The 72089-nt window shown below is 45.2% G+C and overlaps 1 protein-coding gene across 1 annotated transcript; it reads right to left on the bottom strand.

Moving 5' to 3' along the window:
* Positions 1–28391: 28391 nt before the first annotated feature.
* Positions 28392–59249, bottom strand: PTGIS (prostaglandin I2 synthase). The gene is made up of 10 exons (XM_068120905.2): positions 59049–59249; positions 57649–57772; positions 57360–57541; positions 52568–52720; positions 50923–51077; positions 50652–50806; positions 49652–49802; positions 49367–49548; positions 48919–49070; positions 28392–28765 (listed from the first exon to the last, which is right to left on the bottom strand). Exons 1-10 carry the CDS (start codon positions 59123–59125, stop codon positions 28585–28587), a joined length of 1512 nt encoding a protein of 503 aa, XP_067977006.2. The 5' UTR covers positions 59126–59249; the 3' UTR covers positions 28392–28584.
* Between the last annotated feature and the right edge of the window lie 12840 nt (positions 59250–72089).

A 72089-nucleotide genomic window follows, 5' to 3' on the forward strand; every position in this document is an offset into this window, starting at 1 on the left:
GGGTCCGGGAATAGGTGAGTAGATGGGCAGCGGAGTTCTGAATGTATTGGAGTTTATTGGTGATTTTTGAGGGTGAACCATAGAGGAGGCTATTGCAGTAGTCCAGACGGGAGGTGATGAAGGCGTGGATGAGGGTTTCTGCAGCCGTGGAGGAGAGGGATGAGCGGAGACGGGCAATGTTTTTCAGGTGAAAGAAGGCTGACTTTGTGATCTGTTTAGTGTATTTGTCGAAGGAGAGGGTTTGGTCAAAGATGACGCCAAGATTCCGGATGTGAGGGGAGGTGGATATTGGGATACCGTCGATGTTGAGGGCAAAGTTATGGGTGGATTTTGTGAGCGTTTTGGGGCCAATGATGATTATTTCAGATTTATCACAGTTAAGCTTGAGGAAGTTTATTTGAAGCCAGGATTTTATTTCAGTGATGCAGTTTGTCAGGATAGAGTGGGTGTCGGTGGAGACGGACTTGGTGGAGATGAAAAGCTGGATGTCATCGGCGAAGCAGTGGAATTGGAGACCATGACGGCGGATTAAGTGACCAAGGGGGGACAGGTAAAGGATGAAGAGGAGGGGGCCAAGAACTGAACCTTGGGGGACACCTTGGGGGAGGGGAGCAGTGGGGGATTTGCAGTTATTGATGGAGATGAACTGGCGTCTGTCAGAGAGGTATGATTTAATCCAAGAGAGGGCAGTGCCAGTAACGTTAAAGGTGGATTCAAGTCGGGTGAGGAGGATGGTGTGATCGATGGTGTCAAAGGCATCGCTGAGGTCGAGGAGGACGAGAATGTTGAGGGTGCCAGCATCAGAGGAGAGGAGAAGGTCGTTGGTGATTTTGAGGAGAGCAGTTTCAGTACTGTGGTTGGAGCGGAATCTGGATTGGAATGTTTCATACAGGTTATTGGCAGAGAGGTGATGTTTGAGTTGAGTGGCTACAGCGCGTTCCAAAACTTTTGACAGAAAGGGTAGGTTGGAGATGGGTCTGAAGTTGTTTAGGGTGTCAGGGTTTAGACCAGGTTTTTTTAGAATGGGGGTAACAGCAGCAATTTTGAGGGAAGGTGGGACGATGCCTGTAGACAGGGAGGAGTTTATTGTTGCAATGATAAGTGGAGAGAGAGCAGGGAGGGAGGCCTTGACAAAGCTGGAGGGGATGAGGTCAAGAGTGCAGGTGGCAGTTTTCATTCCTATGAGGAGTTCAGAGAGGTCAGTAGGGGAGATTGGGGAGAACCGAGACAGGGGGTGGCAGGACAAGGGGGGGCAGGTGGTTGGAGGGGGAGCGGGTGCGGCGGTGGTCAAGCTGTTGTAGATGTTGTCAATTTTGCGTTGAAGAAAGAGAGGAAGGAGATGCAGTTGTCTACTGTGAATGACTGGGTGGTGGTGTCCAGGGGGCGGAGGAGTTTGTTTATTGTCGAGAAGAGTGCTTTTGGGTTTCCGGAGCCAGAGTGGATAATTTGAGAGTAGTAGGCGGAGCGGGCACAGGAGAGGGCATCTTTGTAGTGTTGTAGGTGGTCCTTGTAGGCTTGGGAGTGAACTGTGAGACCTGTTTTATTGCGGAGTCTTTCAAGTTGGCGAGCACGAGTTTTCATCAGGCGGAGTTCAGGGGTAAACCAAGGAGCAGAATGGGTGAAAGAAACTGTTTTGGTTTTTACAGGCACAAGCTGGTCAAGGCAGGAGGAGAGAGTGTGGTTGTAGTAGTCAGTGAGGTCGGAAGGGGTGTGGAGGTCAACGAAGGGAGAAGTGGACATTTTTTCAGAGAGGGTGGATGAGAATGAGGTAGGTGAAAGAGCGTTTAGCTTACGGAAGTTGATAGTGCGATAATGTCTTGGTGTTGGGGTGGGGATGTTGATGGTCATAGTGATAGCTAAGTGGTCAGAGAGGGTGAGGTCGGAGCCAGAGAGATGGTGCAAATTTAATCCAGTGGAGCAGACAAGGTCCAAAATGTGACCACGGATATGGGTAGGAAAGTCGACATGTTGAGTGAGGTTAAAGCAGGTGAGTAAATCAGTGAAGTCAGTGGTTATTGTGGAGTCAGTGGAGTCCATGTGGATATTGAAATCACCAAGGAGGAGGATTGAGGGGGAGAGGGAACATAGCTGGGTCAGAAAGTAGGAGAAGTTAGACAGGAATGATGGGTGTGGTTTGGGAGGGCAGTAGACGACAGCCATGACTGACTGCGTGCGACCAGAGAGTTTAAAAGCCAGGTGTTCAAATGATGAGGATGAGGCGATGGGGATGAGGCTGGTCCTGATGTCTTGACGGTGGATAACGGCAATTCCACCACCTCGGCCCCCCGAGTGTGGTTTATTGACGTAGGAATATCCATTGGGTGTGGTGAGGTTGAGTGTGTAGTAGTCCAGAGGTTGTTGCCAGGTTTCGGTGAGACAGAGAAAGTCCAGTTTGTTATCCAGGATGTATTCGTTCAGGATGAGGCATTTGTTGTTGAGGGACCGGGTGTTGAACAGGGTGAGCTTGATGTTGTTTTGAACAGCAGGGATGAATTCAGGTGATTTAGCCAGGGTTCGTAGGCAGGAGGTGGGATTGTGTGCGTTGCTGTGACCAGGTGCGCTGGGACGAAGAGTGAGAGTGCGCTGAGCCGACCCGAGGACGGGGATGGAGTGACCTGATTGCAAATATACAAACTTACGACCGGAGCCACGGTGAATGTACCTGGGTCGTCGTCGGAGTCCATTTGATTTTAGATGGAAAGGTCCAACTCCAAAGGAAAAGTCCATCCAACTCCAGTCCAGGAGTTGTATAATTGTAGTTTTATTACATTGTTCGCTTCCTGATAGAGTGAAATGTCGTACATGATCTTATATTATCACATACATCATTAAATACAAGTTTTACAACAAATTTCAGAATCCTCGACCTTTGACCTTTGAAGGTCACAAAGGTCAAAGTTTCAAAGTTGGCGGAATCGAATCGAATTTTCGGTATTGTGTAGCTAACTAACCTCATACCTGATTATACATTATTTTCTATCTCATGTCAACGTCAGTAACCTTCGTTTTGACATTTCAAGGTCACAAAGGTCAAATTTTAAAAGTTGTCCGAATCGAACCGAATTTTCGGTATTGTGTAGCTAACTAGTCTCATAACAGATAATACCACTCGCTCGTGAACCATCGTCATCTCTTGACTTATCATGGTTTATATTCATTTAAAGTTGTAGTATTTTGCAAGTTTCATCTATAAATGTAGTACATCTGTGAATGCAACATGCACATTAGCTAAAGTTTTCTGGACCTAATATATTGTCCCTGCTCACTAACTGAAATGACAGAGCTCGAATAATGCTTCAGGGGAAGCGACCTTGAAGAAGTGTTTGAGAACAAATCTTGTGTCCCCAAATGCATGCTCTCTGTTTCCCACCTACCCATGCCACGCCCAACTGCTCTTGGACTCCTGATTTTGCACCTGAGAAGGGAAGTTTCTGGCAAATCTCGACTCTGATGCTGCAACTTGACCGGACGGCATCAGCTCACCTGGACTTAAATCCTGCTCTGATGCTCTTGCACATCCTCTTTCTACTCTTCTCACTCTATAATTTCCCTCTAGGTCATCTTGTATCTGCTGGGAGGTCAGCCCAGTGCTAACATCACTGCATTACATAAGCAAGGTGCAAAAAACGATTTCCTTAACGACAGACCGATCCGTTCACTTCAAATCATCAGCAAGGTCATGGTATCCATCATTGCAGTTGGCATAAAGTCCTCCTTTTTTCCACAGCATCGTCTCATATCATCGATTCAGATTAGACGAGGTTGCACTACCCTGGACATGCTGCTCCTACTCTCCCAACAATGGATGGAGGCCCTCAATGGCAGACATGAGATCAGGGCCGTTTCTCTGGACATATCTCGAGTTTTCAATACAGTCTATAGCATCCTGCCTTGTTCTCCAAATTCTCTGCCTATAGCATCCAAGGTTAAGACGTGAGAACCATTATGATCATCAAAATGCAGAGATCGAGCATCGCCCAGAATACGATGAAACGGAGACAATAATGTGAATTATTACTCACTTGACTATGATTTTGGAGGGTGAGCACAATAAAGCATTAACAAATATTGAGCAACTAAGCTCATCCAAGCAGATGGGATCCAGGTGGCTCGTAAAATCATCACGGCTCAAAAAACCTCGTCAAATCTCACTGCGCTCCCCTCAAATTGGATCACAACTATATGAAGCTCCAGACAAACTCCACCTAACTTGGTGATTTCCAACTTCAGCTCTGCCCCTCTACTCTTTCCGTACTTTGTCTTCCCTCCCCCCCCCACCCCCCCCCCCCCCACTCCACATGTTTCTGCAACGCAGATGCAATCTACCAGCAAGCCCTTCTGATGAAAATCCCAAAATCCAGAATCACCGCTCACCTCCACCCAATCGTTTCTATTTTTCCCACCTATGGGACCAACTTCCACATTTTCTTCAAACCCATTTTTACGTCCAGGTCTTCCAGACAGCTGTTCACCACCATCTTATATTATCCCCCATCCAAAACCATCATCCTTTCTCCCCTGTCAACCCTCTGCCCCCTCCCAAGCCCACCACCCTCCAAATTTTCATTTTATCCTTCCCGAGAGCTTGCTTCGGCATCCATCTTGTCACCCTTTGAGTCCTGCTCTACCCCTCATTCTTACCCACATCCCTTGCTTGTCCCTTTCCATCTATTTTGTTCCTCAGCCTTGCCGTTGGTGTTTCCCCCTTCTCTTACTGCTGTTCTTTTTGTACTGTTGTGTCCCGATCTGTGTTCTAGCTTTTCCATGAGCCTTGAGTTGTATACAAACTGTTAGGGAGTCCTCTACAATCTCTTGGTCTCGCTAACCTCCGAACCCCGAGAGGAACCCCGGCAGAAAGATATATATTACTCCGTGTCAAAATCAAGATCGCAACCACACCAATGGTTATCAACAGAAAGAATATATTAAAAATCACACAGGAATAATGATACAACCATCATAGCCAGCCACCATACAATCAATATCTTAGGATGGTACCATCTGTTAAAGTAATCGAACTCACTGTTCCCAGTACATGGAAAGAACCTCTTCAATGTCTCTATAACCTTCAAGGCGAAGTTGATTCGCTCCAGCGATCGTTGGAACAATGTCCGATCAAGAGCAATCGAGGCGTAGACGGTCGAAGCAACACAGAAGTCACGTGGTCCAACACCCAGCAAACTCGTGGTAGAATGGACACTCACCAAAGACGCGCGCCGACGTACACGTTTGCCGTTCAATCAGCGAATCGCCGTGTACTCCTCAAACGCCGCTTTATTGCACAGCCGTCCCCGGCAAACCACCGGAGGATAAGCCCAGCCGACACGACAAAAACCTTTTCCGATGAAGGCAGCGTGCGGGGCGAAATGGCAGACGGCTCTCACTCGAGCCGCGGCCTCGAGGCGAAGATTCTCCGGAATCTCACCCCTGTACCTGGCAGGCTTTTCAGGCTCCGCAGGCTTTTCCACAACTCCAGCGATAACACCGATTGCACGAGATTCCTTTCAAGGACTCAAAGTTCACTCGCCATGTACGCTCGACCACGCTAGGTATGGAGCTTTTTCAGAACGCGTCGTTTCACCTCTGCCCTCACGCCCTCTTCTTCTTCACCGCCTTTTTCTTCCGGGTCGGTTTCCTGTATCATTTTACGTTAACCTTTTTAACTTTAGATAGCTGTTCCTGAATACTAAACCTTTTGAGAATAATAATAATACATGATATCAGAAACATGTCAAGTGGGTGAAAACCACAACAGCGGAAGTGACGAATCCGTAACACTTCCCCCCCCCCCCCTCAAGAAAGAAAGTTTGAACACAGCAAAAACTTTCTTTGCATGCAAACTCTTTAAACAAACAAAAATAAACTCACAACCCCAAATCACCAACTCCCATGAGCAGCAATTAATATCTCCCAAAAATAAAGCAACAAACTTCGAACAACCCACAGAGATTTCCAACATTAATTGATTCTGGACAAAGCGTCAGCCACGACATTGTCCCTGCCCTTTACATGTTCAATTTCCAAGTTGAACCCCTGCAAAGCCAAACTCCATCTCATCAAACTCTGGTTTTTATTTTTCATTTTTTGAATGAAGGTTAAGGGGTTGATCAAAAATCCAAAGTCAAGCAAATCGATAGCACTTTTTTCCGGGAGGCCGAGCTGAGGGCCAGGTTCCATGGTGGTTGGGTGGTGAGGCCTGGACATATTCACGACATAGTCTGGTAGAACCCTGGTTGAACCTGGAAATTGAGTATATAGCTTTTTTAAAAATTGATTTGTATAGCTTAGGGTGTTCTCTTTCATAATCTGTCGGTGAACCTGGGTCACCCTTGAGTGTTTTGAGAAATTCAAGATGGCGTCCAAGATGGTTGCCATTTCATATTATCGGCTATAACTTCTTTCATATTTAACCTAGGATGATATTTTTAGTGTCTAGTCATATGTTGTAGGGGTCAAGGAATCCATATAAATCAATTAAAACGTCGGTAAGTGATTACATCATGGTAAATCCAAGATGGCTGCCATTATGGCCGCCAAATCATGTTTTAGGCTTTAATATGCTTCATATTTAACTTAAAGTCGTAATAATGGTGTCTAGGTACAGTATATGTTTTTGGGTCAAGTAATCCAATTAAACGATTTAAAAGGTTGTTGAGGGATCACATGTTAAACCAAAGATGGCTGCCATTTGAGCACTAGGCTAAACTTGATGTCGTTTTAAACATGTGATGCTAACATTGGTGTCATCTTTGAAAATCTGACATCTTACATTTCTGATAGTAGCTGTGACTGTTATATTATGTAATATATAACCAGGAATTGTAAAGACAATTTACAATGTCTAATAGTTTTAAAGTTTTAAACCACCTTGCTGCTCAGTAATTATATTATCAAAGGTCGAAATGACTAAGCCGGAAATAATTTTCATGTAATTTTCAAAGATGGCAGTAGAGGTATAATATTTTTCTATCACTTTTTTCTTTCAGAAACATGCGGCCTTGAATGATGGAACGAGATGCGTTGCAGTCATGGCAGACGAAAAGTGTTTTTTCAATTGGAAATGCAGCTGTGACAACAAGACAGAAAAACTGATTGAATCAGGTTCTGTCCGGATTCAGAATATTATTAAACATAGCAAGATTTACGGTGATGATATACAGTATTCGCTGCAGGAAAAACTAGACAATAATGCCCAATTAACTGTTCATTGTCATAAGAGCTGTGTTTCTACATACACATCAAGCCAACAGGTTAAACTATTCAGGAAACGAAAACTTTCTGATGCAAGTTCAACAAGTATTCCACCCAAGACAAGGAGATGGTCATCTGCTGCAGGTAGCAGTACCTTTAACTTTCACGAGCACTGTTTGTTTTGTGGAGACACATGTAACCTCCAAAAATAAGGCAAGAACCCGTCACGCTGGAGACCTGCATACCAATGCCGAGAAATAGGAAGTTCAGATGGAAAGAAGTCCCTGAAGGAATGTATCTTAGATGCATGCGCTGTTAGAAATGACGATTGGGCTGAAAGAGTAAAACTCAGAGTTGAAGGGACAATACGCGATTTGCAAGCGGCCGATGCAAGGTAGCATGTTGACTGTAAGGCCCGCTTTCTGGCTCCGCGTAATGTGAATTGTGCAGCTGAAAAATTATCCACAGATGATCAGGTTGATTGCGCATTGGAATATACTATTGAAGTGATAAGGAAAGATCTATCACAACTTTGGAATTCGGTAGACTTATACAAACTGCACTCAGAGAATGGCGGCAACATTCAGTCACGGAAAATACTTCTAAGGAAGTTATCAGAATACTTTGGAGATGACCTTGTTGTATTGCATTCAGCAGGTTTAGCGAATGTAGTTTGCTTTCGTAGTATGGCAGCTAAGTCCCTAAAACTTGTAGATGACGATGATGATGATGACATTGACATGATGTTGAATAGAATAGCTAAACAAGTTGGTGGCGAAATCAAGGAAATTGTCCTAGATAAGAAACATTATGAAACTACCATCAACACTGAAAAGGCAATGGACGCAGTGAGTGGAACTTTATTGACACTGTTAGGAAACCTGACCTCAAAACTAGAGAGGACTCTTCCAGCTATAGTCATTGGTTCTATTGTGACTGGAGTTATCAAAAACCACCCGACTGGATTGCAGACTGCACTTGGTGCAAAAATGGGCCGATCAAAAAAATTGATAAAAACGATGCATTCATTCGGTGTGACATGTTCCTACAGATGCGTTTTTGCGCTTCAAGCGATCAGCAGCCCGAGCTGCCACAGAGGAACTATCCTGTCCTGGTATATCTGATGCATCAGCAGGTTTGATTCAAGTAGTCGCCGATAATTTTGATGCTGATATATCATCTCAAAATGGCAAGCTCTCTACACATTCATTAGCTGTCCTGGTCACACAGCCAGAATCGGGAACCGAAGCTGATCGGGATAGGTCACACACAATCAAACGAATCACAAAGGAGGAAATGTCAGAGCCAATTGAATATGACATCGACATTCAGAGGTACAACGGACCGAAGCAGCCAAGAATGCCAGAGAGTGCAGCTTTGAAGTCAGTCCTGTCTCTGAAATTACTAGCACAACAGGTTGTTTCCAAAATGAGAGCTGAAAAGGTGGATTTTGCTTTTATACAAAATGTGCTGGATAACCAAGATTGCCCGGAGTATAATGGATACAACACTTCACTTACCCGCAATCAAGGACAATCACCACAGCCTAAGACCAAAGCTGTATACTTACCTCTGATAGACATGGTACCATCTCATCCTGATACGATTATGACAGCTATGACAGAAGCACAACAACTCACACAGGCAATTGGGCAACAGTTTGTGTTATTTACATGTGACTTGCAACTCTATAAGGTCATTTTAGATGTGAAATGGGCCTATCCGGATCGGTTCTTCCACGTCATTCCTCGCCTAGGAGGCATGCATTATTTGATGAGTTTCGTTGGATGCATTGGTACTTTAATGGAGAATAGTGGACTATCGGACATTCTAAGTGATATCTTCGGAGGTGTGGCAAAAATGTTGACTGGGAAAAAGTTTCCCCAAAACATTCGGGCTTTGCGTATGCTTGCTGAGGAAGTACTTCGGCCAGTATTTAACAGCCACTCCCTAGAGTCATACAGAGATTTGATGAAGGTTCTGGAAGACCTAGCCAAACAGAGCAAGACTGTGAAACTGTCGGTGGACATGTTGATAAAACCGGTGTTCATTATCATGAGGTTTGTTAGGGCGGAACGAGAGGCCAATTGGCCATTGCATATTGTAGCGCTTCAACAGATGCTTCCGTACTTCTTTGCTGCTGGCCATGTGCATTACGCTAGGTACGGGATGTGCTACATTCGGTCCATGGAGTCACTCCCAGCAGAGGTTCTATCTCGGTTCATGAAAGGGGAACATGTCATGAGACATCAGCGTGGCTTGTGGAATGGCATATGGAGCGACATGTTTATTGAAACTACGTTCATGCGGTACGGTCACGCTCCCGGTGGAATCATTGGCATAACGCTGAAGCCTGAGACCCTGAAAGTGTGGGCCCTAAGTCTTCATGTTTGCAGTCGCTTGGAGGCCGACCTTGGCGACATGATTGATGACAATCCCAGTGAGCGAACTGTTAACAAACACAAAGAAGAAGGAAAGGCAAGAATAGAGAATGACAGAAAGGACAGAGAAAAGATCAGGGAAAAGTTGGAGAAATGTATTGATCCTCTCGATCCAGAGAAGCATCCAGATGATATCCTCAATATTGTGACGGGACAACATGGAACCTCCTCTGTCAATGTCCAGGATGGTTTGAAAATAGGACAGGATCAAATGAGTGAATTTGGTTAGAAATTTCCAAACGGCTTACATGAAACTATTCACAAGAAAGTGATTACTATGGTAGCAAGAAAGAAACATGTCAATGTTGCAGACACTAAAGTATACGACATGGATGTCATTTACTCGCGACTCATTGGACTCCAGGCTAGTGGTCGCAAAGTCAATATCAAGGATGTACTTTCACATGAATTAGCCCCAGTGCCAACATCGATGTTTGAGTCAACAGGAGAAATGAGATCGGCCAAATCCAAATCATCGTTAAAAACACAGCTTAAAGTTGAGGTATCTACGAGGACATCTAGTAACACTACCACCGCCATCATAGATGGTTCGGCCCTACTCTGGGTAATACCTTGGCCTGCAGATGGCACAGTTCGGGACTTTGCAACAAACATGAAGTATGACATTGCAAAGAGATTGAAAATCGGGGATGTCTACCTGATATTTGATCGGTATTACGATTATAGTACAAAGAGTGTTACGAGAAGTGCCAGAGCTACTGGAGCAAGTCGAATCCACCAGCTACAATTGAACAGCAAACTACCACCTCAGAAGATAGTCCTGACAGTTTCTGAATATAAGAAGCAACTAATAGGCCTGGTTACCAATCTTCTAACCAATGATGAGTCCTTCAGTGAACACACCCGTACTCATAAGTTAGTTATAACTGGTGAGGAAAGTATTCCAGTCCAAATCAGCGATGGGGGCGTGGTAACCATAAGGATGGATGTAGCTACAACACATGAAGAAGTGGACAATATCATTGTTCAGCAGGCAATGATGTGTGCCCGAAGCAATGAACTAAGTGAAATAACTGTAGTCTCTGATGATACAGACGTCTTCGTACTTCTTGTGCATTACTACCACACTGCAAATATGAAAAATCGTGTAACTATGGAATCCCCAATCAAGGACAGAACAGTCATTGACATTGGAAAAACAGTGGAGAAACATGCATCCATAGTTACTGAAATCCTCGCTGCCCACGCATTGACCGGGTGTGATACTGTAGCATGTTGCTATGGGATAGGCAAGGCCACTGCTCTGAAGGTATTGGGTGATGGATACTCCCTGTCACTTCTTGGTGTAATGGACACTCCAATACAAGAAGTTACTGGACAGGCCACTGCATTCATGTCAGCGTGTTATAGACAAAGTTCCAGCGAGTCAATGTCTGGAGCACGATGGAAGGTATGGGCATCCAAAACAGGACAGGCTTCACCATCCCCGCCGAAACTGTGCTCTCTTCCTCCAACCAATGAGGCGTTTGCAGAGAATGTAAAAAGGGCCCATCACCAAGCCATTGTGTGGCGTTCTTTGAAGGATAACAATCCACCAGAACTGGATCCAGAATCGTATGGCTGGAGGAAGGACACACAAATGAAAAATCTCCAACCAATTTCTCTTCCAGTCAACACAGAACTCGCTCCGGAGTCTATCATGCATCTAATCCGATGTGGATGCCAAAGTGTCACGCCGTGTATTACTCATGTGTGTAGTTGTACAAAGTATAATTTGAACTGCACAATATTTTGCGCCTGTAAGAGTACAGGTTGCTGCCAAAAAAGGACAGCTTGATTGCGTAACTGAGTGTATTTAGACTGATTTGATTGGTTATCATTTTTCATGTATGTTACCACTCAAAAAGCTTGAGTTGAGTCAGTAGCCACCTGTAGGCCTCTATTGGCCAGCATCTTTGGATTAAACATGACATCCCTCAAAAACCTTTTAAATGATTTAAATTGGATTACTTGACCCGCAAAACATTCGATTAGACACCGAAATTACCACTTTAAGTTAAGTATGGAGCATATTAAAGCCTAAAACATGATTTGGCGGCCATAATGGCAGCCATCTTCAATTTACCATGATGTAATCACTTACCGAAGTTTTAATTGATTTATATGGATTCCTTGACCCCTACAACATATGACTAGACACTAAAAATATCATCCTAGGTTAAATATGAAAGACGTTATAGCCGATAATATGAAATGGCAACCATCTTGGACGCCATTTTGAATTTCTCAAAACGCTCAAGGGTGACTGACCCAGGTTCACCCGACAGATTATGAAAGAGAACACCCTAAGCTATACAAATCAATTTTTTTTAAAACTATATACTAAATTTCCAGCTTGAGCTGAAAAATCCCATTTAGCTACAGGACTACAATACCCCCTATTGGAGCCAAGGGTGTACTTACTTTTTCCACATGCGAAATTTGCATTTATGTTTATTTAAATTATACAATGGACTACAAAATGTAAATGTTTCATGATATTTGTTATATTATATCACCTTTATCTATCAATATTGTTGAAATGAAGATCAAATAGCTGCATGTTGAAATATGTTGAAAAAGTCAAAACTTTACATGGGGTGTACTTACTTTTTCACATGACTGTAAAAATAAAAACTTGCAAATGAACGTTATTTAGGAAGGCATGGATAAGGTACCACATAGGAGGTTGTTAGACAATGTGAGGGCTTGTGGAGTGGCTGGTTAGGTAGCTAATTGGCTTACATACTGGTTTAGTGATAGACTGATAGGTTTAGAGGTTGTGAGTGGGAGAATGTTCAATGTTGGGAGTTGAGCTGAAAAATCCCATTTAGCTACAGGACTAACATGGACGCCTTTAGGAACGTGGAGTTCACGGTTAGTCCGTGTAGGAAAGTTCACTACATGGACGCCTTTAGGAACGTGGAGTTCACGGTTAATCCGTGTAGGAATCTTGGCTCGGCTGCTCCGCAGCATTCAGTGCTTCAACTCTTTCTAACTTTCCTAACAACCACGGTTGGACCACTTGTCACTGTAGTCACATGAATAGCGGTCTCCTTCTCGGCCACTGCTCTGATAATCCTTCCTTCGGGAGCTGCCATAACTCTGGAAGCCTCCATAATAATATCGATTGCGGCCACCACCTCTAATACTCCGTGGTCCTCCTCTGTAGCCCCCTCGACACCTAGGAAATGCCTTCCCTACTGTTATGGTCCGACCATCCAACTCCTTGCTATTCAGATCCTTTTCTGCAACTCTGGCGTCCTTTGAGTTTTCAAACGTGACAAAGCCAAACCCTCTTGACTTTTGTGTCTCCCTGTCTTTTATCAGCAGCACTTCCAAAAGCAGTCCATATTTGCTGAAGGCAGACTCCAGAACATCTTCCTTTGTTTTGAAGTTCAGCTCCCCTACAATGAGCTTGCCAATATTGCGTCCATCCCTGACGTGCATGTGCTGCCTCTTCAGTTCAGGGTACTTCCTACTAGGCTTTTCAACAAACATCGGGTGACCAGAAACTAGACCATCGGCCAAATCATTCCCTGAAAACAAAAGATACTCCTTCTACAGGAAGAGTGGCTTGTAAACCGACGGTGACCGGTCCTGACACCAAATCGCACTCCAAATGGATGACATGAAGTGGAGCATTAACACAGCCACCAATCCCCTGTAAACGAACACTATCACCAGTTGCCGTCTCCTCTGATAATGGCAAGATGCCTTGAAGCATTAAAGATTGATGTGCTCCGGTGTCCCTCAATACCCTCACAGGTCTCCGGTTAGTCGAGGCTCCATCCAGTGACACAAACGCATCTGAAATAAATGGTTGGTAACCCTTTTGAGGGTGATTACTCACATTTGCCATTGCATTCGGAGTGGTACTAGTCGAACTCCGCTCCTGATTTTCCTTTCCCAGAGCATAACAGTGGGACATCAAGTGTCCAGGTTTATGGCAATAGGCACAAGTAGGCCTGGAGGAGAACCTCGTGGTTTGCCTCGAGCCCCCAGGAGGGTAGGTCTGCCTTGGTACCGTAGTCTTCTGATTTCTAAAAGTTGTGATATCAGAGTGGTCCCCATAATCATCTCGAGACCGCCCCCATGCCTTTTCGTTCTCCGCACCAGATGTACCATAGCTCCCCTGTTTAAGTCTAGGCGAGAAGTTAGGTTTGTGGAACCCCATCCTGTGTGTTAAGGCATAGTCATCTGCCATGGTTGCTGCCTCATACAACTTTGGTACTTTCCTTTCCTCCAGATGTACTTTAATGTCCTCGTGGACACACTGCTGGAATTCCTCCACCAGGATCAATTGTCGCAATAGTTCGAAGTCTTTCCCAACCCCTTTTGAATCACACCACCTATCAAACATGGTTTCTTTCATTCTGGCAAACTCCACATGGGTCTCACTCTCCCTCTTCCTGGCATTCCGGAATTTTTGTCGGTAAGCTTCCGGGACCAATTCATAGGCTTTGAGAATGTTTTTCTTAAATACCTCAAAATCTGCACATTGGTCAATCGGTAAAGCCAAATAAATATCTTGAAGCTTTACCCACCAGAACACTTTGCACTAATATGGTCCAGGACGCCTCAGGCCAGTTTAGCAGTTGAGCCACCTTCTCAAAGTGTGAAAAAAAATTGGCTACCTCCTTTTCATTGAAGGGTGGAACCAGCCTCACATGTCTGCCAACATCCCAGGTGTTCTGACTAAGTGTCGAACCAGTCGGCATGGATGGTACCTCTCCCAGTTCTTTCATTACATCCAGCTCCTTGAGTCTAATTTCCTGCTGAAGCGCCATTTCACGGTCCTTTAACTCCCTGTCGGCTTTTCTCTCCTCTGCTTCGAGTTCCCTTGCAACTCTCCTTTCCTCTGCTTTTTCTCTTCTAACCTTTCCTGCAGTTCTCTTTCAACTCTCCTTTCCTCTGCTCTTTCTTGTGCTTTTTTCTCTTCTAACCTTTCCTGGAGTTCTCTTTCCTGTACGGCTCTTTCCTTTTATGCTTTCCTTTCCTCTGCTCTTTCCCTTTCCTGGCTCTGTAATTGCATCTCCAGTTTCCGGAGCTCCACATTTTCTTGTTCCTCGGGTAACCAATCCAAGGCTCCCTCTTCCCATGTTCCTTGTCCCACCAGAGATTGTATCACCACTGTCTGCATCTCTGCCATCCTCATATTAGTTCGGACCTCCAAGCTAAAATGTTTGGCCAATTTCAAGAGGTCCGATTTTACTAACGCTCTGAACTGTGCTTCACTAGGGGTCACTGCAAACTTCTCTGCGTCAAACTCCATGGTGACTATCGTTAACACCTGTTAACCTTCACACAAGGAATTTTAAAAAAACAAAATCTTTTTTTGTTTGTTTTTGGAAAAATTTGGGAATGTTGGAACAAGTTCCAAATTTGGGAATTCTGGGAATGTTCGGGAATTCTTTCCCAGACTAAATTTAGGGAATTTTATATCCCAGACGCAAGCCCAATTTCGAGCCCACGAGTCAATTGGACGAGCCCCCAATTTCTGTTACGGAGTCCTCTACAATCTCCTGGTCTCGGTAACCTCCGAACCCCGAGAGGAACCCCGGCAGAAAGATATATATTACTCCATGTCAAAATCAAGATCGAAACAACACCAATGGTTATCAACAAAAAGAATATATTAAAAATCACACAGGAATAATGATACAACCATGATAGCCAGCCACCATACAATCAATATCTTATGATGGTACCATCTGTTAAATTAATCGAACTCACTGTTCCCAGTACATGGAAAGAACCTCTTCAATGTCTCTATAACCTTCAAGGCGAAGTTGATTCGCTCCGGCGATCGTTGGAACAATGTCCGATCAAGAGCAATCGAGGCGTAGACGGTCGAAGCGACACAGAAGTCACGTGGTCCAAAACCCAGCAAACTCGCGGTAGAATGGACACTCTCCAAAGACGCGCGCTGACGTACACATTTGCCGCTCAATCAGCGAATCGCCGTGTACTCCTCAAACGCCGCTTTATTGCACAGCCGTCCCCGGCAAACCACCGGAGGATAAGCCCAGCCGACGCGACAAAAACCTTTTCCGATGAAGGCAGCGCGCGGGGCGAAATGGCGGACGGCTCTCACTCGAGCCGCGGCCTCGAGGCGAAGATTCCCCAGAATCTCACCCCTGTACCTGGCTTCGCAGGCTTTTCCACAACTCCAGCGATAACACCGATCGCACGAGATTCCTTTCAAGGACTTAAAGTTCACTCGCCATGTATGCTCGACCACGCTAGGTATGGAGCTTTATTCAGAACGCGTCGTTTCACCTCTGCCTCACGCCCTCTTCTTCTTCACCGACTTTTTCTTCCGGGTCGGTTTCCTGTATCATTTTACGTTAACCTTTTTAACTTTAGATACCGTAGCTGTTCCTGAATACTAAACCTTTTGAGAATAATAATAATACATGATATCAGAAACATGTCAAGTGGGTGAAAACCACAACAGCGGAAGTGACGAATTGGGAAGTCCGATAAGGTGAAATCGGACAATAAAAATCCGATTTCCATCATGTTGAAACATTCTGTAGTTGCTGCTGAGTAATTGCATTAATTGCATATTGTGATCCTTGCGCTAAGTTCATCTAAGGAATGTGGTTCTAATGAGTAAACAACTGTTTTAACACAAGCTTCACAAAAATTAGTCCAATGGGGACAGATGTCCAAGCGATTGGTCCACATCTATCGATCCACCTGTCTGGGAAGACATCTCAAGAACCGTTGCACATTTCAAGCATAGTGTCAGTGAGCACCATCTTACTGGAATAAGGTGAAATCTTTCATATCTCATCGTCGTAGTTTAGGGATAAAGAAATTCTGCAACATTGCAAAGTAATGTTCTTCATGATCTGTTGTTTCTTCAAAAAAGAAAACACAAATGATGCGTGACATCCTGAGAGTGCACCAGACATTGATTTTTGGTGTCTCTTTCATGATGCCAACCTTCCTGAGGTTTATCTTTCCCACACATACGACAATTGTGATGGTTCACCTTTCCACTGACCTGGAATGCTGCCTCATCAGAATATGTCAACTTGACAAGAAACCCAGGGTAATTGTGGATTTAACACCAACAACAATAACAGCCCTAGAATTGCTGCTTATAACTTGATCAGTTATGCCAGGTACCGAACAACGCCTGTTCCAGTACCCAAGACGATGCCACCCCATGCTGCCTGTTCCAATGACGATGCCATCCGATTACATCATTTTTATTACCTTCGCAAAAGCGGAAGGTTATGTTTTGATCGCTGTGTATTTATTTGTATGTCTGTGTGTGTGTGTGTATGTTATTCGCATAACTCAAAAAGTATTCAACCGATTCGCATGAAATTTGGTGGGATGATAGGTTATTATCCGGGAACCATTTGATTAGATTTTGGAATCGATCGGGTCAAAGGTCAAGGTCAAGGTCATGAAAAGGTCAAAATCGTCTTTTTACCATAGCGCGGTCAATTTGTGTCCAATTTGTATGAAACTAATGCCAAAATGCTTTGCTACACAGATCTTGTAGTCTTTTATTTTGGCAACAAAAGTAGCTGCGGCGAAGGTATGCGCTCTACCGAGTGCCCGTTCTAGTTAAACTATGTTTCTCATGGCGAGTCGATCCCAAGAACTGCCACTTATAACTGTGAGTAGTGATTTATAAGTGGGTGCTTACAAAACTGCGAGCCACGAGGAATACAGTATGACATAATTCACCAACATTTGGCAGCCATATTGTGTTGAAGGAAAACGTTTTAAAATCTCTCTGAAACCACTTCACAGATTGATTAAAAACTTCAAATATATCATCCACTAGCCACAGGGGAGTAGGTTTCATAACAATGACATCATAGGTCACATGGTTTGGCAGCCATATTGGATTGAAGGAAAATAATTCAAAATCTTTTTCTCTGAAACTACTTAACCAATGATGTTTTCGTTATCAAACTTGTATCTCCATGGGTACTCAATGATGTACTTAGCTTCATAATAATTCTTTTAGTGGTTTGACAAAACAATGCTTTTAAAGGTTTTAGCTTTAATGCAATATAGCTGCCAGCCAAGTAACCCATACAACACAACACAACATGCATTTTAAAGGCCATTTTCCCTGCTAGAGTGCGGGTTAGCCTTGCAGTCCCCATGACAATCTTCTCCATCTTGCCCTATTTTCTGCATCTCTCCTTGTTAACTCCCTTGCCCGCATTTCTTCTTCCACCATCTTTAGCCAAGTCTTTCTCGGTCTTCCCCGCCCTCTACTTCCTTCTACATTCATTTCCATCACTCTTCCCAACCAGTCACTTTCATCCTTCCTCAACACATGACCAAACCATCGCAACCTGTTCTTCTTCACAAGATTCAACTTGTGAAGTTGTCATTGTGATTGTGATTGTGATTCATCTCAACCTGTTCAACCTGTTAGCCAAGTAACACATGACATCATAAATTTTAAACCTGACTCAAACTGGGTAATTGATCACATATATAAGTTTTGCATTGATCGGATAAAGTTAGTTTGTTGATCCAATGTGGCTGCCACCACCACTTCACCGATGACGTCATTGTTATCGCACTATATGCCGCAAGGGTATCATGACTGTAACGTTTTGCATCGATCTTATATATATATATATATATATATATATATATATATATATATATATATATATATATATATATATATATATATTGTTGTGGATTTGAGGACTGTATATATTTTTTTTGATTGTGTGCTGTATTATTATTATTATTGTTGTTGTTGTTGTGCTGTGCCTCCTGCCTCCGGAGCTGTGTAAGATCAAAAGGGCGTCCCATAGTTCACAAGCATACATGTCAGCCAATCATAGGATATTCATGTTCGATAGTTATATCTTATTCTGTGTATTAGTGTAAGGCTGTGTCTTCCATTAATTGAAATACTCCATTGCACCAGTAAAAGAGATAGATTCCTTTCATTCCCATTCCCACAACCTCCATTCCCCCTTTTCGTCGTTTGGCAATTACCTCCCCTCCAAAACCGCCATTGAACCTGTGCTCGGGTCGGAGAAGAAAGGCGTGCCCGCCCGTCGTCATCAAGGGCGGAGCCAGAGGGTCGCGCGACCAACCAGGGCCGAGGTGAGCACCCCCGATGGGCGTGTCCAAAGCGCCGGGGGGCGTGATCGCTGGGGGCGCTATAAAAGGGCGCAACCGGAAGTGAGCTGGGAGAGATGCACTCTGGGTTGGTCGGAGAGAGAGAGGAGGAGTTGGTCGCACCAAGAAAGAGAGAGAGAAGAGTTGGTCTGAGTCGGTTGCAAAAGGAGGGTCAGTGGTCACAGTTGGTTGCGGTGGTGAGGAGTCGGTGGTGAAAAGCGAGTGAGACAAGTCCTGGGAACGCAGCGGACGGAGGCCGCAGCCGCAAGACCACCCAACCGCCAAAGGGGGCCTGAACGGCGGTTTGGAGCAGGGCCAAAGAGGAACGGCGGCTGCTGAACGCGCCGGTTGTGCTGCGGGACCCCCCTTGGACCTCTCCCTCTCCCTCCAGCCATCCACCTTCTGCCATTCCTGGCATCCCCCGCGTGAGTCAGCGTTCTGTTTGTTCTGTCCTGGGATAAGTTAAGCCTGTAGATAAGCTAGTATTTGCACTGTGTCACCTGCGTCTTATGTGTTGTAAATAAACTTAATTGCTCCTTTTTGCTTGTGTGTGTAAATAATAAACCCCATTACTCGTCTGTACGTCTTCTCGTTTTAATTCCTTTTCCTCTTTGCATTCGTCGTTTTTGTCTTTTCCCCTCATTGAGCAGCTGCGGTGCGATCCGGCCAAAGTCTGGGTGAATCGGGTGAGTTTTGTTAGGTCGCGGTCTTACACCACCGCTCGGTCTATAACATCTAACCGCGACCTGTAACAATTGGTTGTCAGGAGTTGGATTCGAACCTGGGACTAAATTTATTTAGCCCAAATTTTGGACACCAATTGTGTTAGTACTGTAACAATTGGTGTCGGGGAGTGAGATCGATCCGGAGCGCGCTTCACGCGCTCAAAATTATAAAGTACCGAAATTTATTTTGTTTTATAAAGTAAAACCCGAATTTTGAAATCGCGCCATGGCTGTTCAAGGCGACGGGATGCCGGTGGGAGAGATAGAGGGGTTAGAAGTAACCCAGGACTTCGGGGAAGAAAGGGAAGAGGAGAGCAATGAGGTGGTTGAGGGTGTATCAGGTGCACAAAATGGCGCTCTCGCGCACGTGGTATCAGACGCACAAAGTGGCGGCTCGCACGAGCGCGGGGTAGCCGCGCCCGCTGCGCAAATAGCGGGAATTGATGTGCGGGACCTCATGGCGCAGATTAATGCAACCATACTAATGGCAAATATGGGGCTAGAAGCAAAAATGGATGCTCAGGGTGAGCAAATGAGGGTAATGGGAAACCAAATGGGGGTAATGAGGGACGAAGCGAGGGGTACCGGTGAGGAGTTAGACAAGAAATTTGGGAAGTTCGACAATAATTTTGAGGGGTTAGACAACGGGATAAAAGAGGTAAAGAATGGGTTAACGGGGGTGGAAAACAGAATGGCTGCCCAGGAGAATCAGTTAGAGGGGGTGAAAAATGGGTTAATGGGGTTAGAAAATAGGATGGAGGACAAATTGCGGGAAATAGGGGAACAATCTGCCAGGGAAATCAAACAAATGGGAGAGCAAATAGAGGAGGTGAAAATCGGGGTAGAAACCAAACTGGATGCTCAGAGGGATGAATTGGGACAGATGAGGGTGGCATCTACAAAAGAGATGGAGGAAATACGACGAGGGGTGAGTGAGGAGGTCTCGGGGCTACGCGAGGAGGTAAAGCGAGGCGAAAAGCGTATAGAGAAAGAGGTGAGAAATAATACGGCAAAGTTACAGAGGGGAATAGAAGATCTGACGGAGGAGGTGGAACAGCTGACAGAGGGACAAACTAAGTTAGTGGAGCAGGTTCAAAAGAACACTGCGGTACTAGGAGGGTTAAAGGCGACACAAAAAGAAATTAAAAACGAATTAATAGCGACGCAGAGGCAATGTCAGATGGTACGGGAGGAACTGACAATGAGGGTGGAAGAGGTGACAGAAGCAATGGAGACGAAGGACCGGGAGGTAAGGACGCACGTAGAAACGGTCACGGTAGCCTTAGAGGACGAACTTGAGGAGACGCACCGAGAAATAAAAGAGGTTAAACAAAAATTAGAGGAAGTGGGAGAAGAGGTGAGTGAAATTAAGAAGGGACGGACGGAAACTAAGAGGGAGATAAAGGAGGAAGTCATGGAATATGTACAAGGTCTGTGTTCAAATCATCATGAGGTGCTCACTAACCAAATAAAGAGTTTGCAGGTGGCAAAGGAGGTGCGGAGACGATGTACAGAGGTGAGTGGCAATGTATATGATGTGAGGAAAGCTTCAGTCGGCTTGGGGATTGGTTTGGATCCGGGTGTTCGTGAGAGGCCGTTGGTGAAGTGTGCGACAGGTCTGGTGTGCGAAAAAAGAGGTGTGCGAGAATGTCCGACCATGGGGTGTGAGGAAAAAGTGCACGCCGAGGAGTGAGGGTGCCGTCAGGAGTGAGTCGGTCGTAGCGCGTGTGCGAGGGAGCACAGGGAAGCGCAGTGTGGTGAGTGTTACGGAGGAAGTAACGAAAAAGTGTGCGCGGGAGGATGCGCGAGAAAGGTGTGTAACGGACGGGTGCATGGGGAAAGCGCATGCTGTCAAGAGTAAGGGAGAATGCATGCCTGTGGTGAGTGTTACAGAGGGTGTAACGGGACAATGTGCGGAAGAGTGTGCGCGAGAAAGGTGTGTAACGGACGGGTGCATGAGGAAAGAGTGTGCTGTCGAGAGTAAGGGTGAGTGCGCGACCGAGAGTGGAGGTGAGAGTAGTGAGAGTGAAACGGAGCGTGAGTTGGTTGTGGCCGGTGAGCGAGGATGTACACCTGGAATAGAAGGATGCACACCTGGAATGGTAGCGCGTGAGTGGGAATGCACGCTGGAATTGGTAGTGAGGCACGTGGTTGGGTGTGCGGGTGAGAGCACACCTGTGATTGTCACAGAGGAGGTGACCGAGAAAGGGGCGCGAAGAGGTGTGTTGGTGAGGTGTGCGACCAACGAATGTGTGCCAAAGTGTTCGGTGGTCGGGTGTGTGACCAAGTCGGCGAGCGGAATGAGTGTACCGAGGTGTGTAAGGAACGGTACGACGAGGAGCATGGAAACGGCTGCATGTATGAGCAAGAAAGGGGTAGCGTATGCTTGTAAGCATCCAGGTGAGGCGTCGACGGTAACCGGTTTAGCGGTGAGGGCGACTTATAGCCGAATCGGGCCATCGGTGCGTGCCGGGCTTCGCGTGCCGCGAGAACCAGCGGGGATCCGAACCACGGCGGTTTCGAAAGAACCGCCGTGCGCGATCCACGCTGGGCCTCGCGTGGAACGGCCGCGTCCGGGCTCCACTCGGCGGAGCGGGCAGCTTGATAGGAAGGGTCGTCATGGCGACCACTTTTTGTTGAGACGTGCCGGCAGGTCGAGATCGGGACATTGGATGGCTCCACGCCGAGGTGGTGCGTGGGATCTCGGCCCGGGTAAGCCCCCGTCCCTACCCCGAGTGCGGCGGGACGTATCCAGCCGCTGGCACAAAACGACCCGCGTTCATTGCTCGGCTGTACGAAGCCGGGCTGTAGATGTGAATTGGCGCACCGAGAGGACCTAATAAGTAGACGGGTGATGGTGATAGTGATAGTAGTGATTTGATACAAAATTTAGAAAAGTGAATAGAATTGGCAGTAAATGGAAAATTTTTGAATTGGTTGGAATCTGGACGAACAAAATTGATAGTGAGAGACCCCCGATGTGGAGGGATGGCAAATCCACCATCCCTCACACAGTGGGGCAAAGGAGCAATAGCTTATGGGGTGTATGGCAGTGAAAACTAGCCCGGGTGGGTTAGGTTATATTGATAGGGCTCTAGAAGATGACATTAGGTGACGTTAAGGTTAGTTAGTGACTGATACCTGTAGTGGGGACGCAGGTAGATTAGTGTGGATTATAATGACGTGGGAGCGCAATAGTTTAAAGGGACGACTGGGAAGCGCAAGTTTCAGAAGGGAGTAGTTAGCTGAGATGATGCCGTGTGTGTGAGAATTGAACAGGTGTGATTGCACAGGTGTGCAACTGAACAGGTGTGTGGAGCAGTGTATGAGGGAGTAGTGGTGATTGTGTGTTGTGTTGACCAAATGGTCCAGGAAGAGGAGGAGGGTGCAGGTGGCACCAGGTAGGATTGCACAGGTGTGCAACGACAGGTGAATGAAAGACAGGTGTATGGAATAAATGGTCTGGAGGATTGGAATGGATGGTCGTGGAGTGAGAATGGTGGAAATTGTGGAGTGGAGTGGATGGTGCGAAGGTGTGAATGGGGGAAGAGTGGACCCCCATCACGGATACCCGGGGTGGGTAGTGTAAGTGTTAGGTAGAGGGTACAGGTAAATTGTGGTTGGATATTGGCATCTGTGGTGCGGGTGAAAGAATGGTCTTTGGATGGGTGCATTAGTGTTGTGGAAATGGCTGGGCGTGTAGCCTGTTAGTGTGTGTAGTTGGTTTGGGCACTCCACCACTGTGAGGATGTCGGCCAGGTGAGGCCGCAGGTGGGCTCTGGGAGCCGGTAGTAGTTGTTGTGGATGGGGCCCGAGGATCTGGAGGACGGACCCGGGTAGCCCAGTGCCAGAGGGCACCATGGGGTGACAGAGCCAGGAGAGGGGCTGTCCCCAGTTAGTTAGGTTAGGGTGAGGAGCTAGGTAAGCTCGGGTGGCAACTACAGTGGTGGAGGTGTGCAGGTGGGTAGACCTGTTGGGAGAGCTAGACGTCGCAGCCCAGAAATTGTGCGAGAGCACCGGGAGATGAATCGGGGGAGTGAGACCCCAAATTGGGGAGCACCACAGTTGATCAATGGGAATTGGTTATTAGAACCCATAGTGTAAGCTGGCCAATGGATTGGCAGGGAGAGACCCCGGGTAGTGTAAAGTGTGTTAAAGTCATTTAGAGGATAGTTAGGATGAAGGATCTCCTCGCACCATCTGCATCCACTCACCTGAGGTGACAGGTACTCCACACCATGCCATGTTTTGATTATTTTTTATGATGCAAATGTTTGGATTGTGAGACGCATCATGACGTGGGTGTGACATTGTGCTTTGATGTTCCATCTCTGCCTCCTTATGAGGATTGATGATGAATTTGGTGATGGCAAATTTTGCAGTAGAGGGATTGTGGAGACGAATTTGGTATAGGGGAAATATGGGGAAGACGTGACAGTAGTGACGAATTTGTAAATGTGTAAATTTTTGTACATATGGGGTAAGGGTAGGGTAGGTGACAGGGGGGTGACGTACGGTAGGGACGAGCTTTCTCACTTCGCCCTCCGTACGCATTTCGCCTTGCATTGCCTTATTGATGTGTACCCTTGTGACCTTACCCCTCGCTCAATTGTCTTTCCCCTTTTGTCTCCCACATGACCTGTGCGCCGTTGGGCGCCGAGGGGAGCGTGCGTGGGTCGGCCATTGTGCGCCCGAAATTCCCAGAACCAGCTGTCTGCATCGATGCACCACATTATGGACCACATGTCTGTGGCCGAGCACCACTTATGGACCCCATGGGTTGGGGCATGGCCCCTCTGCTGGAACCGGCCATGAGGGCCCGAAATCTTGCTGGCGGACCTTGGCCACAGGGCACCGATGCCCCACAGGTGAACCACACATAGTCGGCCCTGTGGGCCATAAATAAAGCAAATAAAAAGGACACATTGGGCACACTTTATTGAAAATAGGCCGCCAGTAAGCAAAGCAAAAGAATGACAACATCTGGAAGACCAAATAATAATAACCAGCAGAGGGAGCCGAAGAGCAAGAGATCACCTGCAGGGTTAGGGGTTGTTGAATTTATTTTTATTCATTGAACAATGGTGACTGCACCGATTGGTGCTTGGGTGTGTATTGGTGCGTTTTTGGGTGCGTTCATGGTGCGTCGATGCAGAGCAGACTGTCTCCCCCCCAGAAAGAACAATCACAGGTCCTGGGTTAGTTTTGTAAATAAAAATAGCGTCATTGTAAATAATGCTCCCCACCGTCAATGTATAGTTTGAAGACCATTCCGCAATTCGGTTAACTGTGGGCGAAAGTCTGTTAGGCAGGGTGCAATGGAGCAGCGGGACACTTATTTATGTTTAAACTGTCGCACTCAGGGTCAGGTTAAAAATAGAGGGAACTACACCTACGTGTCACGCTAAAGATAAAAGTTGTAGGCCCGGGACGTGCCTAAGAGGAGGAGGGTGCAGTGTTGTGGATTTGAGGACTGTATATATTTTTTTTGATTGTGTGCTGTATTATTATTATTATTGTTGTTGTTGTTGTGCTGTGCCTCCTGCCTCCGGAGCTGTGTAAGATCAAAAGGGCGTCCCATAGTTCACAAGCATACATGTCAGCCAATCATAGGATATTCATGTTCGATAGTTATATCTTATTCTGTGTATTAGTGTAAGGCTGTGTCTTCCATTAATTGAAATACTCCATTGCACCAGTAAAAGAGATAGATTCCTTTCATTCCCATTCCCACAACCTCCATTCCCCCTTTTCGTCGTTTGGCAATTACCTCCCCTCCAAAACCGCCATTGAACCTGTGCTCGGGTCGGAGAAGAAAGGCGTGCCCGCCCGTCGTCATCAAGGGCGGAGCCAGAGGGTCGCGCGACCAACCAGGGCCGAGGTGAGCACCCCCGATGGGCGTGTCCAAAGCGCCGGGGGGCGTGATCGCTGGGGGCGCTATAAAAGGGCGCAACCGGAAGTGAGCTGGGAGAGATGCACTCTGGGTTGGTCGGAGAAAGAGAGAGAGAGAGAGGAGGAGTTGGTCGCACCAAGAAAGAGAGAGAGAAGAGTTGGTCTGAGTCGGTTGCAAAAGGAGGGTCAGTGGTCACAGTTGGTTGCGGTGGTGAGGAGTCGGTGGTGAAAAGCGAGTGAGACAAGTCCTGGGAACGCAGCGGACGGAGGCCGCAGCCGCAAGACCACCCAACCGCCAAAGGGGGCCTGAACGGCGGTTTGGAGCAGGGCCAAAGAGGAACGGCGGCTGCTGAACGTGCCGGTTGTGCTGCGGGACCCCCCTTGGACCTCTCCCTCTCCCTCCAGCCATCCACCTTCTGCCATTCCTGGCATCCCCCGCGTGAGTCAGCGTTCTGTTTGTTCTGTCCTGGGATAAGTTAAGCCTGTAGATAAGCTAGTATTTGCACTGTCACCTGCGTCTTATGTGTTGTAAATAAACTTAATTGCTCCTTTTTGCTTGTGTGTGTAAATAATAAACCCCATTACTCGTCTGTACGTCTTCTCGTTTTAATTCCTTTTCCTCTTTGCATTCGTCGTTTTTGTCTTTTCCCCTCATTGAGCAGCTGCGGTGCGATCCGGCCAAAGTCTGGGTGAATCGGGTGAGTTTTGTTAGGTCGCGGTCTTACACCACCGCTCGGTCTATAACATCTAACCGCGACCTGTAACAATATACAGACGGCATTTAATATGGAATTTTTTTTTTTTCTTGACTTGGGTTTACTTTCTTAACTCAGTATATCAATCTGGTGAGTTTCTTTTACACTTTGGTGATTTATTTGTGAAAAGAACCATGTCACTGATTGTCTGTCGCAGCAAGAAGTCAACAACAGGATTATATCACAGGTGGCGTGGCAAAATGTACGGACAGGTGCATTTGATGATTGGCTTCACAGTCGGGTATACAAGGGTTGTTGCGTTCTTTATTAGTGGAAAACAACTGTTGCACGTCTCCAAAAGTTATTGCCGCTTCCTCTGGAGATGGTCCGTCAACTCGACAATGCTGTTTGTCATGGAGTGGTGGCTTTAGGAAATTACGGCATGAAACAGCGTGCTATTGCTCGGCAGTATTGCATCACTCAAGGTCAGGTGTCAAATATCCTGAAACGAAATGCTCAGAGGGGTGTCCCTACTCCAATACTGAGGCCAGGACGTCCCCGCAGAACGACAAGGAGGGATGATCGCCAGCTGCACCGGTTAGTCCACAATGGCCGTACCAAGTCAGCTAATCGGCTTAGGCCTGAGTGGCAGCAACTGACAAATGTGCCTGTATCCAGAAGGCTAGTCAACCAACGACTGGTTCAAGCAGGCTATCGTGCCAGGCGTCCCCTGAGAAAGCCACGCCTGACCAGACAACACCGCTAGCGCTGATTGCAGTGGGCCAGAGAGCACTGTCAATGGCAGCCAGGACACTGGAATCATGTGATCTTCAGTGATGAGTCTATATTTCTGGTCTATCGTCAAGATGGCCGCATCCGAGTGCGCAGACAAGTGCATGAAGCCTACAACAAAGATTGTATAGTGCCAAGAGTCCAAGCTGGAGGTGGTGGGGTGACCGTTTGGGCTGCTTTTCATGCAGGGGGCAAAACTGACCTGGTTGTTCTGAATGGAAACCTGAACCAGTTCAAGTACAGGGCCATTCTGGAAGAAACATTGCTTCCATTTGCTCGTGCAGCCTTTCGAGGAAACTTTGTCTTCCAAGATGACAATGTACGGCCTCATCGTGCTCGCATGATCCAGCACTTTCTTGCTGACCGTGGTGTGGAGCATATGGAGTGGCCTGCCATGTCCCCGGATATGAATCCGATAGAGAACTTGTGGGCAGAATTAACGCATCAAATCGACCACTTGGACCAGCAGCCGACCTCTGTGCGTGAATTGCAGCAGGCTATTGTCACAGCATGGCAAGCGATTCCTGTCCAAACCTTGGCAAATCTCGTGAACAGCATGCCTCAACGTGTACGTGCTCTCCTGAATGCTCGTGGGGGTTACACGAAGTACTGCACTGTAATTTTACTGTCCATAATCCCAGTCGTAATTTAACTTTTGTTTTTGTTGAAAACTTTTTTGGCTAATGTGCAAAATAAAGAGATACTTCTGGAAAACGTACAGAAGTTTAACACAGTACTGTCCATGAATTGAGTTCGATATCAGTTTACATCACTTTCAAGGATCAATTTATTTGTTTCGAAATGTCAAATGTGGTTTTTGTTTCTTTTAAAGGTCACATTAACAAAATCTAGAATAATTTCAACATAATTTCAATGAACTTTTGGTTCTAAGACATCTTGAAAAGTAAGTTCACCCCCACAAAAAAAATATTCCATATTAAATGCCAAGTCTGTATATATATATATATATATATATATATATATATATATATATATATATATATATATATAACAGTCACGTGAAAAAGTAAGTACACCCCATGTAAAGTTTTGACTTTTCAACATATTTCAACATACAGCTATTTGATCTTCATTTCAACAATATTGATAGATAAAGGTGATATAATATAACAAATATCATGAAACATTTACATTTTGTAGTCCATTGTATAATTTAAATAAACATAAATGCAAATTTCGCATGTGGAAAAAGTATGTACTAAGAAATCAAGTAAATGGTTATGACAACCAGGTATAATGTATTACCAGGTATATTGTTTTTCTTTCACAATTAATTTGGCAATGTATTGTGAGTACCCATCAATCTGACAGAGCAATCGTTACATTTTCATGATTGCCACAGAAATAAATTTCTCAACATTTGATCAAAAAATAAAATAACTAATACTCTCACGTCATGAGGCGCATAGGAGCTGCCAGGGCAGTTTCATTGGCCGTGGAGCACAATCCTGGAAGGGTCGTCACTCCGACAGTTTCTTTGGCTAAGGAGCACAATCCTGGATACATAATAATTTCCTTTGAGGGTATTGCTCATTTTTTATTGAAAGGCAGTTCTTCATTCTTAATGAGCCACCATTGATGGCCTCAAATCATGTCCTTCCTAGTGTCTGTGCCACTCATTATTTGGCTCTTGTGTACTATTGTGACGTCCTGCTTTTTGTTTCGGTGTTTTAATGGCATTTTTTGAAGGCTGAAAAAGATTCACTTCTGGATTTGTTTTCCCACTCGCATCCTCTCTTGAGCAATGCATCTTAAGCGTACATTCACTCCATGCTGAGGCTGCATCACACCCAAGCCACACCGATGGGAATCAAAGGCTGGAGGTGAAGCTCCTGGTTCAATCAGCTCGATATCAAATTTTGTCAGCAGGAAGAAAAGGAATCTGAGGGGGGCAGAAAGGAGAAATACAAAGAAAGGAATCAATAAACACACTCGATTTTGAATACAGTGTATATTCATTCAAGTATCATCAATCTTCTGTTGAGCCAAAAGGCTATCACACCTCATTATGCAGAACGATAAAAACATTTTTTTCTATAAAGATATGATAATTGCAGTCACAAGCACGAACACCATGTGGTCACAAGCTTAAATGAAAAAAGTAAATATATTGCTAAATGGAATGAATTATGCAACTTTTCTTTTTGCATTTAATTATTCTATAATAAGAATAAAAGGCAGTGTGTGTGTGTGTGGCAGTGTGTGGCAGTGTGTGTGTGTGTGTGTGTGTGTGTGTGTGTGTGTGTGTGTGTGTGTGTGTGTGTGTGTGTGTGTGTGTGTGTGTGTGTGTATGTCTGAGTGTCTCCTTCATAACTCCAAAACCATGAAACTTAGCGGCCACAAACTTTGCATGCATACATCTGGACCTCCAACAGATTGCAAGGATGAAAACTGGGTGTTTGGTTGTGTTATTGCTGTGTCTGTTGGTTCGGGGTACCACGTGATTGGGGGAGAATAGAGGAAGGGTGCGCATGCGCAGAAGGGAGAAAATGCCAAATAAAGAAAACCTCTTGATTCTCGTTCCTGTTGCAGTTTACTGAATCTACGGACACTACAACTGGCGAGGAGCTAAACGTTTCTGGTGAACAATGACGGCGGTTGGCCCATTGGAGAATTTCAAGGGCGACAATTATGAAGCATACTGTTATGTCGGTGGGGTAGGGGGATATATAGATCCAGGTAGATCTGCATAGGTAGGTGCTTCGACTGTCGTGATAGGAAACCTCACCTGTAATAAGTTCTGTCTAGGCGGGTTGTCGGAGTAAGCTGCATATCTGTGTCCCCGCCACGAGGGGGCGGGGTTTGGTAACTAGAATTAGGGCATAAAGATAAGATTCCATTGTATGTCATCCCCTCTGTGATCATTCAGGTGTCCCTTATGGCAACACATCACATACATTAGCTAGGCCCAATAGAGCACCACATTAATTAAATTCCCTCGCCGCCATAATGACTTACGGACGAACAGACCGGAAGCGGCCACGCACAATGCCGGCGTGATGAGCAAACATCGAGCAGACAGGCCGAGAGCCACGCCCCGGAGAACTCGTGATTGGCAGGGGGGAGGCGCGAGTTGGAAGCAGGTCGCTGATTGGAGAGTAGGGAGGATGAGGGACATGCCACACGATGACGTGACACTAAAGGCGCGAGACGCTCGGCCAATCAGTGCGGAGGGCGCAAAGCACTAACAACAAGTGATGCGCTCATTGGGAGAGAATTGCAGGGACGTGAGGAAGGCGTGAAAGGCCTCAAAGAAGCGACGCACTGATTTTGCACAGGGAGAGAGCTAACGTCAGACGCTGATGATAAAACAACTCGCTCGCCAGCATTTTGCAGGCTTCTCATTCTTGGATTCATCCTGCCCGGACCTCCCCCCCCCCCCCCCCTTCTCTCCCGTTTGGACCTCTTCCCTTCTTGCCTTTTCGTTCCTGTTTGGACTTTCGCTTGGTGGACGTTGGAAAGATGGTGGGGCGCCGACGATCATCCTGTCCTGGTGGCTGCGTGCGAGGGCTGTGCTGTGTGGCTTTGGACAGACCGTGCAGCGATGCCGGTGTTCGCGCCAACACCCGAGCGGTTCATGCCAGCCGGAGCTGTGGTCGGACGCCGAGCTCGGAGCCTGACCATCCTTGACGAACGATTCCTGACATCCAGACAGATGAGCACAAATGCGCACACAAAGGTTTCTTTCAATTTTCCTTCCATTTGTCTTGTGTTCGAAGTCTGTGTGTAAGAGCGCTCACTAGGGGGTTTAGGTTTTACTGGCATGCTTCTTTGTTCTCGGAGTCCGGCAATAAAGCCACGGCTGATTTTGGCACATAAATTCCGTTTCTGTGAGTTATTTTCAAAGGGTGAAGACATTGTCGAGGCCACCCAGGTAAGCCGGCATTCTCCCCCAAACGCTCCTGCTCGCATATCATCCGCCATCAATTGGAAACGTCTAAAAGTACGCTAGATTAGCCATCAGTGGACGCTCTGTCTTAATATAGTCGTCCACAGGACAATACAACGCTTGGAAGCCTATTTCATCGCGAACGACATCGGACAATTCAAGGTGGGCGCCATTGCTGCCGTGATCCAAAAGGCCGACAGGAAGAAGGTGGCTACTATGATCTCACTGATCGGTAAGAGTACTTACACTACTTTGAAAGACTTGTGTCTCCCGGAAATACCTTCTGCTAAAACGTAGGAGCAGTTGTGTGAAATGCTACGAAATTATTTCAAGCCGTGAGTATTAGAAGTGGCGGAAACATCGTTTTCACCGGACGAACCAGAGTGAAAACCAGAATGTCACGGACGATGCAAACAAGTTAAAACGTTTAGCCGTCACTTGTAATTTCGGAAACCACCTCCCACGTGCTTTACGGGACCAGTTTGTTGGAGGTGTACACAGCCAGTCCACCAGGAAAAAGTTACTTTCTGAGGACAGAACATTCGAACAAGCTTTAGCTGTGGTTGTGGCTGAGGAAACGGCTGAAAGCGAAGTAAAACAATTCAATTATGGAGTGCAGGGGTGTCGGGCTCTGTGGACTTTACAACGAGCATAAAAAAAACAAAATGATTCGCATCGTGGTTCTCGTTTCAAGGATCGGTCTGAAAAAACGATCCTACCGTTTCCAAAGGAAAAACATTGCCACAGATGTGGCTCTACGGAACATCTGGCTGATACATGCAAACATGCTCGTACCATCTGCGGATACTGCCGACGTGAGGGCCATTTGGTTAAGGTGTGTTTGAAGAAACAGTAAAATGCAAATCGTCTTTTGAAACAAACCCATCATGTTATGGTTTCGAGCGATGAGTCAGAGGACGAGCTGGATACGGTGCATTTAATGCATATTAACTCTACATCTGTTTCAAAAAGCACTACTCCTCACTACCAACTCAAAATCTCCATCGACGGAAAAGAGATTCCGATGGAAATTGATACGGGAAGTTCAGTTACTCTACTCAACAGTCGTGATTTTCAACGTCTGTCCGGTGACATCAATAGCTTGAAACCAACTACAATATTATTGAAGAGCTACACGGGTGATGTCATCAAATGCTTTGGTGAGAAAGAAATGTGTGGTCAAATTGGGGAGCAACGTGGTTTTGTTACAGTGCGTGTGGTCGATGGAGCAGGACCTTCATTACTGGCTAGAGATATTATTTCAAAATTTTCCCTTCCCTGGAAAAATATTTTCAATGTTGCCGTTCCCATCACCACCGATGACATCGTCAGGCAATACCCCGAGTTGTTTTGAAAACAACGCCTTGGGAAGGTTGAGAGGGGTACAGGTTACGCTGAAGGTGCGGGATGATTATCCAGTATTCATGAAAGCTAGAACTGTTCCGTTTGCCACCCTTGCACTTTTTTTCAAATAATGCACCATTTCTTCCAGAAAATTATTGAAATAAAAAAATATTTTGGTATCCACATATGTATTTCTTTGGTTTGCTGAAACAAAACAAAAAAAAACTGAAAAGTTTACTAAATATTAGCTTATTCCACACAGAAATCCTGAAATGGCCCAGGCAATATTATTGGCACCTTTTACAAGCTGTTAGAAATAATTAGATTTCAAGCAGGTGAAATTTTATTTTCCTTTACTTTGATTTCTCCTTTAGTTTACGAAGGATTTCTCCTTTAATTTGGAATTGAAATCACCATTTATGTATCACCACTATAATTAGAATGAAATCTAATTATAGTGAATCTAAATAATTAGATTTCAAGCAGGTGATTCTCCTACACTTTGGAATTGAAATGACCTGTGGTGGGTTGCAGATGCCTGCAATATAGTCAGGTTTGTTATGTAATTTCGTTCTTTTTTTGTGGAGATTAGCAAAACTATACATTTTTGGAAAGCTGATAGCACCAGGAATCCGAAAAACCATGTTTCCATTTGCGCAAATTTTTCTTTGGCGGCCATATTGGATTTTCAAAATGGCCACCATCGGAAACCTATTTTTCGCGATATCTCAACATCCGAACCACCTAGAGTGCTGATTCCAACACCTATACCCACATTTTTGGGGATGAGGAATCACATGAAGCCATCTAAAATAATCTACACCTACCCTGGGATACCAGGTGGCAGCCTACAGCGGATTTTCAAGATGGCCACTTTCAGGAAACATGTTTTTTTCTGAATATGTATACCACATTGAGTGATGTTTCGCTACATTGTGGCACACGGATCATAATTATGAAACCACATCCCTCATATATCCTAAACAGGTGATTTATGTATTCAAGAGGTAAGTATATAGAGATGAGGCTATACAATCCATAATTATACATGTAATAATTACTTTTATTTGAACATAGAATATTTCCCATAGATGAAATTTTATCTTTGTCAACATTCATCAACATTTTGTCCTCATAGGTTTTCAAATGTCCTCATCACTGTCGTCAGAGCAGAGAACAGGTTGACAGTCATCGTCGTTTTCACATTCGGAGCTGCACAAACACAAGTCTGTGCATGCCAAGTCATTGGCACGGCACGAACACCGTCTCGATGAGCAGTCTCCTTTGCACTGACATCTGACCATCTCAAGTATTGCTTTCGGTGCTGGTGGTACATCTGTCATTAGTGGTTTCAATTCCCCATCGTTGTCCTTGAAGTAGCCATGTTGCTGTGGATCCAGGAACACTTGATGTGCGATAGTAGCCTGAGCCCATACCCTTGCCTGAAGATGTACACGATCAACATGCTGATTTAGAGCCCCTAGCGTTGGAGGTAACTTGTGACTTTCAGTCATGTGTTTACAGAAGAGGTACCAGCGCAACTCCGGAATGCTGTTGATACATATTCCCTTTGGTACGTACACTGCACATACAAATCTTGCCAAGTTGGACATCTGATCTGCGGTCACATCTGCAGCATCACCGAGCATTCTCATGGCCTGTATCACGTCACTATCGGCTCTGACGAAAGCTTCAAACCATGTTGTTTTGCCTATTCGCGAAAACCGTCCAGTATTGTCTGCTCCTGTGAATGTGTGGAATGCTGGCAATGCCTTGGCCTTTTCGACGCCAAGATTGTTCCAGATTGGTTGTACTTGCACAAGGCCCGACACAAGGGAGACAGCAGTGTTTTTGAGCAGAACATCATAGTTAGCTATGACCAAGACCAGGACATCCGTATCAGGAGAGAAGAAGGTAAGCTGTTCTGCGTTGGGATTGCGGCGAGTTGCCAGCACTGCTTGGTGAATCATCAGAGTGTCTGCCTCCTCATGATTATTGTCTTCAAAATGCACGCCTTTGTTACTCTTGGCCTTTCCTGCTGCACATATAATTATCAGCTTGGAGGCATCTCTGTTGTACTCCAACGTTTTCTCAGCCAGATATTCTGCCAAATCTGACTTTGTCTGATCGTGTGACAAGAACCACTTCATGGTGATGTGTTGGATCTTGGTATTGTCCTTCACTTGGTACTGGACTGGATTGTGCCCCCCTCGTCTTTTTTGTCTTGTGCTTTGCTTCAACGAATCGGCCTTGTAAGTATCAAACACGAGGATAACTTCGTCAAAATGTCTTGTCAGTGACATCAATCTGGTATTAAAGCTGACACTGAGATCTTCAACGGTTACTGTTGCAGCTGGTTTTGTCGACAATTTCTGTACAAGAACCATGGCGTCGACTACTGCTATTTTCATAGCTGCAGAGTTATGGACTTGAGCTTGAGGACTTGAGGTCGGAGCTAAGTCACCCGGAGCTAAGTCTCCATGTTTCACAAGGAGATGGATTAACTTTGACTTGTCAAGGCAAGGAAGCAGGTCACCGTTTGGTGCGAACAAGGCGCGAGGTGTAAGGGTGAATTCGTAGTTGCCTATTGCGTCTTTCTGGTCAACATCACGGCTTGATTTTGTCAATATCATCAGCCTTCCATACAAGTCTTTTGTTTCCTTCAAGTCGACTGACTTGTCCCTGAGCATGATCTTGGTCTTCTTCACACCAGACAAGTACATCGTGTTGTTTTCTTTTTTCACGGGTGCAAATAAGCTGACTGTTCCGTTGATTCTTTCGTCAACATACTCTTCGTACAAGTGTTGACCAATGTTGTCGATATTCAGGATTTGTGACGTGTGCTCCTCTGGGACATAGGCATGTGTGATCAAGTTGTATATGCTATTTCCTTCTGTGGTAAATGGATTGCCATGACTCATGATAGCAGCCTTGATCTTTTCAACCGCTGTATTGTTCAGATTCACTGCCCTCGGACTAAGTTCGTGGTGTTCTGTCACTTTGTCTGTTTTGGTGTCGAACTGATCTTTGAATTCTCTGGTCAGCCGTGACAATTTTGGAGAGGCCATAAAGAATCTCTGCCTTGCATTGGCATTATTGGAGATGCCTGGAAGTCCAGAATGAACCTTAATTGCTCTGTTTTCCTGTTCACAAGCGTGGTCTGCACCGATTGATACAAAGGGGATGCTAGATTTCGTTACTGAGATATTTCCATTCTCGAGTTCCCTGTATGTGGCCGGATGCGTCTTCCTCAGGTCATACATATCTGCTATGTATCGCGGCCAAAGATGTTTGTATTTGATACGATCCATGGAGAAAAATAGCTTGCTGAGTGCCTCACCAGATTCGAGGTGGAGTTTGAGATCTGCGTCCCGAGAAGCTTCCACAAAGAACAGAATTGTCTCCACTCGATGCAGGTAATTCATCAAGGACTTGAACATGGCTTTTTTGGATTGTTCTGTTTCCCAAGTCTTGAATATGTTCACAACATCAGCTGTAGTGATGACATTCAACAGTTTTGTGTTGGCTTCTTTCACACTTGTGGCTTTGGTGAACTTGTCCTTTTCTGAACATGCCTCGTCTATTTCTTCTGACATATCTGAGCAAACGGCTTTCAACTGTGGATAATCTTTGAAGAACAGGTCCAGCGCCATTTCATAAAGTGCTATATATGAATAAATATGAGCACGGAGAGTGCGTTTGTAATGCGAACATCTCAGGATCTGCCTTGTTGTTGAAGGTCCGTAGAGGTCGGCCTCTATCCACGCGTCATCAATACCTGAGTTCTCAATGGAAGTACCCAGGGCTCTCAAAGCAGCCATGACCACATGCAGCTCGCCAAGCCGAGGTACAACGGTACCTTTCAGGTCTGGCCTTGCATCCAGCAGCCTTATCACCTTTTCATAGAGGGCCATATCCCAGGAAATGACTGTAGGGTGGCTTGTACCAACAACTAAGTTCTTTAGCTGAGTTGTCTGAGAGATGACGGTCAGAAGAGTCGACCACTCGTGTGCTACTTCAGGTAGAAGGGGTAAGACTCCGACTTGTGTCAAACTGTGACTACCCGACAGCAATGAGTGGTATCCTGCCCAACCAGGTATATATGTGCTGTTTGATTTCTGCATTCTGGTGATCATAGAAGCAACCAACCATCCTAGATGTGTAAGGTGATACGCTGGTGATATACCATCCTTGCTGATGTGGAATGTGTCTGTTCTCTTTATGGTTTTCGGCACCGGCTTGTCACAATGAAGCATAGGAACCTGGTACGGGGTCACTGACAAACTGGTAGTGTCAGCTATGCTCAGTTGTGGCGCCAATGTTTCTCCTTGAGTGTCACGTTTTTGATAAACAGCAATGATTGTTCCATGGGTTGTCCCTTTGCCATCCACGCTGTCTTCAGCAAAGTCTGTGTTATCAGCTGCAAAAAACACAAAAGTTCCCTTCTTCAAAAATGGAGGAACATAAAGTCCTTGGAACTTCAGGGTGTTTTCCACAATGGCATTTGCTAGGGCTGTTTCGAGGTGCATAACACGACTGTACGAGACACAGTAACCTTGAGAGCAGAGACTTTCCAGGAGTTTCTTGTTTCTTGTGTCATGGTGAACTGCCAAGGCTAATCCTAGAGACTGTGGAGTTTCTTGTGATTTGGTTGATCGGAAGGTCGCAGAATCAGTTTTGGGCCTATAGTTCACTTGCTTGTCAGATTTGAATCCACCCAATAGCATCTGACTAACAGCGAGTACTTCTCTGTTAACGTGAGTGGTTCGTTTTTCAGTTTCTAGTGTTTCTGTTGGCCCCACCATAACCCATCTGATCATTGCGTGGAGTGCTGCTGGAACATCATCTGTGCTGCTAGTGACCTGTATAGCATCGGATGAGTTTTCCTGTTGGTGGAAGTTCTTGATAATTCTGCGCAATGCCTTTGCTGCTTTATAGATAATATTCAGATCGTCTACTTCACTTTCTATCATGGCAGACTGAACCATATCGGATTCGCATGCATCTGGGGAGTAAAGAACAGAAGGTTTTCTCCTGTCCTTTTGCCTAACAGACGTTACGTGTGGTAGTTCTAGAAGAATTCTCTCCTTGAGCCAGTGTCTACTATATGCAGGGAAGTGGTGCGCCAATGCATCTGTGCCACCAAGCAAGTTGATGTATGTTGTTTCAATATGTGCCATGGATAAGTATTGTTTATTCTGAGTTTGACAGTCGACAAGGCTAATCAACTCAATCAAACATGATGTTTGAAACGGATGACCTCTCTCTGTTGTTCCCTTGTTATCCTTGGTACGTAACACATGGAATACATTTGTTGTCCAACATGACTTGTGGTATTGAACATCGATTGCATGTGCATCAGTGGGTGAGATGGATGTGTTTAACCTAGTTTGCAGGGTGAGATTTCCAGACAGCTCCACAGCATCGTGTAATGCTTTCCCACCGTTTTCTGTTCTCAATGTGTACAATTTTTGCTCGTTATCTTCCTGGCAGAAAAAGCAATGTTCCTTAATGAATGGAGCTGTTGCAGAACGTGTAAACGGACTGGTGGTGGAAGTTGATGGTTCGTCCAGTTCTGTGCTTTTTCGCTTTTGTCCACGTTTTTTCTCTGTGTAGGAGCCGGCTGAAATGTGATATTGATGGCGGTCTTTGGCACGTTGTACCTTCTCTTTGTTGGTTGCATTTGAATAACAGATACGATGCCAAACTGCATTATTGAATTGCAGACTTTCACTTGTTTCATCCTTTAAGCGACTGTGAATTTTAACATATTTTCCATCATGGTAGGCTGCTCTATCATTAAGGGTTTGTAGCAAGTGTTCAAACGAGTCCGGTTTGGGCTGCTGGACAAGCGTTCCATATTTTGCTGAAGCGGTTTGACAAATTATGCAGTGCTGCCACTGTGTGGGCTGAGTCGTAACTTCACTCATCTTCTCTCAAGACCTGCAAATATATAAAACGACAACAGGTAAGTAATTGTGAGCTTCATGAGGTTTATTTTAAATGAACTATTAGGTCTGATATAATGACTTTCCATGTACATGAACTGAACATGTTGAAATGATCCCATTTATGACTATGACTGTACTGAGGCGAAACATCACTCAATGTGGTATACATATTCAGAAAAAAACATGTTTCCTGAAAGTGGCCATCTTGAAAATCCGCTGTAGGCTGCCATCTGGTATCCCAGGGTAGGTGTAGATTATTTTAGATGGCTTCATGTGATTCCTCATCCCCAAAAATGTGGGTATAGGTGTTGGAATCAGCACTCTAGGTGGTTCGGATGTTGAGATATCGCGAAAAATAGGTTTCCGATGGTGGCCATTTTGAAAATCCAATATGGCCGCCAAAGAAAAATTTGCGCAAATGGAAACATGGTTTTTCGGATTCCTGGTGCTATAAGCTTTCCAAAAATGTATAGGTTTGCTAATCTCCACAAAAAAAGAACGAAATTATAAATCTGAACATAATGAACCTGACTAATATAAAAATCACTCATTCAACCAGTTTGAATAGAGAAAAGGGGTAATTCTGCTGTTTTGTGTCACTGTGTGTCCTGCAATGAGCATGGAGAAAAGAAAGAAAACCAGAGACTTGCCTGAGGAGGTCAGACACAAGATTGTAGCCAAGCATGGACAATCTCAAGGCTACAAGTCCATCTCCAGAGATCTTGATGTTCCTGTGTCCACCGTACGCAACATTATCAGGAAGTTTAAGGCCCATGGCACTGTAGCTAACCTCCCGGGACATGGCCGCAAGAGAAAACTTGATCGAAGATTGCAGCCAAGGATTGTTCGAATGGTGGAGAAAGCACCTCAATCAACTGCTAAACAGATTTAAACTGACCTTCACACATGGTACGACAGTTTCAACTTGCACCATCTGTCACCAACTCAATGAAAGGGGGTTCTATGACAGGAGCCCGAGGAGGAACCCACTGCTGAGAGAGAGACATAAGAAAGCCCGACTGGAGTTTTCCAAAACACACATGAACAAGCCAAAATCCTTCTGGGAGAATGTCCTGTGGACAGATGAGACTAAATTAGAGCTTTTTGTTAAACCACATCATCTCTATGTTTACAGAAAACAAAATGAAGCATTCAAAGAAAAGAACACCATCCCTACAGTCAAAGGTGGAGGAGGTTCAGTGATGGTCTGGGGTTGCTGTGCTGCTTCTGGCACTGGGTGCCTTGAAGGTGTGCATGGCATCATGAAATCAGGAGATTACCAAGGCATTTTGGAGCACAATGTTCAACCCAGTCTCAGGAAGCTGGGTCTCCGTCGAAGGTCATGGGTCTAGCAGCAGGACAATGACCCCAAACACACTTCAAAAAGCACTCAGGAATGGTTCAAGGCCAAATGCTGGACTGTTCTGTAGTGGCCAGCAATGAGTGCAGATCTAAATCCCATTGAACACTTGTGGGGAGATCTGAAAACAGCAGTTGCGAGAAGGCACCCTTCAAATCTGGGAGAAGTGGAGCAGTTTGCACAAGAAGAGTGGGCCAAACTGCCAGTAGAGAGGTGAAGGAAGCTCATTCATGGCTATAGGAAGTGCTTGACCGCAGTTATTTTGTCCAAAGGCTGTGCGACCAAATATTAAGTCTCGGGTGTCAATAATTTTGTCAATGCCATTTCTTTTTATTTTCTGGTTTAAAAGGATATATTAAGTTCTGAATCGAAAACAAAGGTTCTGTAATATTAACAGTGAAATAAGGAATTGTGGAGAACAAATGTTTTGTCAATTTCAACTTATTTTTAGAGAATATTGTGAGTTATTTGAAAAAAGTGCAAGGATGGCAATACTTTTGTCCACGACTGTAGATATATATATATATATATTGTTACGGCTCTCAGAGACGGCACTCCCCTAGCAAGGGGGGGTTAATCCCCTTGGCCTGTTAAGCTGGCCGTCTCTGATCCTGGTACCTGTAACGCTCTTTTGCGGGGTGGAATTGATCAGGGTTATTGGTCCAGGTGTTCTCCCGAATACCTTTATCAATCCCTCCGCCAAACAGTGAGACAAGTACTGCTCGAACCACGGACAAGATGGTATTTGCCGAGCGGTTTAGCAATCCACGGTTCGAGCCGTTATCAAGACACTAAACCCGATTATAAAGCGTTGGCCAAATCGTGCCACAGGTATTCAATCGAAAGAAAAGACTAAAGCGATCGGGGAAGAATGAAACCAAAAGGGTAAGAAATATCAGACATTTATTAATTATTTACAAAACCAAAGAAACCAAAGGAGGAACGAAAGCAATATACAGAAGAAGAAGAAGACACAGGGCAAGCCTTAAAAGAGTCTTATATTACGATCCCAGACAAACATACACACTCACACGGGGATTGTAGCTGGTAGGGTGGAAGGTCCAGGTGGATGGTCCAGGCGATGGGGTCCAGGCTCCGGTCGCGCGGGCGAAAACCCGGCAGGCAGCTTCGCGCGTATCGTTCAACTGCGAGCGGACCTTACGCTTACGTATAGCGGGGGGACTGGGATGCTCTGTACGTAATAAATGAATGGCTTTGCCAAACGCACACTCTCCAAGGTTCTCTTATAACGCCTTTGCAATGAGCGCCGCAGTAGAGTTCTTTCGCCACTGCCGTGTGCACGCGAGTCCCGTTCAAGAGTGCCGCCGTATGGTTCTTGTGCCAGAGACGTCCCCCGCGCAGTTATTCCAAGAGGAGCCTGTCGAAAGAGGTCCGTCCAAGGGCTCTTCGCGCGCTCTTTTATAACGCGAGCCAAGATCACTATGCGCTCCTCCGAAACCACGCCCGCCACCGAGCTCATCTCAGCCCTGGTTGGCTCGCCGAAAGGGCCACGCCTCGGTCTCAGCGCTCCCGCCCCCCTTCTTCTCCGGCTTGACCACGTGCGTAATGGCGGCGAACGCTGCTGGCAACGAAGTACCACAATTTGGAGAGGGAGAGCAAAATGGATGGAATTGGGCCTATCTTATTTGATTAATGCAACGCAGATTCAAATACTGGGAACAGATCCTTAACTGAAACACATAATAATGAAATAACTATGAAGAGGGCCTATGGTTCGCTACGTGTTGTTCATGGACTAACTAGGGTGCGATCATTAACCAGCCAATTGAGGGGGATATTTACAGGGGAAGCATTTATAAGGGATACATTTACTAAAATTTCCTAGTGAAGGTTCTAAAAACCGTAACACAGCACCCGTTTTTCCGCTAGGGTCGTCTCGACACGAACTAACTTTACTTAATGTGACACTCAGGTGGAATAGCCCTCTACTATTAACCTTACCCATGAGTGCGACAGTTTTAAAACAACTACGTATGTCCCGCCTGCTACGTTGCATCCTACCTAACACTCACACCCACAGGATAACCGAATTACGGAATTATTCTCAAACTATACATTTACGGTGGGGAGCATTATTTACAAAACACTAATTTGTATTTACACTGCAACCCAGGACCTGTCATTTTGGGAGACAAAAGATGTTTCTGAAAAAGAGGAAGAGCATGCACTGCACTGCACCGATACACCATACTCAAGTGCCCGGGGATGCACAATTGATATTGCAGTGCACCCCCGAGCACCAGAGCATTACAAAGCACCAAAGCACCAATCAGCACCAATCAGCACCAGAAAACCACACAAAGCACCATCCAGTGCTCATTGCACATATTTCAAATAAAAACAACACAAACTGTTGCCCGTTTTCTTCTTGTTGTTTCTGCTCCCTCTGCTCTGCTGGTCCGATCTTCCTGATGTTGTTCTCTCTTGTGGCTTGCTGCCTATTTGCACATAATAAAAAAAGCACAAAACGTGTCCATTTTTATTTATGGCCAACAGGGGCCAACTATGGGTGATCCACCTGTATGGCAAAAAGGGGCCACCTCACCGTGGTCCGCAAGCCAACTCTGCTCTGGCCATCATGGCCGGTCCCAGCAGAAGGGCCAGGCCCCAACACGTGGGGTCCATCAGGGTATGGTGCTTAGCCACAGAAGCGTGTGGTCCATATGGTGGTGCTAGGCCGCAAGTCGTGCGGTCCATAAGGTGGTGTATCGATCCAGGCAGGCTGTGCAGCGGCGGCTCGGGCACACAAATGCGGCTCCTACACGCTTTCCCCTCAGTGCCCAGAGAGCACAGTCCATAGGTGGGGAAGGAGGACAAAGCAGAGTCAGCGGGGTGCAAGGGCGCAAGGGTACACATCAACACAAGGTAATGCAGAGGTGAGGTGCGCAGGAGAGCGAGCGGAGAAAGCTCGTCCCGATCGTACGTCACCCCACCCCCACCCCCCCCCCCATCACCTAATCCACCCTTGCCCCTTACCCCATATTTACAACAATTTACAATTCGTCTCTACGTCCTGTCTTCCCCATATCTCCCCTAATTCCAAATTCGTCCACAATCCCTCTAACCAAATTTGCCATCGATTCAAATTCCTCATCAATTCCTCATAAGGAGGAAGAGATGGAACAACAAGCACAATGTCACCCCCACGTCATGATGCATCTCACCATTCCAAAACATTTGCAAAAATCACAAAACAACCATGGTGTGGAGTCATGTCATCACCTCAGGTGAGTGGCTGCAGATGGTGCGAAGGGATTTCCATCCTAACTATCCTCTGAATGACTTTAACACTTTTACTCTACCCGGGGTCTTTCCCTGCCAAACCATTGGCCACCTTACTCTATGCGGTTCTAAAAACCAATTCCCACTGACCATCTGTGGCGCTCACCAATTTTGGGTCTCACTCCCCCGATTCAACTCCCTGTGCCTTCGCACAATTTCCGGGCTGAGTCGTGTGGCTCACCAGCAGGTCTACTCACCTGCACCCCTCCGCTACTGTAGTTGCCTCTGAGCTTACCTGCTCCTTTCCCTAACCTATCTACCTGGGGAAGGCCCTCTGGTGCTCTCCCCACTCGGTGCCCTCTCTGGCACTGGGCTACCCGGGTCCGTCCTCCGGATCCTCAGGCCCCACTGAACAACTCTACTGGCTCCCATAGCCCACCTGCGGCCTCACCTGGCCGACATCCTGACAGTGGTGGAGTGCCCATTCAACTACACTCACTAACAGGCCACATGCCCAGCCATTTCCACTTCACTAATGCACACATCCAAACACCATTCTACCACACGCACCACAGATGCCAATATCCAACCACAATTTACCTACTCCCTCTACCTAGTTTTAAACTACCCTCCCCGGGTACTCATGAAAGGGATCCATCCTCCCCATCCACTCCTTTCGCACGAAGCACTCCATGCCACATATTCCACACTGCTCACTCCACACCATCCATTCCATACTCCATATATTCCATATATTCCATACCAGCTATTTCACACAACCATTCTCCATACACTCCATGCTCCATTCACTCCAGACCATCTATTCCATTCAACCATTCTCCATACACTCCATGCTCCATTCACTCCAGACCATCTATTCCATTCAACCATTCTCCATGCACCTGTATTTGCACACCTGTGCTCACACACACCGGGTGCCTCTTGCACCTGTCGTCCCTCCAGGACCATTCGCTCAATACAACTCACAATCGCACTTTTCACCGTACGCTGCTCAATCACCTCCTTCACACACACTGCATCGTCTATGCTGACTACCCCCCTTCTGAAACTCGCGCTTCCCAGTCACCCCTTATACCATTGCGCTCCCTCGTCGTTATAATCCACCTAATCTATTCTACGTCCCCACTACTTGTACAATGTCACTACTTAATTCTACAGTTACCTATTGTCATCTCTAGGTCCCTATACATTTATCCTAATCCGCCCTCGGCGAGCTTACACTGCCAAACCCCATAAGTATATAGCTCATGTGCCTGGGGGGATGTGAGGGATGGTGGATTTACCATCCTTCTACATCGGGCATCTCCCACTATCAATTTTGCCCATCCAATTTTTTGCCAATCAAATTTGCCAATCATCTTCGCCAATCAAATTTACCAATCCAATTTGCCAATCATCAATTTCCTACCCCTATTCGTCCATTATTCTGAGCCTCGGTGCGTCATTACATTTGCAAAGCTCGGCTTCGCAAAGCTGCACAATGCATACAGGTGATTTGGTCTCCTACAGGTTGGGTCCGTCCGGCATTCGGTTCAGGGGAGGAGGTTTGGTTGGGCCAAGGTTTAAAGCACCATCCCGGCGCGGGACCTTTCGCTCCCAGGCGCGGTGGGCCAATCCTGCCCGGGTGGGACGCCGCCACCACAAGGGGGCACCGTTCCGATCCCTCCTACCTTCCCTCGAACCGGACTGGTCGCCTTGCCCGGCAAAGCCCGGACTCGACCGTGCGGGGCAGGGCCTGGCCCGGATCATGCGCGGCACTCCAAACAGGAGCCACGCGGCACCGATCCCCGCCGGCTCCCGCAATACACACAGCCCGGCACGGACCGAGAGCTCGCGCCGGTTAAACGTCGGTCTAACCGCTATCCCGTTTAATGTCGATGCCTTACTCGCATGCTCGCATCCATACGCAACCCCTTTCACACTCTCCAAACCCGGCGCTCCAACGCCGCTCGTATATCCCACACACTTTGTCACAGCACTCGCTCGTGCATTCTCCCCTCGCACAAACTCAGGTCTACTCATAACGCTCACATACTCTTTTGTGCACTAATCCTCACTTTCGACAGCACACTCTGTTATCATGCACTCCTCTGTTACACACCTTTCTCGTGCACCTTCTTGCGCATCCATTCCACCATTCGCACACCCTGTTACACACCACTCCTCTCGTGCACCTTCTTGCGCACACTCATCGTTCACACACTCCGTTCCACACCTTTCTGTCTGTCTGTCGGAGCCTGTCGAAAGAGGTCCGTCCAAGGGCTCTTCACGCGCTCTTTTATAATGCGAGCCAAGATCACTATGTGCTCCTCCGAAACCACGCCCGCCACCGAGCTCATCTCAGCCCTGGTTGGCTCGCCGAAAGGGCCACGCCTCGGTCTCGGCGCTCCGCCCCCCTTCTTCTCCGGCTTGACCACGTGCGTAATGGTGGCGAACGCTGCTGGCAACGAAGTACCACAATTTGGAGAGGGAGAGCAAAATGGACGGAATGGGGCCTATCTTATTTGATTAATGCAACGCAGATTCAACTGCTGGGAACAGATCCTTAACTGAAACACATAATAATGAAATAACTACGCAGAGGGCCTATGGTTCGCTACGTGTTGTTCATGGACTAACTAGGGTGCGATCTTTAACCAGCCAATTGAGGGGGATATTTACAGGGGAAACATTTATAAGGGATACATTTACTAAAATTTACTAGTGAAGGTTCTAAAAACCGTAACAATATATATATTGTTACGGTTTTTAGAACCGGCACTTGTAAATAATAATCCATTGTAAATAATTCACTGTAAATATTCCCATCTTCTCAAGGTTAAAGGTCGCACCCTAATTAGTCCATATACAACACGTAGGGCACCATAGGATAGTTATTTCATTTGTATGTGTTTTAGGTAAGGCTGTTTCCAATAGTTTGAATCTGCGTTGCATTAATTAAATAAGATCGGTCCTTCAATCCCATTCATTTTGCGGCTTGCCTCTCTCCAAACTGGTACGCGCCTTTGCTTGCCAGCAGCGTTCGCTGCAGCATTCGCTGACTGGCTCAAAACGCCATTACGCACGTGGTCAAGCTGGAGAAGAAGGGCGGACCGCCGGGAGGAGGCGTGGCCCCCCTGTCAACTCGTCATCAAAGGTGGAGCCAGCGAGCCCTCACCAACCAACCAGGGCTGAGGTGAGCTCGCTAGTGGGCATAGCCCGATGAAACGCGGCTTGATCTCAAAGCGCACGATATAAGCGCCCGCGCAGAGCCCTTGTGGGGACTACTTGTTGAACTGCTTCTCGCCACGGACATCTGGCTGGAGCTGCGCGTAAAACTTCCCCGGGGTCTTCTGTTGAACTTCGGCACTTCATACATGTTGAGAGAGAGAGAGAAAGCCAAATACCTTCCCCGATATATGAACCCCGACAAATAAGGTCCGCTCGCGTTCCAACAAGACATGAACAGCGCTGCCTGTCGGGTTTCGCCACGGAACCGGAGCGTGGATCGGAACCGGAGCGTGGACCGGGGTGGAGCGTGGATCGGAGCCGGGGCCTACGCTGTCCAATGCTTGGACCTTCCTTCCCTGCCATCATTACCCCGACGTGTAAGTCTGTTTGTGTCGTCCTGGGGCGTGATAATTAAGACTGTTTAAGACTGCACTGTGTTCTGCTTCTTCTTCTTCCCTTGTACATTCTTCCTTTCGATTCCTCTTTAATTATTGTTGTTAATAAATTCCTGTGTTCTTCCTTTACACTTTGGTTTCTTCTTTCATTCGATCGTCTTAGTCTTTTCTGTCCATTGGGTACCCGCGGCACGATTTAGCCAACCGCTCAGGATCGGGTTAGTCCTTTTGTTAATGGCTCTGGCTTCGGAATGCTAACCGCTCGGCAAATTCCATCTTGTCCGTGGTTCGAGCGGGAATTGCCTCCCTGCTTTGCGGAGAGATTGGCACTCAGGTGTTTGGGACCGCCATTGACCAATCACCCTGGCCAATCTCGACCGCAGAGGAGCATTATAGTTTCCAGGATCGGGGGATGGCCAGCTTAAAAGACAAGGGGATTAACCCCCCCTTGGTAACGGGAGTGCCAAACCCTGAATCCGCAACAATATATATATATATATATTATATATATATATATATTATATATATATATATATATATATGTATAAATATATATATATATATATATATATATATATATATATATATATATATATATATATATATATATATATATATATATATACATACATACATATATGCTCTGCCTGCTCTGCCTGTTTGACTTGGCATTTAATATGGAAAAAAATTTTTTTTCTTGACCTGGGTTTACTTTCTTAACTCAGTATATCAATCTGGTGAGTTTGTTTTACACTTTGGTGATTTATTTGTTAAAAGAACCATGTCACTGAATGTCTGTCGCAGCAAGAAGTCAACAACAGGATTATATCACAGGTGCCGTGGCAAAATGTACGGACAGGTGCATTTGATGATTGGCTTCACAGTCGGGTATACAAGGGTTGTTGCGTTTTGTATTAGTGGAAAACAACTGCTGCACATCTCCAAAAGTTATTGCCGCTTCCTCTGGAGATGGTCCGTCAACTCGACAATGCTGTTTGTCATGGAGTGGTGGCTTTACAAAATTACGGCATGAAACAGCGTGCTATTGCTCGGCAGTATGGCATCACTCAAGGTCAGGTGTCAAAGATCCTGAAACGAAATGCTCAGAGGGGTGTCCCTACTCCAATACCGAGGCCAGGACGTCCCTGCAGAACCACAAGAAGGGATGATCGCCAGCTGCACCGGTTAGTCCAAAATGGCCGTACCAAGTCAGCTAATCGGCTTAGGGCTGAGTGGCAGCAACTGACAAATGTGCCTGTATCCAGAAGGCTAGTCAACCAACGACTGGATCAAGCAGGCTATCGTGCCAGGCATCCCCTGAGAAAGCCACGCCTGACCAGACAACACCGCCAGCGCCGATGGCAGTTGGCCAGAGAGCACCGTCAATGGCAGCCAGGACACTGGAATCACATCATCTTCAGTGACGAGTCTAGATTTCTGGTCTATCGTCAAGATGGCCGCGTCCGAGTGCGCAGACAAGTGCATGAAGCCTACAACAAAGATTGTATAGTGCCAAGAGTCCAAGCTGGAGGTGGTGGGGTGACCGTTTGGGCTGCTTTTCATGCAGGGGGCAAAACTGACCTGGTTGTTCTGAATGGAAACCTGAACCAGTTCAAGTACAGGGCCATTCTGGAAGAAACATTGCTTCCATTTGCTCGTGCAGCCTTTCGACGAAACTTTGTCTTCCAAGATGACAATGCACGGCCTCATCGTGCTCGCATGATCCAACACTTTCTTGCTGACCGTGGTGTCGAGCATATGGTGTGGCCTGCCATGTCCCCGGATATGATTCCGATAGAGAAATTGTGGGCAGAATTAACGCGTCAAATCGACTACTTGGACCAGCAGCCGACCTCTGCACATGAATTGCAGCAGGCTATTGTCACTGCATGGCAAGCGATTCCTGTCCAAACCTTGGCAAATCTCGTGAACTGCATGCCTCAACGTGTACATGCTCTCCTGAATGCTCGTGGGGGTTACACGAAGTACTGAACTGTAATTTTACTGTCCGTAATCCCAGTCGTAATTTAACTTTTGTTTTTGTTTAAAAATTTTTTGGCTAATGTGCAAAATAAAGAGATACTTCTGGAAAACGTACAGAAGTTTAACACAGTACTGTCCATGAATTGAGTTCGATATCAGTTTACATCACTTTCAAGCATCCATTTATTTGTTTCGAAATGTCAAATGTGGTTTTTGTTTCTTTGGTCACATTAACAAAATCTAGAATAATTTCAAGATAATTCCAATTAACTTTTTGTTCTAAGACATCTTCAAAAGTAAGTTCACCCCCACAAAAAAAATATTCCATATTAAATGCCAAGTCTGTATATATATATATATATATATATATATATATATATATATATATATATATATATATATATATATATATATATACAGTTGTGAATATACTGAGGACTGTATATATACTGAGGATTTTTTTTTCTTTTCCCTCGTATGCAAGAGGAGCAATGCACTGTTAATTACCCAGATCAATGAGTATGAGTGTTGAGGCAAAGTGCAGAATTAAGAAAAGTACAGATTTACACCTGTAACCAATATTCCAATTCGTTAATTTTATCTTCTCAGTGGAAATAACATTAAGTTAAACACACTTACGTTTTAATGGTTGATGTTGCATATGCCTTGGCTACACAAGCATTGTTTCCAGATCCCCATGGCAATGATCCCAGGTGTAGATGCTGCCCTCTCTTGTAGAACTCTGTTCGTCGAGATCCATCAGGTCTCAGGAAACGATCATACTGAAAGGTCTACGAAGAAGAAGGAACCATGCCATGCCCAGTCAGTCAAAGTCATCTGTTACTACTGGGAAATTAGGTAGATAAACTGATAGACTGAATTAATGTGGTGTCGATAGAGTGTCTACATGATGGGACAACTGTCCTTCTTCTGTGTCGAAGTTTCAATTGTGTATCTTGTATGCTCTTGTACTGCATGATTACACATTAGGTTAAATTATCTCGTCAAGTGAAAATTTTATTCAAATCAGGGAGTTGTCTCAGTTAAGACAAGCAGACAAAAGCCATTGCATAATCAAGATACCAACGTGGGGGTAATCGTGCACTTCTGGGTCATGTTGTGGACTCAGAAAAGGGAAAAGGACCAGACGATCTCCTCTGCGGAAGAGCAGGTTTGACCTTTTGTCCTTCTTCAGCCACAAGTCCTTCACGACATTCCTGCTCAAGAATGGCGCAGCCACTAGCCGTAAAGTCTCCTCAATTGCGCTGTCTGTGAATAATACCAAGCCTTTACTGTTGATAGAAAAACACATGACACGCTGTTCACAAACTTTACCAGAATCAGTAGAGACGACACCAGATTCTGCACTCACCTAGAACTGGGGTGTTATGGAGGACTTCAATGAGGGTAGCACCATCCTGTACATGGGTAGCTGCGCTCAGCTCGAGCATCACGGCAGTGAGGGCATTTCGATCTTGCAGTAGATAAAGAGTTAACCAAAATGCTGCTGGGCCTAGATTACCCTGAAGTGAAGACATAATCCCCATGGTCAACAAACACCTTCCATCCAAAAAATAAATATATATTGTCTCCTAGTACGACTACTACTAGGCTGACAGGATGGCCTAGAGATAGGCACACAAGCCTCAAAGCTGTCTTGCCTAGGTCCGAATCGTGACCCAACTTTAAACTCTCATTTACTCCCAGCCCCATTTACTCCCATCTTCTTGGCGGGCTGGCAAAGGAACCGTTTTTGGCCCCAGACCGTAACAAAATGGCTGGCTAGGTCTGATGTTCAACTGAAGGTGCAATTTGTTATTTTTTCAGGGTTCCAATGATAACTCGCCTAGTCTTCGTCAAATATACTGTGGGATATTTAACGTCCACCAACAACCAGTGTTGGCAGATGGGTCATCCTGCTGAACATCCATCTAATGGACGGTGCACACATTGATGCCTCGCTCTTCATCTGAAACACCAGATGAGACAGTTACAACTATTACACAACCAACTATTACACTGTTTACAACCACAACATATGATATTCACAAAACATCCGAGGTATTACTCGATCGCCTCTGGAAAAACCCAGGCAGTCTACAAACACAAGCAACATTTTCCTAATCCCTTACCACCACATGTTTATCAATCTCCATTCTTACCATATTTCCTCTGTATACTTTAGCTCAAAGTGGAAAATTTACTCTTATCCACTCTTCAATTATCTTTTGCCTTCACCAACCTTTACAACTTGCTATGGTAGTCAGATATCTGTCTTCGACTCATTTTAAGGCATTCATCCAAATTACTCATTTGAGTTTTTCCTCCTCTCCTCTAATTTACTCCCCCAAATCTTCCTTCATTCAACTCACTTGGCTAGCCCAGAACAATGCCAACCTCATCCGTTGCTGCTGCTCAACATCAACTGCTAAAGGTTCAACTTGGTCTTCGATCCAAGAGCCGCCCAGGTTTTGTTGAAGCAAAACCTGAATTTCTGACTTTAGTCTGTGTACTTGTACTTTTTCTCCTGTTGTGTGGGTTATAGGGATAAAGACAAAATGTCGTTTAAATTGATTTTATACAATAACACTCCAGTATACATAATGAAGGAAGAAAAGGACCAGAGTATGCCAGGGGACTCACGGTAAGAGAGGGCACCCAGCAGAATGTCAGGCAACAATTTGTCCAGGTGGAAGAACAAGTTGCAAACTTCAGATGATTGGCGTAGCAAATCCATTTTGTTCTCAACTTCTGTGCAGTCCAACATTTCAGGACAGAATAATGTCAAGAACCCTGTTCTGAGATGATACAACAATATTATATGCACATTTAATTTTAATATTATTACACCAAATCACAATATACTTTTTTAAATACTGCACTTTATGATAAATGCATTACCAATCTTGAATGCCAATGCAATATGCAATCACTAACTATGACAGCAAGTGAATACACACCAAGTGGTTTGCAGTTGTATGCTTTAATAGGGATAAGAGTTACATTTACAAATCACATTCTTCATATTGAAACACAGAAACTGAGGCCATTAACCCAATCCAGGATCCAAAGTCCAATAAACAACAACACAACAACTGGCATTTTAAGGCCATTTTCCCTGCTAGAGCGGGGGTTGGCCTCAAAGTCCAATAAATTGGAGTGAAAAATATGTAACATATTTATGACAATAGTCCTTTGGAAAGGTGTGGTTAGTAGAGCTAGGTGTGTGTTTAATTCTGCATTTTGATTTAAATAATGAAAGTAAAAGTTGTTTTTATATGAGACTAGCTGAAGTACCTGGCACTGCCCAGGGAATTTGAATGAAATATACATTTAAATACATGACAAATTGGGGAATGTTGGCCTCATGGTTTCGTGTCAATTAACGATCTTCACAAAACACATTACTCGATCGCTCCTGGAAAAACCCAGGCCATGTATAAGCGCAAGACCCAAATGAGGCCTGATGGCCAATTGTCTGCTTTAATCTGGGGTCAATTTTTTTTAAATCAAAACATAGCACTCAAACATCCTCTGGATGAAAGAGGAGGCCATGCAAAGTGTGGTTCCACTGGTTACTGCAGGGTTCGAATGCATAAACGAACAAATACAAACAATCTTTCTTATTTATATATTAGACCAGCTGAATGCACCCGGCGTTGCCCGGGTTCTTTTTGAATGAATTTACTACTATAATTCAGCTTTTACTCGCGCCCTTAGAAGATTGACTACTATAATTCAGATTTTACTCGCGGCCATAGAAGATTGACTACTATGATTCAGCTCAGCTTTTAATTGCTAAATGGGCCCAGCCCGGCCGAGGCGGCCTCGACCGGCCTCGACCGGCCTCGCCGCCTAGCCTATAACCTTCCCGGGGCCCATCCCGACATTTTTGGTTCTTTTTGAATGAATTTACTACTACAATTCAGCTTTTACCCGCGGCCGTAGAAGATTGACTGCTATAATTCAGCTTTTACTCGCGGCCGTATAAGATTGACTACTATAATTCAGCTCAGCATTTAATTGCGAAATGGGCCCAGACCGGCCGAGGTGGGCCTCGACCAGCCTCGCCACCTAGCCTAAAACCTTCCTGGGCCCCGTCCCTACATTTTTTGTTTCAGAGGTTTCCTCCTATCTTTCACCGTTCAGGAGATTAGTGCAATAGTGCAGACAAACAAACAAACAAACAAAAACTTTCTTATATATATATAGATAGTCAAGATAGTCACTATATGAAAATATCTCATTGAAATCAATAACTCATTTAAACTATTGCCTGTAGTTGTACCTTAATAGAATTTCGTAGCAGAACTTAAACAGTTCTACATTGGTCCATTCGCTGCCACTTTCCTCTGCCAAGTTGGGGTATTCCTGGATGATTAGGCACAAGTTAGTGACCATGTGGTCCTCCAGCTTGGCCAGACCTCTCCCTGTAAAATATCTGAAGGAAGAATGAGTGGCAAAAAGTGAGAGATTAATGTATTAGTAGAGTTTTTAATTCTGACATTGAGTCGAGTCTCATGGAGGAGTAAAACTACAGATGAGGAATTGACTTTAACCAACACTCAAAGGCATAGGTGAACACTTAAGGAGAGCATAAACCTTCATCAATGCACATGTCCAAACTTTTTTAAGGAGGCAATCATGTTAGATTGTCTATTCTTGACTGTTGTCATTTTTATTGTCTGCGAAGTGTTCATTCGCAGTGTCAAATTGAATCGCTCTCATCTATTTTGGCTCAGACTGTGACATCCCATCTCACTCCCCTGAATACTGTGGTCTTCAAAGGCCTGGGGGTTGTTGGTGTATCTAGGCAGCTGGCTGAGCATAAGAGTGCATTTATTTCACCACAACCAGGTTGGTAGTATGCCATCCCCGACCACCTCATATCTGCCCTTTCCCGCTTTTGGCATGTTGTCCACACATGAATTTCAACCAAACGGGCAGGCTTCAATCTGGCACCTTGTCGATGGCCTCAATATGCTTTAAAAAGCACCGCAAGGAACAGTCGACCTGTAACTTGTCCTTAATCCGGTGGGATGTAGAATGACGCATTTATTTACGCAAGCCTAACTCAGAGTCATAGTAGAGGTCACTATGGCCCATCATGGTCTGCAGCTGCCTCCAGCAAGGTTCAGCACTCCCAGCTCCAGTGTGCTCTGTTTTCTCAATGCAGGGTGAAACAGGCAGCCCCTGCTCTGCAATAGCCTAGTTCTAGTGACCCATCTCCCTCTATCAGGCTACTTTGATTCTTCTGTGAGCAATCACACAACAATCACTGCACACGGACAGCTGCTTACATTGCCAATCAGGACCTTTCTGTATTTCTCATGATCCTTTGTGTGCCTCCCACACACTGTCTTCCTGTAGGGGGCACTGCAGAGACCATCATCTGAGTGGGTTCATCATTGTCTTGGGTAGCCCAGCTGGTGGAGGCTTAACGATTAACGTGGCTGGCTTGGGATCTTAGGGTCCTGAGTTCAAGTCCCTGTTTAGTCACCGTTGAATTAACACCAGGTGGGATGACTCAGCCTGGCATTCTTCCAAGGTCGGCAAAATGAGCACCCACTTACTAGAACCAGGGGCATTGCATCAGGGGTACAGCCGCACTTCCATAAATGATGCAACCAGAAGCCACAGGCACATTGTCTTGGGCGTTCACTCCACAGCGATGGGAGGGGGAGAGTGGGTTGGTTGGCTTGGTGGGTAAAATGAGAAAATGAGCTTGTGAAGAGCATGTGTTGTGCTAATGCAGGATTTACAAAGAACATTTTAAAATCACAGTTTATCTTAAATATTCGCAAAGAACATCTTAACTTTGGCAAAAAAAAATATATATATATATATTTTCTTTAAAATTACACCTGATTGAATATCAAGGATTAAAATTACATATATATATATATGTCTGTGGGATTGTTGCCTGATCACAAATAACAATCTCTTGATAAATGACAACGTAGGGCGTAGGCTGTCGATATTAGAAAATATAATAATCTGGAATCTTTCTCAGCTTTGAGCTGGGCCATGAATTTGGGTGGGTGTCATGTAGTGTCTGGAAAAAAGGGTGACTTATGGGTCGGTCAGGCATTGCCACGCTTTATGAGCAGATTTGGTTGGCCGAGTGACCGTGATCTATGTGGGCGAGGGCGGTTGGGCCTTCAAGTAGTTTGCATTCAGCCAGCCACCGTGCCACAAATTTAACCTCTACTTGCAGTAATTGCTACTGTCTTCCACGTTTATCACCTTAACTCTCTCTGTGTTTGCCAGTACTCTGCGCAGATGAAGCGAAAAGTGTGGTTAAGCAATTGGTTCACTTCTGTCTGTGCGTCCATCCACAAACATTGATTTATGATTAGGAACAACTTGATTTCAATTGATTGTAATATTTTGAACACGAATCGGAAAACGAACTTGTAGCTTCGCATTATTTTGTCTCTGACTTCGTCCCGATCGCACATATGCCGAGAGAAGTGAGATTTATTTTTACTTTGTTTGCCTGTCTGGCAGTCAAAAAAAATTGAAAATCATTCAAAACAGGAAACTTACTGTTTTTAATGACGTTATAACGGACACAAACAACAGGCACAAAAAACGAATGCACTAATGTTAGATAAGGTGGGGTAAAAGCCACTGCGTCAACAGTGGTAATCTTCCACAATTATTTTTTTACGACCTTTACAATCTTTATTTTATTACAATTTAATTATATACTTCACACTGTACAGGGTGAGTCGTATGTCCCAGGACACCGTTTTAGCTGCTTATTCAAGATTTCTTTATACCTTGTATTTATTCTGTTATTTTTTTCAGATAATCTTACTATAATTCACCAAATGTCTGTCTGTCTGTCTGTCTTTTCCCAGGTACCGCAAAAACGGCTAAACCAATCGCAACGAAATTTTGGGTGGGTAATCCTGGGACCCCTTGGAGTAAAATAGGCTGTATATATTTTTTCCAATTAGGAAAAATTTTCCAATTTCCAATTTTCCAGTTTTTTCAAACACGATGGAATAATATTTACCAATATGAACAGTGATGTGGCTTTTGTTGAAATTTTACAAATACTGTTTAGATTTTTATGATTTGCGTGTGATATGATTTAACGGATGTTTATATAAATCGTTTAAAATAAAAAAAGCCTTCAATTTCTGAAATTTTGCCTTTTCATTTGGGCCTCCCAATTGAAGCCCTGCCCATTGGGCGGGTACCGTTGCTAGTACAAATAATGTATTAAACCAAGATGGCAGACACCAGTCAATTTACAGTGGAAGAGAGGCTGGTAGCAGTGGTGTGGTACCACGAGAGGAGAGAAACAAACAATACGATGAAACAGCTGCAAGAAGACTTCGAGGAGCGTTATGGAAAGCCAGCATCGTCAAAATCAAATCTTCATCTTTGTGGAAAAATCATTTTCATTCCAGACTGGAAGTGCACTCGACAGCAAGTGCAGCAGACGACCAATAATTCGTGATTTGGGAGTTCAAAACAATAAAATATCCATTCTCAGATCTACGGAAAAAAAAAATCATTACGAAAACGTTCTGCAGAGTTGGGTGTTTCGTATTCATCGATATGTCACACAATGAAAGAAGACCTTCACATTACACCATATAAACCATCTGTCATTTGTGAATGGGCAGATACAGATCATGAAAACAGGTTGACAGCTTGTGACTGTGGCCACCATGCAGTTCTGACCTGACCACTTGTGACAATGCCCTGTGGAGTACGTCAAAGCTAAGGTTGCAGAACATCGCATAACATCTATTGATGAACTGAAATGCCGCATTCAGGAAGCATTTGGTACCATAACACATGGTATTCTGTGTCGGTTTTCACACCGCACGTGGAGAAAAATTATCTTGTGCTGTGACAACGGATGACGTCATATGGGCCATGGAACCCCTGTGTGTGTATTCACCTGCTGGTGAACTCGATGTGTAAGGAGGTATTGTAATTGTATTACTGTAATATGTTATTACTCCTGGGACTTATGATGCACCATATAGAACACTGATCGCCTTATTATTGTTTCCAAAAAAACTCCAGTTTTGCAATACTTGGACATGTTAAATAGGGTGGTGTATAGGACTGGAACAACCATACTAAACTTCCAGAATTTTTATTTATTTATGTACATCACTAGTCATGGAACCTCCAGTTTCTGTTGAACTCAATAACAATCATTGCTGCCTGTGTTGTCACCCTGTTTACAGCTTTAGGGTACACTTTTTATTTTTTGTTAAATATTAGTTGATATCTCGTAGAATCCCAATGATGGTTCTGAGCCAACAATGTATATTAGAGGCAGTGTTAAAGGGGCAGTGGGATGCCTTCAAGGGGCAGTGTTAAAATAATAACTATCCAGCAAACAAACTCCCTCACTCTCTTCAATCCCACTGCTCCCTCCAGGTCTTCAAAACAGCTGTTCACCACCATCTCTTGTCTTCCCCCATCCAAAACCGTGATCTTTTCTACCCCTGTTAATTCACCCCAAAGCCACTTTTTTGAAATTCCGACTTCTTTCCTGGAAGTCCTAGCAGTGTCCATGTTTTTTTTTTGTTTTTTTTTACCTCTCCCACCCCCCTCCCCTCTCTTTCCCATGCCTCCTCCCCCCAAGCCCTCTCACTCCCACAGATCTCCCGATGTCCATGCTCTTCATCTTGTCCTCCGCTCCCTTTATCATATGTTTCATGTGTCAGTTTGTCTTTTTTATTGATCAATGTTAGGTCTTACACAAGCCTCGATCTTGTATAGAAAGAAAAAAAAAAGCCGAGAATATTATTATTCATTTTTCATCTCCCCTTGATCTATTTCCTCCCAACAACTCAGAAAATATGTCACATTAGCAACAACAACAGCAATAGGACCCGTTTAACAGGATCCATGCGGTTATATAGGAGTTGTGGCATGTAGTTCCTGGCACCATAACAGTGAAAGAGTCTAATGCTAGGTATAAAAAGAAGCCCCTGGTGCTTTCACTTTCAAATTATAGAAACCATGTACATATAGGTCAACAGTACGTCATGATATCTCAATAACAGACAATGCTGACGGTCCATTCCTGAAAATCTCACCGCATATTCATGTGTGCTTTGTCTGCATGCGAGTATCCAGGTGGCAGTTTTACATCGAAGAGTCGCTTCAGAAAATATGTGGCAACAAGGTCGTAGTTCAGATAATTGGGCCCTTGCGCCAGTATGGACTCGTACAGCAGTGGATCCATCACAAAAGTCACGTAACGGCCAGCCAGCTGCACCTGATGTCGTTTGACATGCATGTAACATAATGGGTAAAAATCAATGAACTAGGACACAGTAATACCCAAAAAGGTCTGTTTGTGCTGAAGATCATGTGATCACATACAGTGAACACGTCTCCATTCTTGGAGCACATGGCTTGTAAGAAGGCCACAGGGTCTCTTCGAAATGTGAGTGCGTGTCCAAGCCACGGTATCCATGCAGTCTCCAATGGTGGTTCCTCTGGCCACCTACAGTTGAGACAGCATCCACAAGAGCCTACTGTTTAAGGAGATCAAACTACATATCTCCGATGCAGATCTACAACAATCAACCTGTTCCTGGCAGGTTGTGTCATCACCTTATAGCACAACCGACACTCCAAGCTGAGTATAGTTATATAATTTGCTAGAGTCCAATATGTGTTAGTGTTTGGAGATTTGGAGGTTGGAGAACTAGCATTTCGAGATTTTTTAAAATGTAAATTCCTGGCCTTTTATTCTGTGGTATGAAGAACAGTTACCGTGTTACTATTGCATGTTTACATTGGATGAACCACCTTTACAGGCCATGTTTTCCCTGCAGAGCAGGGGTTGGTCCTTTTTCAGGCACCGTGGTCCCCTTTTTGAAGCAGTGTTTTATGGGCGGATGCTCCTTCCTGCTGCCAACCCTGTTAGTCGCCTTTTGCGACACACAGGGAATTTGCCAACCCTGTTAGTCGCCTTTTGCAACACACAGGGAATTACCAGTGAACTGTTACTCAATTTGCTTACCAGTGAACTGTTACTCAATTTGCTGGATGACAGGCTGAGTCAACCCCCCCTGGCGTTAATTCAGCGATTGACCAGGATTCGAACCCAGGATTCTAGGATCCCAAGCCGGCACCCTAACCGCTAAGCCAACACTCGGCTCATTTACATTGGATGCTGATAAAATAATTGATAAATAGAGTCCTTGAGCCAACTAGGAAACTAGAGCAGATGAAACATTTCAAATTTGTATTATGAACTGTGGAAGTGCGATTCGTAAAATGTCTCATAATGCATCATTGACATAATTATTAAGATGCGTCACCAAAGAAGATGGGTAAGAAAGGAAATGACTAATTGAGGTATGTCGTGAGAAGCTGTATCAAATAGAGGGTCGACAAAAGAGGGAAGGAGGTAGTAAAATATGTATAACGATCTACTTAGAGATCATTTCCATAATGAATCCAATTAGAATTATCAGAATAAAAATTGCACTCTTGAAACTAAAAATTCTTCAGAATGTAATATATATATATATATATACGTATATCAAACAGCATATTGAGGTGTGTAAGGTCCTGGGTGGAGTCCGAATTTTTTAACACTAGCCCCACGCAGGAATTTACTTCCTGTTTCTTTAAAAAAAAATATATATATATATTATATATATTATACAGCTGATATACATATAATACATAATACATATAATACATTATATGTCTGATATACATATAATCAGACAGCATATTGGGGTGTGTAAGGTGAGATGGAATCATACCTGAAACGAGTGGTCTTCATGAGAACTATAATGATTATTATGCAGGTGATGAAAATAATGGACAATGCATTATCCATGACTTTTATACCAAGCTGTATAACAAATAAGCGAATTTTCGGATTCACTTTATTATAGCTCTTCGCATATACTCTTCACTCAATGAATTCTCAGATCTTTCCCTTGAGCAAACCCTTCTTATATAAGTTACCCAACCCACTCCTGCTGCCTCGCCTTCCCCCTCCCTTCCTGTGTTTGCCTGTCTTGGCCTGTTCCTTCATAGCTCAGAGCGAGACAGCAAGGAAATACTTTGGTAAAACTAATATTGTACTGTATCTCACACAGAGAGGACAAAAAAGGCTCATGGAGGAGCTTGTACTGAAAAGAGTATGTACAAATATTACACATGAATGTGAGCTACCATAATCTTTACAGTGTGTCAATGCTGCCTTATGCAGTTTTTGGGGAAATGCTACACAAACCTGAATGGATTGCCAGGTCGATGCAGGATACTTTCTTTTTTTTTCTTTTTTTTGTATACAACATCGAGGCTCGTGTAAGAGCTAACATGAATCACAAAAAGACAAACTGACATAAAACATAAGATAAAGGGAGCGGGAGACAAAATGGGGAGAGAGAGGGAAGCACACAAGTACAACATTTGAGAGCAGGGACATCGGGAGATCTATGGGAGGGAGAGGGCTTGGGGGGAGGAGGCATGGGAGGGAGGGTGTGGGGGGGGGGGGGAGGCGAGAGTCGTTTGTAATTTGTCCATGGTTGTGGCGACAGCTCGCCAACTCTTCATGAAGGATAACATGGGATATGTAACGTCCACCAACTACAACAACAACAACAGGCATTTTAAGGCCATTTTCCCTGCTCGAGTGGGAGTTAACCTTGCGGTCCCCATGACAATCTTCTCCATTTTGCCCTATTTTCTGCATCTCTCCTTGTTAACCCCCTTGCCCGCATTTCTTCTTCCACCATCTTTAGCCAAGTCTTTCTCGGTCTTCCCCGTCCTCTACTTCCTTCTACATTCATTTCCATCACTCTTCTCAACCAGTCACTTTCATCCTTCCTCAACACATGAGCAAACCATCTCAACCTGTTTCTCTTCACAGCATCAATCACAGGCTCTATTCCCATCATCTTTCGCAATTCATCATTTGTCTTCCTCTCTCTCAACGATACTCCACACATCCACCGAACCATTCGCATTTCCACCCTTTCCAGCCTTCGTTGTTGCTCTACATTCATTACCCGTGTCTCGCTCCCATAAATCATAACACTTCTCACACATGCAGCATACACCTTTCCCTTCAGCTTCAACGACACTCCCCTCCTCGTCAGCATGCCACTCAGTTCCCGAAACTTCTTCCATGCACATCTCACTCGAGACACCGTTGCCGAGTCTGATCCACCTTCTCCATTCAGCACGTCTCCGAGGTAACAAAATGTTTTCACACCTTGAAGAACCAACGTCCACCAACTAATATCGGCATATCGGCAGTCGGAATGCCCAGTCCAGACGGGATGTCCATCCGAGAGATGGCACACACATTTATGACGATAGCCCGATATGTGAAACACCTGGGTGATCGTTTTATAGCTGGGTCGAGATTCTAACCTAGGCCAAACAGCTTCGAGATGAGTGGGCATACTTAAATGCCATTCTGCCAGCTTTGCTAATGCAAATAAGACAATTTTTTTTCCTGAATTTGTGAAAAATCAAATGTCAACATAAGCTCCTGTGTTCTCAGCACATTTTTTCAATCGTTGGACAGCAATTTCTCCTGAACGCCAAAGAAATCCCCTCTGGCAAATCGTCAAACATTGCGGATTGACCTTTCTAATCCGTCCAAAGTTGTGGGTTTGCTGGCATATGGTATGCGTTTTCTTTAACCCATACCCACACCAAAAAAAAAAAAAAAATCACACAGGTTCAATCAGGACTCCTGGATGGCCACTCTATCCACGGGCCTCGTCGCACGATCTATCTTCGTGAAAAGTGGGTGTCCCAACCAATTATGAACTTCAATCAAGAAGTGCGGAGGGGCACCATATTGCATAAAAATCCTTTCATCTGAGTGATCCCATTGCTGAATGTTTGGAGGAAGAAAGTTTTGAAGCATTCCAAAATATCTCTGCCCGCTCATTGTATCGCGAGGATGTAACGTCTACCATTTCTGCGTAATTTCCTGTCCAGCAATGGCAGTTTATGGCTGTTGGAAAAACCACCAACATGGAAAACAGCCCCATCAGACCAGACAATGTTATGTAACATTAAGAAAAAAAATCAGGGGTTTGACCCCCAAAATAGGTATCGTACATTTCCACCGACAAATCACATGCCATGCTCTTTCATGCTATATATCAATATATTGCATAGTTGTTGGAAGTATTGAGAAGGTGATTTGTTTTCTACAGTCTTCAAGTATATAATTTAATTTAAATAAAGGTTTAAAGAGGTTTAAAGGTGTATAAATAAATTAATTGTGGGTGTTACCGCCATTTTCCCCGTCTCTGTTATTCGTCCCTGTTGTTTGTGTCATTTATGACGTCCTTAAAAACAGTAAGTTTCCCGTTTGGCATGATTTTCCATTTTGGTTGATTGCCAGGGAGGTAGACGGACTAAAAAAGTTTTATCTCACTCCTCTCTGCGCATGTGCGGTCGGGACAAATTCAGAGTCAAGGTATAGTAAAATGACAGACATGTCTTCTTATTCATGTTCCGAGCCAAGGTATGGTAAAAGCCAAGGTATGGTAAAACGCCAGACATGTCTTCTTATTCATGTTCTGAGCCAAGGTATGGTAAAATGACAGACATGTCTTCTTATTCATGTTCTGAGCCAAGGTGTGGTAAAAGCCAAGGTATGGTAAAATGACAGACTTGTCTTCCCATTCATTTTCTGAGCCTAGGTATGGTAAAAGCCAAGGTATGGCAAAATGACAGACTTGTCTTCCTATTCATGTTCCGAGCCAAGGTTTGGTAAAAGCCAAGGTATGGTAAAAGCCAAGGGCTGGTAAAAGCCAGGTATGGTAAAATGACAGACTTGTCTTCCTATTCATGTTCCGAGCCAATTTTTATTTTTTTTTGTATACAGAGTCGAGGCTCGTGAAAGAGCTAACATTTATCAAACAAATAAATCAAACAAACAAGCAAACAAAGTATATAAAAAGGGGAGCGGTCGACAAGATGGGGAGAGAAGGGGAGGAAGCACACAAACACAACATTTGAGAGCAGGGACATCGGGAGATGTGTGGGAGGGAGAGGGCCTGGGGGGAGGCAGGATAGGTATAAAACGTAAGGACACCAAGGACTTCCAGGAAAGAAGTCAAAAGTCACCTCAAAAAAGTGGATTTGGGGTGAAATTAGCGGGGGTAGAAAAGATCAAGGTTTTGGATTGGGGAAGATAAGAGATGGTGGTGAACAGCCGTTTTAAAGACCTGGAGGGAGGAGTGGGATTGAAGAGAGTGAGGGAGTTTGTTCCAGAGGCGGGAGAAAAGAGGAATGAAGGAGTGAAGGTGAGCAGAGAGTCTTGATTTTGGCAGTTTAACCATAAGAGGGTTGCAGGCAGATCTTGTGCGACCTGCAGGAATATTTGGGGGACAGAGCCCAGAGAGAGCTGGGGGAGCAAGGCCGGAGAGGAGTCGGTAGAAGACGGAAAGACCACCAACCTGCCTGCGGTGATTAAGTGAAAGGCCCTCGGAGATAGCGTCATCGCGGGAGATTCCAATGATTCTGAACACTTTGGTTTCAACAGCGTGAAGACGAGCTAGGTGTGAGGCAGGAACACCAGCCCAGAGGGGAGAGCAGTACTCCATTGAGCTGAGGATGAAAGCCTTGTATGTGGTGAGGAGATCAGGTGTGCCAAGGAAGGACTTCGCACGACGGAGGATGCCCAGTCGGCAACTGGCTTTGGAGGCCAGCTTGGAAATGTGGTTTTCCCAAGAAAGATCATGGCAGATAGTGAGACGCAAAATCTTGAGTGACAGAACTTCTTGGAGAGGACTGTTCAGAAGGTAGATGGGAGGGTTGTCCAGTCGGTCTTTTCGGAGAGACATCGTAAGAGTGTGAGATTTGTCAGGATTGAAAGACATGTTCCACTTGTTTGCCCAGTCTGTGATTTTGTCCAGGTCTGCAGAGAGTGAGGAGGCTGCAGACTGCCAATCTGAGGGATGAGGAATGGAGCGGCAGAGAGTGGAGTCATCAGCAAAGAGATAGAGAGGATTTTCAAGAGAGTCAGAGAGATCATTGATGAAGACCATAAAAAGCACAGGGCCCAGAACACTGCCTTGGGGAACTCCAGCCTGAACAGGAAGAGGAGATGAGAGAAACCCATTCAGGGCCAGATGTTGACTACGACTAGAGAGGAAGTCCACCAGCCATGCGTGGAGATTTCCATGGATACCAAAGGAGGAGAGTTTGGTGAGCAGAGTGGGGGTGCCAGACCATATCGAAGGCACGTGATATGTCGAGGGAGACAGCTCCAATTTCCTGTTTGGCATTGAGGACCTCCATCCATTGTTGAGACAGCAGAAGCAGCATGTCCAGAGTAGAGTGACCTGGTCTGAAACCAAATTGATGATCAGAGATCAAGCCATTGGAGAAGAGGAAAGATTTCATATCCGAAGCAATGATGGATTCCATGACTTTGCTGATAATTGGGAGAAGGCTGATTGGTCTGTAGTTGCTAGGATCTGTTTTTGCACCTTTTTTGTGCAAAGCAGTGATGTTTCTGATTTCCAAGCAGATGGCAGTTGACCTTGAGCAAAAGAGAGGGTGAAGAGAACAGAGAGAGGGAGTGAAAGAGCGGAAGAACAGGATTTTAGGACCCGTGGGCTGATGCCGTCAGGTCCAGTTGCAGAATCAGAGTCGAGGGTTGACAGAAACTTTTCCACCTTGTCAGGGGGAAAGGACACGGAGTCCAGGAGCAGCTGGGTACGACTGGGTGTGGTGGGTACAGAGAGGGATGGGTTTGGGACACAAGATTTAGAGTCAAACACAGAGTTGAGGCATTCAGCTTTTTCACGTGCGGAGTCAGCTGTGTCGCCGTTTGAGGTAAGGGAGGGGATGGAGGGGGAACAGACACCAGAAACAGATTTGACCAGACGCCACCAGGATTTGGAAGAGGGAAACAGATAAGAGAGTTCGGTCTTGAGAATGGAGAGATATTGTTTCCTGGCTCTCCTGAGGGTGGACACACACTTGTTTCGGGCTTTGTGAAAGGAAATGAGATTTCCTTCCGTTGGATTTGCTTTCCAGGAGACGAAGGCAAGTTGTTTCTGGGAAACAGCCTCACCACAAGATTCCGTGTACCATGGACGGGAGGAAGGGTATGACAACTGAAGACGAGATGGGATAAATCTGTGCATGAGAGAGAGGAATTTACTTTGGAAGAATTCCCAGGATGAGTTGATGTCAGAGGTGGTTGAGATGGGAGACCAGTCCAGATAATTGATGGCTGCTTGAAGACCGTGCCAGTTGGCCTGAGTGAAATGCCAGACTCGTCGACGCTGAGCAGGCTCCCTGAGAATGGTCAGAGCGATGTCCACTTTAACAAGCACATGATCAGATGATCCGATTGGAGCAGAAGAAGAGCAGCAGACATTTTCAGGGAAGTTAGTCATAACCAAGTCCAGAAGAGAAGATGCTCCGTTGACTGAGATCCGGGTCGGGAAATTGACAGATTGTGTCAGTCCCAGTGAGTCGCAGAAGTCCTTTGCTGAGGAGCCATGGCTGGTGAGAGAGGTACCCACACCCAGCCAACTGGCATGGTGACAATTGTAATCACCACATATGAGGAAGAGAGAGTTGGGATGAGTAGATAGAAGTTGGTCCATATTATCAGACAGTGAGATGTAGATGGAGTCATCACTGTTTGGTGGACGGTACAACACACATATGAACAAGAGGTGGGAGCGAAGGGGAAGCCGTAGCCAGAGGTATTCCTGGGGGTGAGGTGGAGAGAGTGCAGTGCAGGGAAGTGAGGAAGAGAGTTTTTGATAAAGATAGCAACCCCACCTCCAGGACGAGGCTCAGGTCTATCATACCGGAGGAGGGAGTAACCCGGTAGAGATACTAAGGAATCAGAGACATCATGAAGGAGGAAAGTTTCTGTTTAGCAGATCACGTCTGGTTTGACAGAAGCAACCGGTATGGAGAGATCGGTTAAGTTTGAACGAAGGCCCCGGATGTTTGAGGTCCATACCGTTAATGAAGAGGAAGGGGGAGCATCGGATACAGAACAGGGGGGAGGAGGGGTAGGGTAAGATGTGGAAGAGGTGGAAGAGGTGGGGAGAGCTGTTGAAGGTGTGTCAGAGATTTCAGAATAGCTCGGAGAAAGGGAAGGATGGGGTGGACAAAAGGTTTGATGGTGATTGGGTGAGGAACAATGAGGTGTCATTTGAGGAGGGGGAAGAGCGAGGCAGAAGGTTGGGGGAGATGGAGGTGAGAGTTGGAAGGGGGAAGAAGCGGGGAGGACGCTTTGAGGAGTGGGAGTGAGAGGGGGGAAATTGAGAAGAAATGAGGGTGGGGAGATTTGAAGGGGAGGGGCGAGGGGGGAGTTTAGGAGGGAAGGGACAAGGGGAGGGATTTGAAAGGGATGGGATATGGGGGAGATTTGGAGGGGAGGGGTGAGGGAGGAGTCTAGGAGGGGAGGGGCGAGGGGGAGTCTTTGAGGGGAGGGGTGAGGGGGTAGTTTAGGAGGGAGGGGGGCAAGGGGGGAGATTTGAAAGGGATGGGTGATGGGGAGGATTAGGAGGGGAGGAGAAAGGGGGAAGATTTGAAAGGGATGGGTGATGGGGAAGATTTGGAGGGGAGGGGTGATGGGGAAGATTTGGAGGGGAGGGGTTATGGGGAAGATTTGGAGGGGAGGGGTGAGATTGGATTTTAGAAAGTGTACGATTAATGGGAAACGAACATTTATTGCAAAATGAGTTTCTTGTGACCTTCGAGTCAAAAATACTGTTACGGCTCGCGGACAAGATGTTATATTGACCGAGCGGTGGTGTATTACCGCGACCGTTACAGGATCCCCGACTCACCCGATTCACCCAGAACTTTGGCCGTATCGCACCGCAGCTGCCCAATCTGGGAAAAGACTAAAACGACGAAATGCAAAGAGGAAAAGGAATAAAACGAGAAGACGGACAGAAGAGTAATTGGATTTATTGTACACACACAAGCAAAAAGGAGCAATCAAGTTTATTTACAACACATAAGACGCAGGTGACACAGTGCAAATACTAGCTTATACAGACTTAATTAACCCAGGGACAGAACAAACAAAACAAACTCACGTACACAAGAAGGGTGGAAAGGCAGGAGGTGGATGGTTGGAGGGAGAGGAAGGTCCAAGGGGGTCCTGCAGCACGATCGGCGCGTTTAGCAGCCGCCGTTCCTTTGCGGCCCTGCTCAAAACCGCCGTTCAGGCCCCAAGCTGCTGTTGTGGCTGCTGTGGACGTCGCGTGCTTTCCCAGGACTTGTCCGACTCGTCTGGTCCAAACCCTCAACTCTTTCTTGGTCCACTCACTCTTTACCACCGACTCCTCACCGCAACCAACGCAACCACTGACCACCACCACCGATTCCTCACCGCAACCAACGCAACCAACTGACCACCGACTCCACTGACTGACTCTCTCACGCCACTTGCGCGCGCGCCTTTATAGCGCCTCTAGCGATCAAGCCGCCGGCCTTCAGGACACGCCCATCGGTGTGCTCACCTCGGCCCTGGTTGGTCATGCGACCCTCTGGCTCCCCCCTTGATGACGACGGGCGGGCACTTGTTCAATGGTGGTTTTGGAGGGGAGGTAATTGGCAATCGAGGCTCGGCAATGACGAAAGGGGATGTGAAAGGAAATGGGGATTTTGGGGATGGGAATGAAAGGGGATCTATTCTCTTTCACTGGTGCAATGGAGTACTTCAATTAATGGGAGACACAGCCTTACTCTAAAACACAGAATAAGAGATAACTATCAAACAGGGGTATTCTATTATTTGGCTGACGTGTATGCTTGTGGACTAATTATGGGATGCCCTTTCACCTTTACACAGCTCCGGAGGCAGGGGGCGCAGAATAAACAATAATAATAATTTACACCATCAAAAAAATATACAGTCCTCATATCCGCAACAATACGTTTAAGGACGCTGGATGGAGGATGGAGTGCAGGAGAGTTTAGGGAATGTAGAAAAAAGGCACTATAAGAGATGGAATTTTTTTTGGGGATGAATAGATTTGGTGAGCAAGTCGAAAACAGCCTTGTCTGGTAAAATGTATGTATGGTAAAAGCCAAGGTATGGTAAAATGACAGACTTGTCTTCCTATTCATGTTCCGAGCCAAGGTATGGTAAAAGCCAAGGTATGGTAAAATGACAGACTTGTCTTCCTATTCATGTTCCGAGCCAAGGTATGGTAAAAGCCAAGGTATGGTAAAATGACAGACTTGTCTTCCTATTCATGTTCCGAGCCAATGTATGGTAAAAGCCAAGGTATGGTAAAATGACAGACTTGTCTTCTTATTCATGCTCCGAGCCAAGGTATGGTAAAAGCCAAGGTATGGTAAAATGACAGACTTGTCTTCCTATTCATGTTCCGAGCCAAGGTTTGGTAAAAGCCAAGGTAGGGTAAAATGACAGACTTGTCTTCCTATTCATGTTCCGAGCCAAGGTTTGGTAAAAGCCAAGGTAGGGTAAAATGACAGACATGTCTTCCAATTCATGTTCCGATTAGTGTTCAAAATATAACATTCAATTGAAACAAGTTGTTCCTCGACCATTAACAGGTAAAATGGACTGACGGACATGAACCAATTCCTTTACCCCACATTTATGTTTGCGTGCGCATGGTAATGAGGTGTGTTTGTATGGATTCCATCCTAAATTATTCTTCCAAATTACGTGAATTACTCAATAACTTATTGTACTTTCCTTCACCTCTTGTCTGATCGACCTTTTTGGTCTCAATGTGAAAATGTTTTGGGCCCGGTCAATGTTTTCTGGTGATCCCGTTGTGGTATGTCTTCCTGAACTTCTTTCTTCCTTGTCTGAACCAGTTGTTATAAGCTTTGGTTACAGTTTTTACTCGTTTTTGGATCAAATGTTACATTTCTTCCCATTTTTTGTCACTACCATCTTTGAACTGCAATTGCAGACTGACAAACCTCATGCCATACAACAATTTGACCTCTTTGTGCAACAACCATAATGGATCAATCTGAAAATAAGGAAAAACTAAAACGGCACTCGGTAGAGCACGTAACTCCGCCAGGCTGAACAATTTACGTTTTTTATCCCACTGATAGGCCCGATATGGATCCGGACCGACAAAATTTAATCAGCTTGTTCTTGTCACCGATCAAATAACATTTTTTCTGATAAATTTTTGAGATATCATGCAATAATAGATATTGTTTTTGTCCGTATCGCTCAACGGTGAAGAATCATTTAGTTCATATCGGTAGAGCGCATACCCCCGCCATGCTGAACAATTTACGTTTTGTATTTTATTGATAGACCGAATCTGGATTCGGACCTGAACCAAAATCTAATTGCCTTGTTCTTGTCATCTAACCAACTCATCCCCCAAGTTTAGTCATAACTCGTCCACGACTTTTTCAAATATCATGTTATTTATTGCTTTTCGTCCGATCTCTCAATGGTGAAGAATCACTTACAAATTAAATAAATCTCGTATCTGAATTCATATTCAGATCTTCTCCAAAATCGAATCAATTCGTCCTTGTCAGACACCCAACCAGTCCCCCAAGTTTTGTCCAAATCCATACATAACTTTTTGAGATATCCTGCTATGTATCTGTTTTGGCCCTATCTCCCAATGGTGAAGAATCACTTAAAAATCAAATAATTCTCGTATCCGAATTCATATTCAGATCTTCTCCAACATTGAATAAATTCTTCCTTTGTCAGACACACAACCGCTCTCACCAAGTTTCGTCCAAATCCATCCACAACTTTTTGAGATATCCTGCTATGTATCGTTTTGGACCCTATATCCCAATAGTTACTCCTGCCAGGGAGTAATGCATTCGATCGAGTCCGTCCGTGTGTGTGTGTGTGTGTGTGTGTGTGTGTGTGTGTTCGTGTGTTTGTGGACCAGATATCTGGAAAAGTTCTGAACGGATTTGGATGAAAGTTGGTGGGATGATTGCCCTTGGGATAAGGAAGAATTGATTAGTTTTTGGTGAAGCTCAGGATATTATTCCGGATCCAGGAATTTTTTGGGGAATGTTTTTTCTGTTTTGCTGCATTAAAGCTTTTATTCTTATTCTTAAATGATGTTTTTCTCCTCTAATTCCGAGATATATCAAAATAAATTCTCTGACAGTTAGGGCCTACTTTCTTTTTCATTTATTGTGTTGGGGAGAGGGGATGTTAAACAAAACGTATTATTCCAACTTGACCCACGGCGGGAGTATGCGCTCTACTGAGTGGCGTTCTAGTTAAGAATCACTTTAAAAACTCTAGTATCCGGATCTGAATCTGGATCTTCACCAAAATCTAATCATTTTGTCCGTGTCACATAAAATACCTCTCTGCCAAATTTCGTCCGAATCCGTCCACAACTTTTTGAGATATCTTGTTCACAGACAAACAAACAAGAAATGTGTCATGCATAGTACAATTATTTTTTTTTTTTTTTTTTTTTTTTTTTGTATACAAGATCGAGGCTCGTGAAAGAGCGAACATTAATCACACAGAAAGACAAACCGACACATAAAACATATAACATAGGGAGCGGTAGACAAGATGGGGAGAGAGGGGGAAGGACACAAACACAACATTTGAGAGCAGGGACCGAGAGACATGGAGACATCGAGAGATCTGAGAGAGGGCGAGGGCTTTGGGGGGGGGGGGCATGGGAAGGGGGCGGTGGGAGAGGTATAAAACATATGGACACTGCCAGGACTTCCAGGAAAGAAGTTGGAATTTCAAACAAGGTGGATCTGGGGTGAATTAGCGGGGGTAGAAAAGATCAAGGTTTTGGATGGGGGAAGATAAGAGATGGTGGTGAACAGCTGTTTTAAAGACCTGGAGGGAGGAGTGGGATTGAAGGGAGTGAGGTAGTTTGTTCCAGAGGCGGGAGAAAAGAGGAATGAAAGAGTGAAGGTGAGCGGAGAGCCGAGATTTCGGCAGTTTAACCATCAGAGGGTTGCTGGCAGATCTTGTGCGACCTGTAGGAATATTTGGGGGACAGAGCACAGAGAGAGCTGGGGGTGCAAGGCCGGAGAGGAGTCGGTAGAAGACAGAAAGACCACCTACCTGCCTGCGGTGAGTGAGTGAAAGGCCCTCAGAGATAGCTTCATCGCGGGAGATTCCAATAATTCTGAAAGCTTTGGTTTCAACAGCGTGAAGCCGAGCTAGGTGTGAGGCAGGAGCACCGGCCCATAGGGGAGAACAGTATTCCATTGAGCTGCGGATGAAAGCCTTGTATGTGGTGAGGAGCTCAGGTGTGCCGAGGAAGGACTTCGCACGACGGAGGATGCCCAGTCGGCGACTGGCTTTGGAGGCCAGCTTGGAAATGTGGTTTTCCCAAGAAAGATCATGGCAGATAGTGAGACCCAAAATCTTGAGCGACAGAACTTCTTGGAGAGGATTGTTGAGAAAGTAGATGGGAGGGTTGTCCAGTCGATCTTTTCGGAGAGACATAGTAAGAGTGTGAGATTTGTCAGGATTGAAAGACATGTTCCACTTGTTTGACCAGTCTGTGATTTTGTCCAGGTCTTCAGAGAGTGAGGAGGCAGCAGACTGCCGATCTGAGGGAAGAGGAATGGAGCGGCAGAGAGTGGAGTCATCAGCAAAGAGATAGAGAGGATTTTCGAGAGAGTCAGAGAGATCATTGATGAAGACCAGAAAAAGCACGGGGCCCAGAACACTGCCTTGGGGAACTCCAGCCTGAACAGGAAGAGGAGATGAGAGAAACCCATTCAGGGCCACACGTTGACGACGACTAGAGAGGAAGTCCGCCAGCCATGCGTGGAGATTTCCATGGATACCAAAGGAGGAGAGTTTGGTGAGCAGAGCGGGGTGCCAGACCGTGTCGAAGGCACGTGATATGTCGAGGGAGACAGCTCTAATTTCCTGTTTGGCATTGAGGACCTCCATCCATTGTTGAGACAGCAGAAGCAGCATGTCCAGAGTAGAGTGACCTGGTCTGAAACCAAATTGTCAATACTTACGAAATCCCTAAAATAAGTTGTTGGTCTAAGATGACCTCAAAAATAATTGGTGGTAGAATTCAGTGACCTGGTATGCAAATCCTCTTAAAATTTCAAGTCAATCAGATGAAAATTGAGGATTTTAGAAATTTGGCCTATGTTGACCTTTTTGCTTATGTTGACCTCAAAAATACTTGGTGGTTGAATTCAGTGACCAGATATGCAAATCTTCTTCGAATTTCAAGTCAATTGCATGAAAATTGAGGATTTTAGAAATTTGACAAAGTTGTTGACCTTTGGCCTTTGTTGCCTTTTGACCTTTTGGCATCAAATTCAATAGGCTCTTCCTATTGTCCCATTTGTCCCATTTGGTGACGTTTCGTAAAGATCGGTTTAAAATTGTGACCTGTAGGCGATTGACATCCAGACAAACAGACAGAATAATGCACAAGACCAATCAATATACGTACTTGAAAAATCTTCGATTTTCGCAAGTAACAAACAGACAAACAGACAGGGGTGAAAACATAACCTCCATCCACCTTCGGTGGCAGAGGTACAAATAAGTTAGGCTTAATCGACTCCAGCCAACGAGAGGGAGGGTGTCCAATAGGGGTCGATAAACTTTAAGTAGTTATAAACAAAAGCCTTGTGTTTTAAAACTTTTTTTTAACTTTTACATTGATCAAAGGCTCACGGGGGAACTTGCACATTCACCACATGCAGGACAAGGACATTAACAGACATCAGTGTACTTTCACGTGAATTACATGAGGAATAGTAGATGATGGACAAACAAACATTTAACATTTCTGGGGATTTTACCTAGCGCCTGGGCATCCTGATCCTGAGCTATTAGT

The sequence above is a fragment of the Myxine glutinosa genome, chromosome 6 (assembly GCF_964187855.1).
Source record: "Myxine glutinosa chromosome 6, kmMyxGlut1.1, whole genome shotgun sequence".
Classification (NCBI taxonomy): domain Eukaryota; kingdom Metazoa; phylum Chordata; class Myxini; order Myxiniformes; family Myxinidae; genus Myxine; species Myxine glutinosa.

Excerpts from the sequence above, each read along its gene's own strand:
- PTGIS (XM_068120905.2), bottom strand. The coding sequence starts at position 59,125 with ATGGATAATGCATTGTCCATTATTTTCATCACCTGCATAATAATCATT. Across the intron at positions 49,549-49,651 it reads CCATAACACCCCAGTTCTAG|ACAGCGCAATTGAGGAGACT; the intron begins GTGAGTGCAGAA and ends TATTATTCACAG. Across the intron at positions 28,766-48,918 it reads GCAACATCAACCATTAAAAC|ATTCCTTTTCTTCCTGCTGA; the intron begins GTAAGTGTGTTT and ends TGCCCCCCTCAG.